Source organism: Pantherophis guttatus, chromosome 12, assembly GCF_059756535.1.
Source record: "Pantherophis guttatus breed Tessera chromosome 12, ASM5975653v1, whole genome shotgun sequence".
Lineage (NCBI taxonomy): Eukaryota > Metazoa > Chordata > Lepidosauria > Squamata > Colubridae > Pantherophis > Pantherophis guttatus.
Genome location: NC_142074.1, coordinates 1,780,069 through 1,851,824, shown reverse-complemented (window position 1 = coordinate 1,851,824; position 71,756 = coordinate 1,780,069). Strand labels below are relative to the sequence as shown.

At 43.0% G+C, this 71,756-nt stretch overlaps 1 protein-coding gene and 3 long non-coding RNA genes across 4 annotated transcripts; 2 read left to right on the top strand and 2 right to left on the bottom strand.

Annotated features, from left to right (window-relative positions):
* Window positions 1-18,126: 18,126 nt before the first annotated feature.
* On the bottom strand, window positions 18,127-40,706 carry LOC117675917 (vomeronasal type-2 receptor 26-like). Its single transcript, XM_087877531.1, has 6 exons — window positions 36,700-40,706; window positions 36,020-36,311; window positions 33,887-34,678; window positions 31,506-31,718; window positions 20,543-20,669; window positions 18,127-19,232 (listed from the first exon to the last, which is right to left on the bottom strand). The coding sequence occupies exons 1-6, from the start codon at window positions 36,915-36,917 to the stop codon at window positions 18,322-18,324; spliced, it is 2,553 nt and encodes an 850-aa protein (XP_087733657.1). The 5' UTR covers window positions 36,918-40,706; the 3' UTR covers window positions 18,127-18,321.
* A 65-nt stretch (window positions 40,707-40,771) lies between these two features.
* Window positions 40,772-43,229, top strand: LOC117676018 (uncharacterized). Its single transcript, XR_004594328.3, has 3 exons — window positions 40,772-40,982; window positions 41,817-41,874; window positions 42,566-43,229. It is a non-coding gene; the product is annotated as an uncharacterized LOC117676018 (long non-coding RNA).
* Window positions 43,230-44,554: 1,325 nt separating this feature from the next.
* On the bottom strand, window positions 44,555-51,032 carry LOC117676020 (uncharacterized). The gene is made up of 2 exons (XR_015729681.1): window positions 45,477-51,032; window positions 44,555-45,183 (listed from the first exon to the last, which is right to left on the bottom strand). It is a non-coding gene; the product is annotated as an uncharacterized LOC117676020 (long non-coding RNA).
* Window positions 51,033-57,598: 6,566 nt separating this feature from the next.
* On the top strand, window positions 57,599-61,958 carry LOC117676021 (uncharacterized). The gene is made up of 3 exons (XR_004594333.3): window positions 57,599-57,989; window positions 59,687-59,806; window positions 60,787-61,958. It is a non-coding gene; the product is annotated as an uncharacterized LOC117676021 (long non-coding RNA).
* The last annotated feature ends 9,798 nt before the right edge of the window (window positions 61,959-71,756 follow it).

Genomic DNA, 71,756 nt, shown 5'->3' with positions numbered 1-71,756 from the left:
CATTGTTATTATATCCCCCCTATACTATACATTTCAAAGCAACCTTCAGCTATAAAACTATATGATAAATCCTAATTTGACATTTATTCAGCTCATAATCTACCCATTTCTTCCCCCATGAATATATCTCCTAATTCAAATCTTTTACGTATATTTATATCTAAATATAACATCCCTTTTCCTAAACTAAACAATCAATAACCTAACCCATCTCCACCCGTTTTCCTACAGGTCTACCATACATAATATTTTTAATATCTTTGTTCTTCTGCCCACACCACACCACTAAAAGATATATTTCCATATATGAATAAAATCCTCAAATGACTTTAAATTTATAATCCATATAGTGTCTTCTGTAACGTCTTTCAACTAGATTATTAATTCCATCGCCCATGTTAGGGCAACATCAGGTTCAGCTTCCAACAGTATATTCAGTATCTTCCATTACCATCTGCCCTCATCAATAATAAATATTTTCATATATAGAAAACCACCCGAGTGACTTTATATTTATATTCCATATGGTATCTTCTGTAGTGTCTTTTATCTAGATTGTTAATTCCAACGACCACATTGGGGTAACAACCAGATCTTCTGCATGCCCCAATCCCATAGTTCTCTTGCCTTATAACTCAGCATATACGTAATCCATTTTTCAGAAGAGTCCAAAATAGAAAGTTCCAGTCCACTTATCAGAGGCCATCTTCCACATCCCAAAAGCACCAGCACTGCAGAGATCTGTTATTCTTCTCAAAATAGTCTAAGTCAATAATTTGCCTCAGCTATATTTTCGTGTATCAGCCATCTATAAATCCCGCTTATTATATTTAATCGTCTCTTAAGTAACTGGCATTAGTTGTTTAGTTTAAATTTTTTTAATTTTGTAGGACCTGCTTCTTCTTTTCTTAACTTTTTGTGGTTTAGATCTCCATCCTAGTTGCCTTTCTAGGACTTGTATATCAGCTGTTTGAGTTCCATGCTGGTCTGTAACTTGATAAGACATCACATTAAAATCCAAAGCCGCCTCTCTTATATTTATAGGTAATCCAGCTATAACCTCTGAAGGAGAATCCAAAAGCGGCTCGTCCAAAAGGGCCTCTGTAACTTGTTGTTTTTCCATTACCTCCATCTCCATCTGCTTAGCCTGAGTTTTAATCTCTTGTTCATTTTGCTTTTCTTTATTCCCCTCCTGTGTTCCTAACACTGAAAGCATACGTGAAGATGTTGGATCCATTTTAAGAACCTTGTAGTAAAATTCTTCCGCTTTTTCAACAGTATTTAGTTGATATCTTTCTCCTTGGTATCTCAATATTATACCAACTGGAACATCCCACCTAAATGGGATGTTTTGTTTCTTTAGTTCAGTCACCAAAAATCCAAATTCCTTTCTATCTTTTAACATCTTAGGCGGCAGCTCTTTATATATCCAAATCTTCCTTCCATTCATTTCTAGAGTGGAGTTAAAAGACTTTTGTACAATATCATTTCTTATTCCTTTATCAGTAAAGTAAATCACCACATCTCTAGGCAACTGTTTTTGCTTTGCCACCCAGGAATTTACTCTGTAGGCCTTATCAATCTTACAGGATACCTCTTCAGGACTAACCTTTAAAATCACAGCCAGAACTTCAGCAGACATCTTTCTCAAGTCATTTCTGTTATTTTCCTGTAGTCCCCTCATTCTGACTGCAAATTCCATGGACCTGTATTGCATCATTGTAACTTCTTTTTCAATCCTTTGTTTTATATTATCTGCATTGTCAGCTTCCTTTATTTTAGACTTTACTTCTGAGCTATTGTCTTGAATATTTATCAAATCATTTTCAATTCTTTGTATTTTATTGTCCAAATTATAAATCTTATCATCATCTTCCTTCATTTTAGACTCTAATAAATTGGTATCTTTATCCATCTTTAGAACTATTTCTGAAAAAAATTTGAAAGCTGTTACAATCTGTTGTTTCAGATTATCATACTTTCGTTGTATCAACTCTTTAATTTCCTGCCTGAATTTTTCAAGATTCTCGTTCACAATCTCATCATGTCTTGCCATCTCCTCCAAAACAAATTGCTGTAGGTCTGAGCCATTCTTCTGAATCTGCAAGCTCAAAACTTGCTCATATGATTTGTAAATGGGGGAAACCCCCCCCCCCACAGCTTGGTTGTCTGGCTTTGTCTTTTTTAACGCCATCCTGCCCCACAAACAAACTTTTTTTTTTAAGGACTTTTCTCCAAACAATATCAATATCAAGTCTCCAGGAAGAAAGAAACTTAAAATAGAAATTTTTCTCTTCAATTCTAGCCAGCGCTATTGTTTCAGATACTTTGTAGCGTATTAAGCTATTCAAACGGAAGGACTTTCGATTTCAGCTTTCTTCTTCTCAAGCCTCAGCCAGTCGCCATTTTAAAAACTTTCTTTCTTCACTTTTAAAATCACTCATAGGATTTGTTAGAAATACTTGCGATTTAGGGTCCCAAGTCCAGATTTCATCCTATTTATTCAGACAATCTGTTAGATTTTGTTGATTGGATTGGTCCCATCGCCTGGCTCTGCATGAAGCAGAGTTCCCCTGACGCCCGGAGCAGCGGCGAGCTGTATAGGGAGCCACATTCTGCTTCCTCCCCAAGAGTAAAAAAAAAACTCTGGGGAGTTCACAGAGGGCTCTACCTGTCCTCGCCGGCTCTATCTCACGTCTCCTTAAGGAGACGGAGTTTTTCGAGCCGTCTCTCAGCTGTAGAGACGGCTCTTTACAGGCGGCGAGGCTGGCGGTCCCGAAAGACCGTCCGGTGGCGGCGGAAACCAAACCGGAAGCCAAAGCACTATTTCTTTAATAGGCTGTCCTTTTACCTTTCAAGCAGGAGTGAAATCTAGCAGGTTCTGACAGGTTCCGGAGAACCGGTAGCAGAAATTTTGAGTAATTCAGAGAACTGGCAAATACCACCTCTGGCTGGCCCCAGAGTGGGGTGGGAGTGGAGATTTTGCAGTATCCTTCCCCTGCCATTCCCACCAAGCCACGCCCACCAAGCCACGCCCACCAAGCCACGCCCACAGAACTGGTAGTAAAAAAAATTGGATTTCACCACTGCTTTCAAGAAATACTTTTTTGGAGAACAGCTGATAACAGGATCATTTTCCAGGATATATTTCTTAACATCTCCACAAAAAGAAAGTAAGAAGAAAATCACTATCTAAGCCAGAGATCAGCAACCCACAGCTCTGGAGCCGCATGTGGCTCTTTCATCCCTCTGCTGTGGCTCCCTGTTCCTGGTTGGCTCCGCAATTGATAGGGCTTTTGGTTAGGACAGGTAGGGGGGAAAGGATGCCGTGCTAGGAGGAGACTGTGGTGGGGGAACTGGATTTCCAGTCAGCAGAGGAAAAAGCACACAGTGCTAGGAGGAGACTCTGTGGTGGGGAAACTGGACTTCCAGTCAGCAGAGGAAAAAGGACACCATGCTAGGAGGAGACTCTATGGTGGGGGAACCGGACTTCCAGTCAGCAGAGGAAAAAGGACACTGTGCTAGGAGGAGACTCTATGGTGGGGGAACCGGACTTCCAGTCAGCAGAGGAAAAAGGATGCCACACTAGGAGGAGACTATGATGGGGAACCAGACTTCCGGTCGGCTCCAGAATTGAATGAGGGCTTCCGGTTAGGACCTTTGTGGCTCTTTGAGTGTTTAAGGTTGCTGACCCCTGATCTAAGCAATGTAAAGCTAAGTTCTATGAAATTGTGAGAAGTTCTGAATGATTTCATATGAGACTTCGTATTATCCTAATTATTAGAGATAAATAATGAGTCAATTATTCTTTCTAGGCACATTTCCTAGGTCCTTCCAAATAGCTCTTCTTAATATATTGACTGCAGAAGATGCCTATCTCGAGAAATCTAGTTGGCTGGAAGTAGCAAACAATCTGGACTCCCTATTGGGACTAGTGGTCATACTTGGGCACCCATAACTGTCCCCACCACATCATTATGGACCAGCTACTTTTTCCAGTGATCCACAATGGGACGCCCATGTAGAGTACATTGCAATAATCCTTCCAGGAGCTGGACCTGGTGGAAGAGTAGTTAAGAGCAGTATTGCAGGCTAACTCTGCTCACAGTCTGGAGTTTGATCCTGACCAATTCAAGCCTTCCATCCTTTTGAGGTCAGTAAAATGAGGATTCAAATTGTTGGGGCAATATGCAAATAATGCTGACTTTGTAAACTGGCCAGAGAGTACTGTAAAACACTATAGGGCTGTATATAAGTCTAAAATGCTATTGCTATTCTATTGCTATTGCTAATTTCTCAAGTTGCAAAGACTTCAGATGTTCCTAGAAAGGCTAATGTGGAAGGACAGAGATATTTTCTCTGGCAGTAATAAAGCTTATCCATTTTCCATCCTCCTATTACTTCTCAGCCCCCCCTCCCATTTTTTTTTCCATTTCTTCCCTTTAGATAAGAAATTGTGTAGGTTGAAAATAAACAAGAAAACAAGTAAGCTTCAAAGTGTCTTTTAACATGTGCTTTCATGAAAATGCTCTGGATGGTTCAACTTCCACAAGGCCTTCCATGTGACCCACCTTCCTGAGTGGAGAAGGTCCCCTCCGGACAAGGAACACAGTCATAGCAGCAAACTGGCTCTCCTTCTCGAGCCCTCTTGACAAATCCAGGATGACAACTTTCCACACATTTGGACTGAGGCAGGGACTGAGCAGAAAAACAAGAAATGGCAAAGGAAATGTGTTAGGACTCTCCATCCATGGAAAATGGAGATAGACATGGACATCTATGGGATTCACTGAAACAAATATGAAATCTCTGACTCATTTCAATTAGATGTAAGAGTTATAATTACTGTGTCAAGCTTGAAGCATGCTTCTCTGTTGTAATTATTATCACTTTTCAACTTGCCAAAGAACTAGGGGGGAGGGAAGGATGAGACGGAATGCAGGTTGCAGACTTCAAGCCAAGGAACTGTGACAACCAAGGACACATTGGCAAATGTCATTGGACGACAAAATTTCACCCACCTTGTTGAGCAATTTCATCCTGGAAAGAGCATCCTGTTTGACAGTAAGTCTCTGTCTTACAAAAATCCCCAGAATCTCTTCCTTGAGGTCCTCCTGGGGGAGAACCAACAAGCTGACAATGCCCAGATCTGCTGCTATCTCTCCATTTTGGTCCAAGTACAGTTTCTTCTCAGAAATATTCCAAAACTCGTTCTTCTCTAGGAAGGGATGAAACTAGAATGGAAACATCCTGGGATTTTAAATGCAGAAATCTTTGTTTCTTATGCCACATGATTTTTCAGTTTTGAATATTTCTTCTACAGTTGTATAACTTGCAAATATGCTTAATTAAGAGAATAAGTGTTATGATTATCTTCAAAAGTGAATGAAAAGGTTACAGTAAAATTTGTCAATCATATATGGATAAAATGTACACTTTGAAAATATAAGTGACACAACTAGTCAATTATAAGTAACATTTTAGAGCAAGCCATAAATAAATTGAATAACAGAAAAAAGAGATTATTTATAAACTCCTTGGAAACACCAGGTTGATTCCTAAAAATCATGGATTTCACAAGCAGAAAGTTGTCAGGCTTGGAAACATGATCACATGAGCTAATTCAAATTTACTGTAATGCTACATTAAGAGAATTTTGCAAATCTGGAAGTGCAAATCTCCCACCAACTTTTTTTTTCAACCAGAAAAGTTAACGCGGATCTTTTCTGAGTTTCTTTCTCTCACATTATGCAGCTTCAGGATTCTCCCCTCTTATCTGATCTTTCCCTAGGCAGCCTCTCTTCTCCTCATCCCAAAAGTCATTCTCACACATCATTACACTTCCTAAATGGACTGTGGCAATGCTTGTGACATAATTTGATTTCAGTAAAGTGCTAACAAAAAAAGAATAGTTAAGTGAGGGGTTAATGATATGATAATTAATTAATCTTAAAATGTTATTTAGATAAGTTTTCATCTTTTTAATTTTTCTCAAAAAACGGTGGTTATGAATAACAATTTCTCTTTAGTCATCATTTTTTTAATGTTGTCATTAATACATAGAGTCGATAAATCTCTGTCATGCAAGATTTGATGATTTCTAACAATTCTCAGGAAAAGCTAATTTGGTCTAATTTAAACAATACCAAGTTTCCAGAGAAATATTTATGTTCTCAACAGTGGAACAAAATGATTACACTGGGATTAACAGTGGAAGCATAAAAGAAAAGAATTAAATTAGAAAATTGACAGCTATAATAATTGGGATATTGCTTAAATATGTATAACAATTGTAATAATTTGAATATTCTTTACTTAAGTAAAAAAGAAAATTGAAACAATATATGATTATGATTTTTAAACAAAAATTATTTAATTGGTGTTATATAAATGGTATGATTTAACAGATAGAATTTGGGATAATTGGGAAATTGCATTAAATAGCATTATTTGAATTAAGAACTATGTTTAAATGTTAAATTGCTATATTTTTAAGATTAAAGATAAGATTTAAATTTGATAAAGTAATTATAGAATAAAGATTTGATGTGCATTATGAAATATAAATATGTTTGAACTGTATTGAAATGTATTATGAGTTATTAATTGAATTAAGATTTAAAGTGGGTTAATAGAAGGGTAACTGTTTTGATTAAGTAAATGTGTGTTAGGTTTTTTTTAAAGATGATATTAGTTGAATATGTGATTTAAGATTAAGAAACAAGTGTTATGGCAAAATAGAATAGATCAAATGTTGTTAAAGATGACAAAAAATTGAACAAATTGATGACCGGATCAAAGCTCTGTTTCGAAAAGATGTAATTTGTATGTTTGGGGAAAAAAATAAAAACTTTTTGCCAAAAAAAAGAAAAGAAATATTTATAATTTCCTTGTCAGGGTTCCGACGGATGCCCTAATTAAATCATGAGCCTCGAGCCAAGCTTCAAAAGAAACCCAGTTATTTATTAGGAGCTTCATGCCAGCACGTTCCAACTCTGACCCCTCTGATGTAATTTATGCCCCAATCATGACCCTGTTTCCCCCCTCTCCCAGGATTTGTCATCAATCACATTAGCCAACAGAGCAATTTTCTGGGTTGTAGAGATCATTTCCCTCCAGCCGCTGTGGGTAACCCTGGGAGACAGCCTTGAGAGAGATATGTCTGGAATGTGCTCCTGTATTTGGCTGCTGTGCTGCTTCATTAGTTTCCCATCCTGCTTGCCTATGGCAACCTGAGAGCAGGCCAGGGATGCTTTGCGAGTTGACATTCCTCAGAGAAAGGGGTGCATGAGTAAAAGCAATACAAAAATATCTGATATTTAGAACCTAGGACTTGACATACTATAGCATCTCATATAAGAGCATTAATGATGCACTGGAAGAAGGATGAGGGATACTAAACTTGATAAGTATATTTGTGAAGATAATCTCAAAATACTAGCTGATTGCATACAGAATATGAGCCAGCAACATGATGCTCATGGAAAGAAGGCAAATGAATCCATAAGAATTTTAGGAAGTCAGCATCCTGGTTTGTGGAGATCCCAACTCAAGGACCAGGTCTCTGTGGAGGAACCATGCTAGGAGGAAACATTGCACAAAACCTGGATCAAGGTTTAGGGAAGGGAAAAGAAGCCAAGGAAGAAACCAAAGGAGCTGCTCTTAGCCTTGGGGAAAGACAAGAAGGAGAAGACTCATCATATTGGAGTGAAAAATAACATGCCTGGGAGCAGCTTCTCCAACGTACATAATCTCTCAGGTGGAGAAGAGAGGACACAGCATTTTCCAATAACTGGAAGAAGCTACAGTGAGATCTTCTCACTGTTATTTCAAAGTGTCAGACTTGATATCATGAATTCAGTGTCAAGAGAGAAGATTCTGGCTGAAGGAGAGGAAAAACATCCTAAAAGGAGGAGACCTTTTAGAGCTGAGCCCTTAAAGCAGAGAAGTTCAGTCTCCCCTTCACTGAGGATGCAAAGATTGAGCAGCCATCAGTCAGAGAAGCTTCAACTGGGATTCCTGCAGATAGGAGGATTGGACTGGATGGTCTCAGATTCTCTTACAAACTCATAATGGTAAAATTCTATGATCCCACTCACAAACCATACATGCAGGAATTTATTTATGTACACAGCCTTTTAGCAGTAGCCACGTTTAATATCAAAAATTGTCTGTCCTGCTATCTATTCTTTGGAACATTACCCCCTGAACAATTAGATTGGCCAAATCTGCTGATCTTTTGTAGCAAAAGTAGGGTAGGAGATGACCAGACTGAGCCTGAGTGAGGGCGTCAAATGCATCATTGGTCTTCAGTCCCGCCCACAGGAGATCTGGGTCCAGGCCCCCCTTGAATTCTGTTGACCCTTTTCTACCGCCTGTTTTCCTTGACCGTTGGTGGTTCAGAGTCTTGTGGACAGCATGAGCTTGGGGTGAACTTTATGTTCATTTGAACTGCCTGGGCTTCATAATTTTCCTGTGTTTGACAAGTAGATTGAGATGATACCCCTCCTTCTACTTTGAATTTCTTCTCCAAAGGAACCAAGATTAATGGACCCCATACCTGCCATGGTTGCAGCCTTGGAGTCCCCAATGTCTTTTCACCCTCCTTTTTTCCCCTCCTCGATCTGGAGGAATAGGCAGCATTCAAGGCCTGGGCCAGAGTCTTCATGATATTATATGGATGGGAGTCATTTGGGATCTGGATCTTGTTCCTTTTCTCCTGGGTCTCCAGTGGGGATTTCTGGGTGCATCTTCTGCGGCCTTTGACAGAAAAGAAAGGCTTTGAAGGAGAACAGTGAAAATAATGATTTACAAATTGAGGTTCCACAAATAAATGGGGTTCAAAGGCATCATCCATTGGCCTTTCTTTTATCAGATAACCAAAGTTCCAAATGCTATGGACGTAGCTGAAAAAACTGTGCTTTTTTGTTGTGTACATTACAAAATTTGTGAGGACCCAGACTTTCCCTTTAATGGGTCCTGGCAAATCTTCAAATGTTAAATGGAAAGGAAGAATTATTTCTGAAAGGGAATCAAATTCATGAAGTGAACAAAAACATTGACTTGTCTCCACTTAGAGAGGGCCTCCCTGAGGGATGCCACATGTCCACTTTTTGAAAATCGTTGTGATATAACCACACAAATTCCATTCCTGACAAGCGTGGGAGAGAAAGTCCTCATGAAATTCTCTCCGTTTTCTGTGTCTGAAGCAAAGAGACCAATCAAGGTCCATCTGAAATGGAGCAGCAGTTGGACAATTGCTGGGTACTGGAATCCTTCTTTGGGGAACATCTGGTGGAAAAAAGGGAAATGACTTTTATCACTCAGAGCCTCTGAAGAAGTTTCATAACTGATCTGAAAAAGCAATGAAGAATGCTGTGTTATACTTAGGATCAAATCAAGTCCAAAATATTAGCTTTTAATAAATCCAACATTGTTTTCATGCACAAATTAAAGAGATCATTGTTGATTAGCCGTTAGGCAATATCAAGAAACAGAATTTTAAACACAGAACGTTAACAACGTAGTATATAAAAATGAAATATAAGAAATATTTTTTTAAAAAAAGAAAAAGAATAAAAATGCAATTTCTGTATCACTCCTATAATTTACTGCAATCAGACTCATAGATGGAGATTTCAACTGATTCTATATAAGTATTTGAATTCTGACAGAAAATATGTTGCTTTAACATAAGTATCCCAATAGGTTGTTTGTCTAACATGCAGCCAAAGATCCTAATCTCTCTCTTTCTTCTGCAATTGACATTCAATTTATAGATGTATTACATTTTCTATCTTTGGAACCTCACAAATAAAAGTCTGTTAATTATAAGGGACTTGGTTAAATCTTTGATATTTAACCATACTGTTTAGGTATTAGAAATCTTGCTCAAGTAAACACCGCCCTAAGATATTTAAGCATTTCTGATTTCTTTTTTCTCTCTCGTTAAACATTTGTATAGAGTTATAAAATATTGTAAAATACAGAATACAAAAGTAAATAGGAAAACAGTGGGGAGGAAAAGGAGGAAGAGAAGTGAGGGAGGATAAGAAAAGAAAAAGAAAAAGAAACATTGACTTCTAAGTCTCCCCGTTGCAGTAAAATAAGGCATCAACATCAAATCACAACTTTTTGCTTTTTCATAATAATACGAACAAGCCATTTCTGTAAAGATCTATCAATCTACTTGGTAAAACTCAAAATCAAAGTTTCATTCTTTTCCACTTCAAGCACGAAGTTCAGAAGCCGTCTCCATGTGGAAACAAAAGTACTTATATTCTTTTCTTTAATCAAAGTAGTCAATTTTGGCCTTTCATCCAACTCCATCAACTTCTGCAACTGTTCGTCCATTTGTCCATAGTAGGAATCAAAGTGTCCTTCCATTTTTGTGCATACAATAGTCTTGCTGCTGTCAACAAATGTAGTAACAAAGTTCTGAATTGTTCTTTTCTATTAGACCCAAAGGAAAAGTTTTGGTTTCATTTCTATTTCCATTTTCAGGATTTTTTGTATTAGAGCGTGAATCATACTCCAAAAATTTCTTTGCTTTATCACATGTCCACCATAGATGATAAAAAGTCCCTACTTTGCTTTTACACTTCCAACATTCATTTGACATCCCTTTATACATCTTAGAGAACTTATCTGGTGTTAAATACCAACAATACATCATCTTATAGAAATTTTCTTTTAGATTATAATTTAGTGTAAATTTTAAACCCTTTGTCCACAAATTTTCCCATTGTTCAAGCATCACATTATATCCAAAATTCCTTGCCCATTGAATCATACAATGTTTTACATGTTCATTTTCTAAGTTCACTTTCAATAACATTTTATAAATCTTAGCAGTAATGTAGTCATCATTGCCATATAATGAGATTTCCAATTCATTTTTAACAAAGTCAAATCCCTAGCACTTTTTCTCCAGTTTAAATCTTTCTTTTAGTTGTTAATAAGTAAACCAATGGCAAACGTAACCTTCTGATTCAAGTTCTTCCCTCGGTTTTAGTATTAGGTCATCAGAGTTGAAAGATAAAATTTTACCACACATCAACCAGTTTGGCTTTGCCACCATTTCTTTTCTAAAAAAAACTTCCTACCCAAAGGGGGCAGCTTCGTAGAGAGCCTCGTTTTATATTTATTTGAAACTCTTAGTGTGGCACCTCTAACAAAATGATGATTAAAATCAACATTAACTTTATTTTTATCATACTATAAGTAGCCGTGCCATCCAAACCTTAATTTATGGCCCCCTAATTCAAGTAACCTCTCATTCTGGAGACTCACCCTGTAGGCATTTCTGGTTTCAATACTTGGCAATTTGGAAGGTATGTTGGTAGCAGCTCATCCATTCCAACCTTACTGAGGATGGTTACACATTTCTCTCTTTCAATATCCTGGATTCTTTGTGAAACATTTTTTTTAGCTTGTTCTCCAGTTGTACAACAGACAGAGAGACCACAGCTCCTAATATAATTTGTCAGTTGTACAATCCAGGATATACTTGACTGAAATTTTGTCAATTATAACACATAGAATTTTGAGAGTCTGTAAGGTTCCGTACTTTTAATTGTACACTAATAATTATATACCTTGATCTAAAACAAAGAACATATTGTACACATTCCCAAATCAGCTCTGAGGGCAGCAGCTGAAGTCCATTTATCCACCCCCAAAATATTCCTCAGAAGCTGTTATTGGGGTTATTCTTCCCATTTATTAAAGGAGTGATATATATTAAGCCCCAAACTTCAGTTTGATATAAGGGCTTGAGGGTACCTTTGGCATTATGTACTTTAATAAATGGGAAGAAAGCTGGATAGGTTTTTTTTTTTTTAATTTAAGCAGTAAATTCACTTGATGGGAAGCAATATCCAGCCTCTGAGAAACTACCCATATTAAGAAAAGGTGTTACTTGTTCTATTGGTCACCATCAAATGAGCACCTATGGCTAGGATATTGTTTTTAAATATTATAACTTTGACTTTGGTATATCAAAAATCATAGAATTCTTACGGCAGTAGAAGTCAGGTTTTCTTAGCAACCTGCACAACCCAGTTTATGATTATGACTAATAAAAATCTATTATCAGCATAAACCATGGTGTTCTAATATGCGTTTAGCATGTTAGATGTATGCATTTCAGGATCCTTCATTAGTGCAGGAAAGTAATTAATATTGAGAGAGAATAACAAGGATTCAAATATGCACCTTTCCCTTCCCTCTTAGTTAAGTATTGATCCTTCTTTTCAGGGCTCTTTCTTCTTTGAGCCCAAACCTCGCTCTCAAACAAGGGCTTGTAGAAGGGGCTTGGATCAGGGCCAACAGTCTGAGCTCCATTTTGAGGGCAATCAATTTCTTCTATAATATTTCTCTCTCTACTGTGTCAAATGCTGCACTAATATCTGTAAAGCCAGCAAACTGTGGTTTTCCCAACAGACATATTTTGTGATTAGATATTTCAAGACAAATCTGTCTTGAAAATATTACATTATTAATTGATTTCTTACTTATTATACAAATTTATACAGCTTTTAACTCTTCCTAAAAACTTTTTGTTCTTCTGCAAAGAATGCACTTTTGTTCTACCCAACCTCAAGTTTACTTAAGAGGAACATGGCAAATATTTTAGCTACAATACCTACTAGCCTAACTAGCCTGTAATTGTTTATACATATAACTTTATTGTTTTATCAATGTATAAAATACAAAGACAAATAAAAATAGGAAATTAAGGAAAGAAAAAAGAAAGGCGGAAAGAAAATATGAGTTACAAGGGAGGAAAGAAAAAGTCATTGACTTCTGACTCTTTTTAGCACAATAGAAGATAACATTACAACTTTTTACTTTTACACATTAGTATATAACTCACCATTTCTATAACAACAAATCTATCTAATCAGCAAAACCAATGTCCAAGTTTAATTTTTTTCATCACAAGCACAAAATCCAGAAGTGATATCTAAATAAAAAAATAATTATATATTCTGCTCTTTGAATAGATCAACTGTTACTGCTTTATCTTCCTTGCTGTTGAAACACCCTGTATCTCTATTTGCACTTGATAATCTTTATAAACTATCACCATTTATATTAACAAAGTTCACGGTATTCTTTCAGATTCTTTAACCTTAAAGGGAATTTTTTTTCATCCATTTTAAATCACTAAGCTTTTCTTTTAAAACATTTCTAAAATTAAAACATTCTAATACATCTTTTTTTAAACTTCCCCTTAGCATACCTAAACTTCACTTTCAGACCAATAAAATTCCAATTAACTCATTAAATTTAGATCACTCCCTTCAAGTTACCTTCATAGAATATTTTTTTCCTTCTTGTACACATCCTTTTTAAAGCTCTAGATTTTTTCTTTAACTAATGCACCTTTTTCTTTAAACTTTTTCTTAACATATTTTCAAATACACTTACAATAATATTTTACAAATTTTAGGAATTACTTATTATATATAAAAGAAAATACATGTTCAAGCTTTTGATATCTTTCAATTACAAATGTCAAACCAATGAAAATCCATCCTACGTTTAAATCCCTCCTTCCAGCTTGTCTTCATGGAATAAAATCTTTTTCTTCTCTGGAATGTTTGTCAAGTAATTATAAACTTCTCTTTTGCTCAAGGATTTCTCAATATATATGAAAAGTCCCAAACGTGTCCTTTTAAAAGTTGCAAATTTTCTTGGAGCTCTTCTTTCAATTGTGTTGGGAGGCTTTTATTTCAACCATCATAATAAAAATTGGTGTCAGATTTATATTCCGAAATTACAGTTGACTCCTCTGCTTTGGCAGCTACTTGTGAAATTGCCTCCGTGGTTTGGTAACTTTGCACACATATTTGCATCTCTGAAGTAGTTTGAACATCCTTTGAGCACATCTGTTCTATAAACTGATGGATTTTATTTAAAGATTTTTCAAATACATCTCTAATAATTTGCTCCTCCATCTTCTTGAATTGCTGACCAATCAGGAATCATAAAAGTCAGAAAGTTTTAGTTTTAGTCATCCACAGCAATGCAGACCAAGCTACAAATTACTAAAAATAATAATCTAGAACTACACCTTTCTGCCCTTATATTTCTCCATCAATTTTTTTCAAAAGGTAGTCCACATTTCCTTATTTTAGCTTGCGTTAGCAGCCTTCTTTCTTGTCATTTAACAAGAAGAAATCCCCAAAATGGCACAGATCTTCAAAAGGGAATAGCAGGCTGTAGCTAATGAGAGCCTCTTTTAGCTTAATAAAGATTAATAATCCTTAAAAATGATTAAGAAATGAAAGGCACAATTTACTGTTCATTGGAAAAATAAATTGTGAAATGGCTGCATTCTTCAACCCCCACCCCACCCCCACCCCTCCACACAAGCTCCTTGCAGACCTGTAGCTGTGTCGGAGGACATTATCCCTTGAGGGATAATTCTGGGATGTTCCCTAACTCAGGAGAGTAAGTTGAAGAAGCTGAATTCCAGAGAAAAACCCCTCAGGGATCCTTCCCTGTAGTCAGTTAGCCGTCTTTTCACTGGAAGTGTGGCCTGTAATTGATAAAATCTTTCTTATTCCTTTTTTCATAAAACATGTAGACACTACTATTGCCAATTGAGTACGGCAGGTATCATTTATATGTGAAAATGAAATACCAATAGAGGCCTCCACAACTAGATATATTTTTTGAATAGATGAATAACTGGTAGAAAGTTATCTCCAAAGATTTTATTGCTCTTCAGGCCTTTTAGGATGAATATGAACATAGCTGATAAGTTGTACAAACAGCTTTTGAATTCCATGGAAAAGATATGGTTGCATCAAAACACCAAAATAGAGAAACACAAACAAACCTGTGGGACTTTGTAGGTGCCTGCTAATGTTGATATCTAGATGGAGATGTCCCTTCTAGCTCCATCAAGAAGAGCCAGGAGGTTGTCCTTCCTTCCACAGCCATAGTTGGGAACATTGGCTTCTCCAGTGGAGAGCATGTCCAGCAAGGCATCTGAAGTGCGGAAAGTGCTCAAATAGTTGTCATGGAGGTTGTAGCCAAGTGTGAGATTGTGCAGGAGTTGAGAATTTTTGTTGACCAATTGAATAGCTAAAATTAATCGTAGGACATTTGAAAAACCATAAGAATCCCTATTGTAAAAAAAGGTTTGTTATTATAATCAAAAACAACAATGAATACTTAAAAAAAATAATCTCCAGAAGTCTACTGAACCTTAAGTAGACTCTATTGATTCAAAACCAAGGATCAGTACTTTAAATATAACCCAGTATTTAAGGGATGAATTAAAGGAATGAACTGGGAGAAGAAGAAAATCTGGAATTCTTTCAAGATTTTTTTTCAGTGCCATCTTTGGATCTGGGTCTCTTCCACAAAATAAGACAAAAGAGAGAAGCCATGGAAATCAAAATTATTCAAGAAATCAGACAAGTACTGCAATATAGGAATGAATGAAATAAGACGAAAAGGAGTGTGCTAAAAATGCAAATGGAAGGAATGCAGCTCCATTACCCTGAATGACTTACGAATCAGACTGAATAGAAGGAGCCATGTTGAAAGGCCAAAATGTTCGCAACATTGTTTTGACAGTTGTGAATATACCAATGAGATGGTCTCCTGGCCTGTAAAAGCTCCATGGATTGTTTCCATCCTGGTGCTCCAAACTCAGCAGGCATTTCATTCTCAGCTTCCCAGAGACTGGCATGGACATCAACAGCATCAGAAGCAGAAGTAGGAGGTCCATAATTCATTGGGCTTCAGTCTGCTTTCTACATGGAAGGCAGCCACTGGAGAAGTCACATAAGATCTCAAAGGTCTGGATGGTCATAATTACAGTGATAATTTCCCCTCTTGGGATCCTAAATGTCTTCTGGGCTCCATGTGCAGAGGAGAGACTAGAAAAAAGTACGTTAGTGAAAAATCACAGATATACCTCTGAGGACACTTTGGTTGTGGTTGTGTGTCTTTCCTGTCAGAACATGTCCAGAAAGTGATGCTGGATGAAGGCAGTTCAAAAACAAGAGAATTGACTTCTGCTGTCCTTCAGCATGGCCTCTTGTCTCCAGATACAGCTGGAGAAGGTCACCCAGAAGTATAATGTTTGGTGCACTCTAGGTTGATGTTCCTTAACTGTAGGGCTGCCTGTCTTTGAATGTCAAGGACGCCAACAGCACCCTTGAACCAGTGGTGGGTTTCAAAAATTTTTTACTACCAGTTCTGTAGGCATGGCTTGGTGGGCGTGGCAAGGGAAGGATACTGCAAAATCCCCATTTCCTCCCAATCAGCTGGGACTCGGGAAGCAGAGAATAAATGGGTGTGGGGCCAGTCAGAGGTGATATTTACCGGTTCTCCGAACTACTCAAAATTTCTGCTGCTGGTTCTCCAGAACTGGTCAGAACCTGCTGAAACCCACCTCTGCCTTGAACCCTGCCTAATGTTAAGTGCAGGGCTTTCCTTTTATACCAGAACTCCATATATGAATCTTACGTTGGAGCCGATTTTAAAATTCCTTGTGAGTGAAGTAAAATTTCATTATGAATGAAGGCCTTCATTTCCCATCTTTTCTAACAATATCAATTTTTGGATGAGAGGCAGGAAAGTGACAGCCTGTGGACTATATCATTAGGTAAATAGCAGGGGTGAAATCTAAAAAAAATTGCTACCAGTTCTGTGGGCGGGGCTTAATTAGTGGGCAGGGCTTGGTGGTAAGGTGACTGGGAGAGCATGGCTTGTTGGTCAGGTGGGCGTGGCCAAGTCAATGTCACTTCTTTGCCCTTTTTTAATCTACAAAACATAACACAACACAACTGGCTCACCCACAATATAAAAGCAGCTGCGCTAGACCCAAAATGGCCCCTGCAACAAGCAGCCACAAAAAGCCCAAAAAAACAACTTTCACACATACAGCTTTCTGAGATTTTGTGTGATTGTGTAGTTAGAGTGAAACACTACAGAAACACACTAAATCTCAGAAAGCTGCACAAATATTATTTATTTTTATTTTTATATAAAAGCAGCTAAATTTAAAACTTCCTAAACTTTAAATGGCTAGGTCTAAAAAAAGAACTAAAAAAAACCCCAATTAACTATTTTTTTAAAGCTCCCAAAGGGGAAAAAAACTTACCCAATTGAACAGGGGTCTCCAACCTTGGCAACTTTAAGACTTGTAGACTTCAACTCCCAGAATTCCTCAGCCACCTTTGCTTTGCTGGCTGAGGAATTCTGGGAGTTGAAGTCCACAACTCCCTGCCTGCTTGATTGCAGGCAGGGAGATTCAGTTGCTTGCTGATGCAATCGATTACAGTGATTACAGCAAGGTGTTGCCACCAGCAGCTAAAGTAAGCAAACTGAGGGGGGGAGGGGGAGGGATTTTTGCTACCAATTAGCAGGCAGAGCCATTTATAAGGAAAACATTTTTTTCTTTTACATCCCTCTGGCGATCCAAGCTAAGTAGCCTGATTAGCAGGCAACTCAGCTGGGATCGTGAGAGCTTGGCTGGTCAGAGCCATTTAAAAGGAAAAAAAAGGCTCTAATGATCGCGTGGCTCAGCTGGGCATGGGGGGCGGGGGCAGGGATTTTTGCTACCAGTTCTCCGAACTGCCCGCCACCATCGCTACTTACTCGCCCGAGCTGGTCCGAACCGGGAGCATATCACCACTGGTAAATAGGGACAAAATTATAGAATTGGTACATTTTTTTCCTTTTCATTTACTCTTTTTGTGTAGTTTTTCAGTGGCTATGTAAGATTTTTGAATAAAGTGTGGGCTGTGAAGCCTGTAGCTGAGATGGTGAAACTGCCCACAACGTGGTGGATGGTGTGATCTTGCCACCCTGACCCTAACCCAGAAAATGGTTTCGGGGTATCTGGGGGTTGTGAGGATGCACATGGTAGGGTGGGACCAGCTGTGGGAGGGGGAGGACTGGGAGGCACCAACCCTATCTGGCTTTATGGGTCAGGCAATGGTTCTGATGGAGTTTATCAAACAACATTTTCCTATTCACTCTCTCAGACACATACAATTTAGCTACTGATAATAGGATAGAATAATAGGATAAGATGATTTCTTAAAATGTGTTGTGTTCATTGGCTATTGCAGAAAAGTAAATTGCTCTGCATGATTTTCACAATTTATTGAGTTTATTATTTTCACAAGATTTATTGAGATGAAACAGAAGGGAACAGTCGTTGAACTATTTACCATTTCAAACACAGACATATGATATTCTTCTGCATGCTATCTGAATGGAAATAATATTTTATTTCAAATAAAACAAACATTAACAATTCTTCCAATATCATAATGGTCTCATGTCTCATGTTTTTACATTGATTCTGGCTGTAAGACATTCCTTTGTGTTCAGGTCTGGTCTCAGAAAGATAATGTAGCACTTGGGGATGAAGATGCAGACCAGCAGACCAGCACTGGAGGCCAGGATGGAGAAGACCTGCACAGCCACCATGTATTTCCCTTTGGTGCTCAGGTAGGTGGGCACAAAAGTCACCCAGACACTGCAGAAGACCAGCATGCTGAAGGTGATCAGCTTGGCTTCGTTGAAGGCCCCAGGCAGATTCCTGGCCAGGAAAGCCACCGTGAAGCAGATGGCAGCCAGGAAGCCCATGTAGCTGAGGGTGATGTAGAATATGACAATGGCCCCTTCGTTGCACTGCAGGATGATCTCTCCAGGCTGGGAGTGGAGGTCAGAGTCAGGGAAGGGGGGAGAAACTCCCAGCCAGATGGAGCAGATGACAATTTGAACAGCAGCAGAAGAAAGGATGATGGTGTTGGCCAAGCTCTTCCCCAACCATCTCTTCACTCTGTTTCCTGGTTTTGTGGCCAGGAAGGCCAGCACCACCATGATAGTTTTGGCCAAGAGAGAAGAAATGGCAACTGAGAAGATGATGCTGAAGACCGTTTGTCGGAGAAGGCAGGTGGCTTTCCTTGGTTGACCAATAAAGAGAAAAGGAGACAAGAAGCAAAGCTGGAGGGAGACCAGGAGGATGTAAGAGAGGTCCCGGTTGTTGGCTTTGACAAGGGGAGTTTCTCTGTATTGAATGAAGATGATTAAAACAAGTCCTGTGGTTAGGGACAAGAGTAGGGCAAAAGAGTCCAGGACGATTCCCAGATGTTCTTCAAAAGACAGGAAGGTTATAACTTTGGGGATACAGTGGATTCTGTTCTCATTTGGATATTTATCATCCGGACACTTGGTGCATTTTTCCGTATCTGAGAAAACAAAACAAAAAAATCCTTTATTATCTTATACTTTTATTTTTCAAGTTATACCTTCTTCAGACAATAAGTGATACCAGGAACATACCAGGAACACCACGAACTGTATCTGAGAAAGCCAAAAACCAGTATTTCTTTAACATTCTATTCTTTTAACTTTCAAGAAATATCTTTTTGGGACAAAAGCTAATAAGAGGGACATTTTCCATGATGCATTGCTTAACAAGTCCAAGAAACTTTTTTGGAAATACTATTTTCTAAAAATATTATAGCTCAGGTGTATGAAATTGGGGAAAGTCCAAGGACCTAAAGCATTTCCTGGTTAATAAGAAGAACTCTCCTAGAAACCTACTTTATTAAAGGTAAATAATGAATCTGATAATCTTTCTAGGAATACTTCCTGGGTCCTGCCAGATGGCATTTCCCAATACACTGAACCAGTGGATGTCTTTCCTCTGAAATCTAGTTTGGTGGTAGAAAAAGATCATTTCAGTCCATAATGTAAACATTACACAGAGTCTCTGAAGTAAGATTAATGAAGGTAACATGAGAGTGGTTTTTTAAACACCCACCCACAGTATTTACAAAGAGAAAGAAATTTAGGTCTGTATTTGTTCATGAGAGAGGGGGGAAGGAAAGAGAGAGAGAGAGAGAGAGAGAGAAGAAGGAAAGAAGGGAGGGAGGGAGGAGAGAGAGGGGGGAGGGAGGGAGGAGAGAGAGGGGGGAGGGAGGGAGGGAGGGAGGGAGGGAGGGAGGGAGGGAGGGAGAGAGAGAGAGAGAGAGAGAGAGAGAGAGAGAGAGAGAGAGAGAGAGAGAGAGAGAGAGAGAGGACAAGCTGAAAATATCCAAAAGGATCTTATCTCTGATCCTTCAAGATCTTTCTGCTTATAGTGGTTGATGACCTTAATAGAATTGATTGCTTGATATAACTTTTAATGCATCAATTTAGGGGGATGACATAATGTCAATATGCCTCAGATGAAGAAAAGCAATGGACATAAGACAAATTTCAAACAATTCAGATGTTCCTAGAAAGGTTAAGATGGAAGGACACATCCAAACTAACAGGCAGAGGAATTATTTTCCCTGACAATGATAAAGTTTGCCCAATCTGCTTTACCTTCCTATCTCTTCTTAATCTCTCAATCTTTCAGTTATTCTTCCCATTAAATATGAAATTGTGCATTTTGAAAATAAACAAGAAAACAGTTAAGCTTAGAAGTGTTTTTTCACAGTACATTCACAAAAATGCTCTGGATGGATCCAGTTCCACAAGGCCTCCCATTTTCCTCAGTGTGACCCACCTTCCTGAGTGGAGAAGGTCCCCTCCGAACAAGGAACGCAGTCATAGCAGCAAACTGGCTCTCCTTCTCGAGCCCCCTTGACAAATCCAGGTTGACAACTTTCCACACATTTGGACTGAGGCAGGGACTAAGCAGAAAAACAAGGAATGCCAAAGAAAATGTGTTAGGACTCACCACCCATGGAAAAGGGAGGTAGACATGGACATTAGCCAAGAAGCTTCTGATCTTCACTGAGGTAAATATGAAATCTCTGACTCATTCCAAACAGATGTAGGAGATTTTATTTGTATCCATCTCATATATTCATAATTATGTCTATATGTTAGATCAGCGCAGGAATGGAAGACGCGACCAGCTCGTTACATTTGTAACTTTATTTAGAACAAGAAACAGTAGCAAGACTGGCTGCGCGCTGCCGGAGCTCTCCTTATATTCGCTCCGGCAGTCGCACCGCCCCTGATAGTTATTTAAACTTTCCCGCCCGATGGCTGGCAGCCAATCCGGGCGGATGTCCTTATAAGGACATAACACTCCTCCCCCCTTAGTCCGCAAAAAACATTCAAAGTTCATTTATAAACATTACGTAGTCCCGCAGGTACGTAGGATGCCTCAGCACCCTAGTTGACCTGCGCAGTCTCACTTCTTCCTCGTCCCCGACCTGGACGGACGGGGCTCCTGTGTCTCCTGGTTCCCTCCCCGGAACCGGGTTCGGTTCGGCTGGTGAGTGTGCGGGGTCACCCTCAGCGCCTCTGGCCGGACCGCAGACCGTGGATGGCTGGTTCTGGTGGTCTTCCTCCTGGCCTGTGGATCTATCGTTTCGTCGAGGCTGCTCGGTTCCGACCCGGGAAGAGTGTGTGAGTCTCGGTAAGTCCCAGGCTGTCACTTGCTCCTCCCCGGTCTCCCGGGCGCTGCGGTTCGGCTCGTTGTCGTCTGGTGGGTGGTTCAGATCGGTGCCCTCGGGTCCGGTCTGCCAGCGGTGGGTGGTGTTGACTCGGGTTGTGATGTCCGACCTCGCAGGGGTGGCGCAGGTCTCCTTGGCCGGGCTGGCGTTGGCCTACCCCGTCGGGTCGGCGGTGGTCGACCTGGTCGGGCTGGCGTTGCGGTGCTGCCTCCATGGGTTGGTGGAGGTCTCCCGTGCCGGGGTGTCGCAGGCCTCCCTGGCCGGGTTGTTGTCGGCTTTCCCTTCGCCCTAGTCCCTGGTCTACCGTTGGTTGGTGGTTGGGGTCATCTGGGCTGGGTTGTTGTTGCCGGGTTGTCTTCTGTGCTGGGCGGGGGTCCCCCTCGCTGGGGAGTTGTGTGCCACCCTCACCCCCGTGCTGCGGTGTGCCCATCTCGGATGGTCCCCGCTCTACTCGCCCGGAGTGGAGGTCTCCTTGGCAGGGCTGTCGTGGGTCGCCTTTGCTGGGGGGGTGTGATGCTTCCCCCTTGGGCAGGTCCCTGTCTACTTGTGGGATGGGCTGGTAGTCTCTTGCCCTGCCGTGCCGGGTGCCCACCTCACCGGGTTGGTTTGGCCATCCCCCATGCGGCTGGCCCCGGTCTACCGCTCTGGACTGTCGGTGTGTCAGTGCCTGGTAGTGGGCTCAGCCGGCCTCGTCGGGGTGGCGGTGGCCTGCCTCGCTGGGGTGTGGTAGGCCTACCTCGTCGGGGTGTCGCAGGCCTACCTCGTCGGGGTGTTGTAGGCCTGCCTCGCAGGGGTGTTGCAGGTCTACCTCGCCGGGGTGTTGCAGGCCTACCTCGTCGGGGTGTTGCAGGCCTACCTCTTCAGGCTGGTTTTCTTGCGCTCCCCCCACCTTTTCCGGAGCTGGTCGATGTGACGTCTACAGACCTGTCCATCTTCCAGCTCCACGGTGTAGGACCTCGGGCCGGTTGTGCTGTCTATCTTCCCCTTCAGCCACTTAGGAGAGCCATGGAAATTCAGCGTGAAAATCAAATCTCCTTTGCTGAAGGCGCGAAGCGGGCGGCTGGCCGTCGCGGTCACTTCTGGGCTGTATTGGGGGTGTAGCCGGTCCAATGGTGACCTCAACCTTCTGCCCATCAACAGCTCGGCCGGGCTCTTGTGGGTGGTGGCATGCGGCGTGATGTGCTGGGTGAGGAGGAAGTTGTCTATCCTTTCCTGCCAGTCGCCCGTGCCCATCTTGGTGAATGCCTCCTTGGTGAGTCTCACCATTCGTTTCGCTTGCCCGTTCCCAGCCGGCCGGGGCAGACAGGGCATGGCGGATGCCCAGTCCTGCCAGGAACGCCTCCATGGCCAGCACATCCGGTAGTCCATGGGTGGCGAACAGGCGACGCAGGGCCCGGATCGTCGCTTCCGTTGTGGTAGATGCCATGGGTACCACCTCGAGCCACTTGGAGAAGGCATCTACCACAATGAGGAGGTGGCGCCCTTGCATCGGACCCACGAAGTTGATGTGGATCCTCGACCAGGGGTTGCTGGGGGTCTCCCACTTAGCTGTTTCGGCTTGTGGCGGCGCTGGGCGAACTTCTTGGCACGGGTCACATCTGGAGACCCACTCTTCGATGTCTCTGTCCAGTGAGGGCCACCAGACGTAACTCCGTGCCAGGGCCTTCATGCGGACGATGCCTGGGTGCCCTTTATGTAAAGTCTCTAGTGTCCGCCGTTGCAGAGTGCTAGGGATCAGCACCCTGTCTCCCCATAGCAAACAGCCCTTCATGGTAGACAGCTCCTTCTGCTTCCTGGTGAACGGGCTGAACTTCTCCTCCGTCTTCTCCGATGGCCACTCTCTGAGGATCCAGGACTTCACTTGGCGGAGTGTGGGGTCCTTCTGGGTGTGGACGGCCACATCTGCGGACGAGACTGGACAGCTGGCGTCGTCGTCTATGTGGAAGAGGTGGAGCGTGGGGGCTGGGTCTTCTACTGGATCCTTCAATGGGCATCTGCTCAGCGCGTCGGTGTTTCCTATGGCTGTGCCTGGCTGGTGCACGAGCCTGTAGGAGTAGCCGGCTAAGAAGATGGCCCATCTCGTCATCCGCGGGGACATGAAGGTCGGGGTGGGTTGGTCACCTGCGAGGAGCCCCAGGAGAGGCTTGTGGTCGGTTACTATGGTGAAACGTCTCCCATAGAGGTATTCGTGGAAACGTTTCACTCCTGCCACGATGGCCAGAGCTTCTTTGTCCAGCTGGCTGTAGTTGCGTTCTGCGCTGGACATGGTCTTCGAGAAGTATGCTATGGGGGCTTCTGAGCCGTTGGGCAGTTCATGGCTGAGGACTGCCCCCACCCCGTAGGGCGACGCATCGCAGGTTAGCTTGATGGGGAGCGTCTCATTGTACTGGATGAGGACGCTTTTTGAAGTTAGCAGTCCTTTTACGGCTCGGAATGCTGCTTCCTCTTCTTGGCCCCACTTCCAGGAAGCCGCTTTCCCCAGCAGGCGGTGGAGTGGCTCAGCAACTATGGCTTTCTGTTTAAGAAACATTGCATAGAAGTTGAGCAACCCAAGGAATGCCTGAAGTTCCGTTTTGTTTTTGGGGCTCGGAGCTTCATGGATTGCCTTCACTTTAGATTTGGTGGGGTGGATGCCAGTGCTATCAATGAGGTAGCCCAGGAACTCGACTTCCTGTACTCCTAGGATGCACTTATCTCTCCTGACTCTCAAGCCCTTGGCCTTGAAGCGCTGCAGGACAAGCCTGAGCCTTTCAAGGAGTTGTGCCTGTGAATCTCCGGAGATCAGCACATCGTCAAAGTATGGCACCACCCCTGGAACGCCTTGGAGGAGGCGTTCCATCATTGATTGGAAGATGCCAGGGGCAGCGCTGACTCCAAACTGGAGATGGTTGCATTTGAATGCCCCCCTGTGTGTGACTATGGTTTGGGCCTCCGCCGTTTTTTCGTCCACTGGCAGTTGCTGGTAAGCCTGGGCCAGGTCCAGTTTTGCAAAAATTGTGCCAGTTCCCAGGGAATGCAACAGGTGCTGCACTACAGGGACTGGGTATGCGCTCTGTGCCAACGCCTTGTTGATGGTACAACGATAGTCGGCGCAGATGCGCACAGACCCATCATGCTTCAGTGGGGTCACAATGGGTGTCTTCCATGAGGCATGATCGATCGGTTCCAGGATGCCCTGGGCGATCAGCTTATCCAGCTGCTCGTCTACTTTAGGCCGCAGGGCAAATGGAACCCGGCGGGGCTTCAGCCTAATTGGGGTGATTCCCTTGTCCAGATTAAAAGAGATTGGCCTCCCCACAAATTTCCCCAGCTTACCATCGAAGCCTTCCTTGAACTCTTCGATGAGGTTGTCGAGTTCGTCCCTGCGAATTTGGTTGATGCCTTCGATTGAAAGCCCTAGCGGCTTAAACCACTCCACTCCTAGCAGGTTTGGTCGGCTGTCCTTCACGACGGTGATGGGAAGCTTGCCTTTGAACTCGTTGTAGGCGACTCGGATGTTGGCTCTTCCTAACACTCCGATGGGGTTCCCCCCAAAGTCGACGAGCTTGGAGTGTAATGGCTTCAGGTCTCGCTTGGTGATGCTGGGTTGCAGGCGCTTCAATTGTTGCCAGTCCATGATGGAGTAGACCGAGCCCAAGTCTACCTCCATTTCGCAGGGTGCTCCCTCCACGTGGATGGTCACGTGGAACTTGGTGGCATTGTGTGAGTTCGTGTGTGCGATGGTCGTCTGGTGGACCACTCCGCTCCAGGGAAAATCATCGTCTCTGCATCTAGATGGGCCAGAGGACCGTTTGGATGATCTCTGGTAATCCTTCCGATTCTCGCGGGGACGGTGGCTGGATGGCTCTGGGGCTGGTTCCTCGGCTCTGCAAGCTTCGGCGATGTGACCCCTTCTGTTGCAGCGTCGGCAGGTCGCATCTCTCCACTTGCAGGTCGCCCTGGCATGGTCCCCTCTGCAGCTGGCACAGCGCTCCCCCTTGTAGCTTCGTTGGGCGGTTTCCCGCCTTGGGGGTCTGGATACCTTGTGTACGGTGGACTCCTCCTCCGACTCGGATCCAGCTGTGGAATCCTCGGTTGATGATTGCGCTGATGAGTGAATCTTGTGGATTCCCTTAGCTCTGCTTACTGCGGCAGCCGCTTTCTCCGAGATTTCGGATGCGGTGGCTTCCTCCACCACATCCTTGAGCACGAGTTTCTTCCTGCTCAGGAATTTCTTTTGCAGGCCTCTGTCCCTCATGCCGAAAACCACACGGTCAGCGATGGCGTTGTCCACGTGGTCGAACTCACAGCTGGCTGCAATCTGGCGCAGGGCGGCCACGAATTCTTTAATGGTCTCACCTTCCTTTTGGTCCCTCTGATGGAAGGTGAAACGGTTCGCCACTGGTGTTCCAGTTGGGGCATAGTATTCTTCCAGGATCTGCAGAAGGTCCGTCCATGGCACTTCTTCGATGTCTCGTGGTGCTACGAGATTGATTGCCATATCAAGGACTTCGGAGCCGCAGTTGGCCAAGAAGATGCCCTTTTTTCGGTCATCATCGGCATCCCTGATGTTGTTGCCTCTCAGGTATTGCCGGAATTTGACCACGTAGGATTTCCACTTGTCCTTCCCTGGGCGGAATGGAGCAAGGGCTGGCAAAGTGACTTCAGCGGATGCCATGCCTTCGGAAATGGCTACTGTGGTTTCAGGTGCCGGAGTCTTGGTCTTGTTGGCTTGGCGCCACGAGGTTCGTCTCTTTCTCTAGTCCTTCGTCGCCAGTGTTAGATCAGCGCAAGAATGGAAGACGCGACCAGCTCGTTACATTTGTAACTTTATTTAGAACAAGAAACAGTAGCAAGACTGGCTGCGCGCTGCTGGAGCTCTCCTTATATTCACTCCGGCAGTCGCACCGCCCCTGACAGTTATTTAAACTTTCCCACCCGATGGCTGGCAGCCAATCCGGGCGGATGTCCTTATAAGGACATAAAACTATACTTATTGTATATCTGTTATTTAATACATATATACATACATACATACATACATACATACATACATACATACATTTTGTATATGTGTGTTTTAGTGTTGGCTGTGCACCGCCCTGAGTCCTTCGGGAGAAGGGTGGTATAAAAATTTAAATAATAATAAATAAATAAATAAATACACCAAATATATATTTTGCTGATAAAGAAATAAAGGGAGACTAGTATTTCAAGCTTTTTAGCTCTCATCAGCCAGCCATACCCTTATGGCTGGCCGATGAGAGCTAAAAAGCTTGAAATAGATCTATACTAGTCTCCCTTTATTTCTTTATCAGCAAAATATATATTTGTTATAAAATGGTTTGTCGTGAATGCGACTGCTTGAGGGCTCCTGGATTGGAGCTGAAAGGCAAAAGGGAGCAGAATGCCCCCTCCCACATGTTGGGGTAGACCAGGTGTCTCAGTAAACATATATATACATATATATGCTCTCATAAATAGACGAATCTTAACACCAAATATAAAACATAGATCAAGTATTAATCAAAAGGCATGTACAAGTCCCAACCCAATCATATTCAAACCAGCCACAAAGATGAAGCCCTGCCACCTAGTGGAGAAAAACCGACCATACACCCGAAGCCAAGCCAATAAACACATTCTGGGACTCCCAACCAATCAGAATGAAAAGGTGGAGCCATCCCAGACTACCAGCACCAGATTTGAAATAGTAACGGCAGTTACTGCAAAAGACTCCTCACATAAGCCTGATGATGGCAGATGAGATTCTGTCGAAACGTCGCTTCTACCCTTTTAGGGATATATCCACAATTACACGGGAAGAAACCCGAAATATTAACTATACACACATATATATATATACATATATATATATGTAGGTCTTTGGTTATTCCAAAGACTTTGGTCTTTGGTTAGTCTTTGGGTTTTGTCCCGCATAAAATTAGAAGTACCTTGGCGACATTTCGATGAAGTCTCATTCATCATTTTCAGGTTGGTGTCTTCAGCCTTGTGCTTCTAGGAGCAATGTGTGATCATGGTTGTTTCTTCTTTTCAACTGCCAGTGGGGGTATGAACTGATTAGGTGGGAACATGGCTGTGTTCTGATTGGGTGGAGGTGTGTTTTGAATGGGAGGGGGCTTGGCTATGCTCTGATTGGGTGAGGGCTTGGCTGTGCACACAAAGAAGAACAAAAAGCACTCACCAACTTGAGGAAAGACAATAACATAATCATTCTCCCAGCAGACAAAGGTAATGCCACAGTGGTGTTAAACACATCTGACTACCAAGCTAAACTATCCAACCTATTCCAAGACCCCGCTTACAAACCTCTAAACACAGACCCCACCACCTACCTGGAAAAACCCACCAAATCCAAAATAAAAGCCTCTCCCATCAGTGAAGAGATCCAGCAAAGAATCATCCCCAGAGAGAAATCATCCAGATGCCCCAAGCTCTATGGCCTCCCCAAGATACACAAAGAAGGAACACCACTCAGACCCATAGTCAGCTCCATAGACTCACCTCTACAGAATCTTGCCAAATTTTTTGCCAAACAACTTCAGCCCTACACAGAATCCATCACCTCACACGTACAAAACTCATTCCACTTCATAGAAACAATAAAGAAACAAAACCTACAACCCAGCGACCTACTCGTGAGCTTCGATGTCATATCCCTCTTCACCCAAATACCTATTAAAGAAGGCTTGACAGCTATCCAAAACAAATACAACCCTCCAAGCACATCCTAGATCTGACCAACTACTGCCTAACCAACGCACACTTCATCCACAATGGACAAAGATACAAACAGATAGAAGGAGCACCTATTGGATCACCCCTCTCACCCGTCATCGCAAACTTATACATGGAACACTTTGAAACCAATGCTTTAGATAAATCTGAACACAAACCCAAACTCTGGCTTAGATATGTAGATGACGCTTTCATAATTTGGCTACACGGAAAAGAAAAACTGGACAACTTTCTCACACACCTCAACAGCCTACATCCCAAAATACAATTTACTATGGAAATAGACGCTAACAACCAACTCCCCTTTCTGGACGTCCTAATCTACAAAAAACCCAACGGCTCCCTAGGACACACCATCTACCAGAAAAAAACACAGACTAATCGCTACTTAAACACACCATCACATCACCACCCTGCACAGATCAACTCCATAGCCAAGACTCTCATCTCCAGAACCAAACGCCTAGCCAGCTAAGACCACCTGAAAACTGAATTACACACTCTCACAAATGTATTAATCTCTAAAGGATTCCAAAGAAACACAATTACCAACCTAATCCAAAGGGAGACACCCCCCAAGAACCGAGACACAAAACAGGACAACGGCATCGCCCTCCTCCCTTACATCAAAGGCACCACAGATAAAATCAGCAAAATTCTCCACAAACACAATATCAAGACAGCCTTCTGCACTGACCAAAAAATAGCCAACATCTTAAGAAACCCCAAAGACAAGATCCAGCTAGAAAACCAAGGAGTCTATGAAATACCATGCAAAATCTGTCCAGCCACATACATTGGACAAACTAATAGGAGAATAAATGCAAGCATTGCAGAACACAAGAATGCAATCAGAAAAGAAGAAAAAACTTCCTCCCTTTTCCAGCACCTTAAAACAACAGGACATGAAATTAACTTTGAAGGAACCAAATTAATCTCCAAAACTGAACACTTCAACAAGAGAATAATCATGGAAGCCATTGAAATAGAGAAACACCCCCATAACATGAATAAACACGACGATTCCTCCCACCTACCGGACATCTGGAAACTAGCCCTAGTCAACAGAAGAGTCCCAGCCACGAAGATTAACACCGGACCCGATTAACACATGACACCACCACCAATCTTCTTCACCAGATTCAAACCCAAACCCATCCCATAGACGAAATACAACCACCACCATACCAAGGCAACTGACCACCAAGAAAAAGAATGGCATTCAAGGCAGTGGTGAAATCTAAAATTTGTTACTACCGGTTCTGTGGGCGTGGCTTGGGGGGGAGTAATGTGACTGGGTGGGCGTGGCCATTTTTTTTTTTTTACTTTTAAAACCATTTTTTCTACAACCTCTTCAGCAAAGAGGTTGTAAAAAAATGCTTTCAAAAGGCTCTGACGATCCTAACTGAGTTGCCTGATCGGCAGAAAAGCCTCTGCCGATCAGGCCACTCAGCTGGGATCGTCAGAGGCATTTAGAAGAAAAAAAGGGTTTTTTTTCTTTTAAAAGCCTTTGATGATCCCAGCTGAGCCGCACAATCATCAGAGGCTTTTTTTTTTACTTTTAAAAGCATTTTTTCGGCCGAAGAGGTTGTAGAAAAAATGCTTTTAAAAGAAAAAAAAAGCCTCTGGTGATTGTGCGGCTCAGCTGGGCATGGGGGGAGGGGAGCAGGGATTTTTGCTACCGGTTCTCTGAACCACCCACCTCCATGGCTACTGGATCAGGTGATCCGGTCCGAACCAGGAGCATTTCACCCCTGATTCAAGGGGTTTTCAGATGAAGAGCTATCTTCCAAGCCAAAGTCCCAAGGTAAATCTTTCAAATTTTCCCTCGTTATATTTGATATCAGGAAAGGCTTTTCTTTGGATCACGTTTTCTCAATCATGGAATTATACAATATGAGACATTATACAAACAATACACTATTGTAAACCATCCAGAGTCACTCTGGACAGGGAGACAGGCAGCATATAAATGTGGAGAAGCTGAATTCTAATTGCAAAGCTTCTTTTCCACTAGGATCCACAACATCTCTTTACTTAGAGTTGGAAGGGATCTTGTAAGTCATCTAGTCCAACCCCTCACCCAAGCTGGAGACTCAACACCATTTCTGACAAATGGCAGTCCAGTCTCTTCTTGAAAGCTTCCAGTGATGAAGCTCCCACAACTTCCGAAGGCAACTTCTGTTCCATGGGTTGATGGTTCTCACTCTCAGAAAATTCCTCCTTATTTCCAGGTTGAATCTCTCCTTGATTAGTTTCCATCCATTATTCCTTGTCTGGCCTTCAGGTGCCTTGGAAAATAGCTTGACCCCCTCCTCTCTGTGACAGCCCCTCAAATATTGGAAGACTGCTATCATATCTCCCCTGGTCCTTCTCTTCACTAGGCCAGCCATGCCCACTTCCTGCAACTGTTCTTTGTATGTTTTAACCTCCAGTCCCCTAATCATCTTGATTGCTCTTCTCTGCACTTTTTCTAGAGTCTCAACATCTTTTTTATAGTGTGGTGACCAAAACTGGATGCAGTATTCTAGTTGTGGTCTTACTAGGGCTTTATAGAGTGATATTAGTACCTCACTTGATCTTGATGGTATCCCTCTGTTAATGCAATTTAGGATTGCATTGGCTTTTTTGGGTGCCGTTGCACACTCTTGACTCATATTTAATTGGTTGTCTACTAAGACTCCAGGATCCCTCTCAGTTATTGCTATTAAGCTTGGTTTCACCCAGTCTATATGTGTGCTTTTGATTTTTCTTGCCTTACATTTCTCTACATTGAATTTCATTTTGTTAGATAGGGCCCAGTGTTCAAGTCTGTCAAGATCCATCTGGCTCTTGAGCCTATCGTCTAGAGTGTTGGCTATTCCTGCCAGCTTAGTATCATCCACAAATTTGGTAAACTTCATTGGATTCAGTCCAAACCTGAACTCATTCTCTAGTAAACAGAATTGCCTTCTTCTTTGATATTTGATGACAAGGAATAAGCAAAATTGAGGCTATCAACACTACAATCCCCAGAACTCAATGGATCTATCCCCAGGTTTATGGAGATAATAAGTATAGACAAAAGGACCATCATCTATGTCCTAAAGAATCATCACCCTGGATCCCAGGTTCTCTGAATTAGCTTAGAACATTGTTCCATATCATAGCATTTGAAGGACACTTTCTTCATTACTAGTGAAGCCTCCCAAGCAGTCTAAGAAAATTATGATTCCTCACATTCAATTCTCAGTGAAGGTCATCCACCATGGTGATTAGGCTTAGCCCAAAGAAAATGGTTCCTAAAGTTTGGAAAACAGAGAAAAACACCAATATTTCACTCACCTTGTTGTGCAACTTTAGCCTTGAAAGAACATCTTGGTTGATAAGAAGTCTCCCTCTTTTAAACGTCCCTGGGTGCTGATAAATGTGATCCATCTTGGGGAGAACCACCCAGCTCCTGATGACCAGATCTGCTGCTATATCTCCATTTTGGTCCAAGTACAGTTTTCTCGCAGAAAGGTTGCAAAACTCATTCTTCGCCAGAAAGGGATGAAACTAAAATGGAAACTCCAGGAATGTTAAAAGCCTAAATTTTGATTTCTTCTCTCATGTTGTTTTTTCATGTTTGAATTTTTTACAGTTAACTGACCTGCAAGTATTCTTAGTTGGGAGAATAAGAGTCACCATTATCTTCAAAAGTAAAAGCAAAAACAAAAAACAAAAAACAAAACAAAGATTTAACAAAATATGTTAATCAAACTTCATATAACCCCCCCCACACACACACACACACTATTTCTACAGCCTGAAAAGTTAGACAGGATCCTTTCTGAATTTCTTTCTCTACCTGTTATGCAGCTGAAGGCTCTCCTGCCTCCTATCTACAGAATACAAAATAATAGATTTGGAAGGGACTCAGGAGGTCTTCTAGTCCAACCCCTCGCTCAAGCAGGAGACCCTATAGGGCCTATACCCATGATGGTGAACCTACGGCATGTGTACCAGAGGTGCCACGCTGAGCCCTCTCTGTGGGCACGCCCGCCATCGCCCCAGCTCATCCAGCTGGTTGTAGGGTTTTCGAGGCACGCATGAGCGCCGGCCAGCTGGTCATCAGGTTTGGGCACTCTGTGCCTAAAAGGTTCGCCATCACTGGCCTATGCTATTTCAGACAAATGGCTGTCCAGTCTCTTCTTAAAAATCTGATCATTTCTTGTCAGCATATTTTCCTCCATCCCCAAGCTCATTTCCACATATCATTAGACTTGTTAATGGATTGTGGGAATGCTTTGGTTATAACCTGATTTCATCAAAGTATTAACAAACATCTTCATGTGATCATGATTAGAAAACAAGTTAAGTGAGTGTCAGTTCATGTGATAATTAAGTGGAAAAAGACTAGGTTAAAAATTGTACTCAAATAATTTTCACTATTCCTCATATAATTGGGGAGATATGAATAAAAATTAATCCTTGCTCATCTATTCCTCAATATATTCATTATAACAGGCAGATTGAATTGATAATTCATGATAATTTGACGCATGATTGATTCCAATTCTTAGATAAAGCTACTTAGCTCACTTTTTAAAATCCTACTTTCAACAAGACATTAAAAAGAAAAATGTGTATTTAAAAAGGACTTTTTAATGCACTCTTTTTTAATATCTTGTTTTTAATATCTTGCTTCTTGTGCTTTGTTTTTTTAATGTTTTCGTGGTTTGTTTTTGAACTTTTTTAGAAATAAATTAAAGTGAAAACTAAAACATTCCCAGCTTCCAAAAATATATATATATAATTTCTCAACGGTGAAAGGTGCATAAATTAAATCCAATAGAAAAATATCTGAAAAATATATCTAGCAATTTGGACTTGACAAAGTAAGGTATATCATATAAGAATAGATGGATGAGAGCTCTGTCATGTAGATCTATCCTTAAGGCTTCATTTGTACTTTTTGATATTATTAAAAATGTATACTGGTCACTGATTATAATAAAATTGGTGGTAGCAACTAATTTATTAGAGGAATAATCATATAATTAACTTGATAATTACAAGGAGAAAAGCTAAAAATCAGGAGGGGTCTGGAGCCTCTTTTCCAACTGACACAATCTCTTGGTTGGAGAAGGGGGGATTCAGCCCTCTTCCAATCACTGCAAGATTGCAGACAGAAGCATAAGATTGGCTCACTGTTATTCCAGAGTGTCAGACGTGGAAACATGACTTCAGTCACAAGAGGGGACATTCTGGCTGAATGGGAGGAAAAACATCCTAAAAAGAGGAGCTGTTTTAGAGCTGAGCCAGTGAATGAGAGTTCAGTTTCCCCTTCTCTGATTGGTTGGGGTTTCTGCAGAGAGGAGGGGTTGGGTTAGATAGCCTCAGGGGCTCCCTCAGATTTACGAAGGAAAGAAATCTATACAATCTAATCATAAACCCATAAAGATGGGAATCAATTTAAAATGCACCCATCTTTTTCTTAATTAGAAGTTTTTAATATCAAAATACAGATATATCTGTATATTTGTAATATATCTGTCATGATGGACAGATCTTTGGAACACTATCCTTCGAGTGATCTTTGGAATATTAGGCCATGAATGATTAAATTGGCCAAACTCCTTTCCTTTTGTGGTACAAAGAGACTCAGATGGTTCTCCCGCATCTCCTTTGGGTACTTTCTCAAAAGTAACTAAGGTGGATGGATCCTTGTCAGGACCTCTTACCTGCCATGGCTGCAGCCTCAGAGCCCCCAACCTCTCTTCCCCCTCCTTCCTTCTCCTCCTCCTGGAGGAATAGGCAGCATTCAAGGCCTGGGCCAGAGTCCGAATGATACTGTAGAGATGGGGGTAATTAATGATCTGCATCCTGTCCCTTTTCTCCTGGGTCTCCAGTGGGGCTTTCTGGGTGCATCTTCTCCGGCCTTTGACAGAAAAGACGGGTTTTGAAAGAGAACAGTGAAAATAATGATCTTCAACCTGGGGTTCCAAAAATAGATGGGGTTCAAATGAATTATATATTTGCTCAGACTTCTTCTGCAAACCAAAGGCCCAAATACTATGGACAAATTTGAGAAGTTTGTGCCTTCTAATTGTGAAATGGCCCAAGACTGTCAAGATCCAGACTTTCCCTTCAATGGGTCCTGGCAAATGCCTGAGTGCTAAATGGAAAGGAAGAATTGTGGCCCAAAGGGAATCGTATTCTACAAAGTGAACAAAGACGTTGACTTGTCTCCAGTTAGAGAGGGCCTCCCTGAGGGCTGCTGTATGACCAGTTGTTGAGAATTGTTGTGATATAACAGCACAAATTCCATTCTGGAGAAGCATAGGAGTAAAAGTCCTCATGAAATTCACTCCCTCCTCTGTGCCTGAAGCAAAGAGACCAATCAAGGTCCATTTGAAATGGAGGAGCAGTGGGACAATGGCTGGGTACTGGAATCCTTGTTTGGGGAGCATCAGGTAGAAAAAGGGGAATTTACTTTTATCACTCAGAGCCTCTGAAACAGGTTCAGCACTGATCTGAAAAAGCAATGAAAAATGTTGTGTTATATTTGGGGTCAGATCAAATCCAAATATTAGTTCATATCCAAATATTAGTTCTCATGAACATATTAGAATAATTCATTGTTGACTAGCCATTAAATCATATCAAAATGCATAATGTAGAACACAGGCCATTAATAAATCTGTTTATAAAAACAGAATGTGAGAATAAACTAAGAACAAAAAAGAATGTAAATTATTTCTGTATCATCCTTACAATTAACCACAATCAGACCCACATATCCAGATCTCAATGGACCTGCTTTGCTGATACAAAGGGCTGTATTATATGCATTTTTAAAAATTCTGATGAATTTTTAATATATATATTATATATTGTATATATATTGTTTTAATATGTGGATCCCAATAGATTTGTTTATGTGATGTTCAGTCCAAAATACTCATCTCTCTCTTTCTTAGACAATTGACATTCCAATAATAGAAGTTGTACAAGACAAAGGGAGAACACACCTCCCAATATAATTTGTCAGTTGTACAATCTGAGATGCCTTTAATTGAAATTTTACAGTTCTAGCACAGAGAATATTGGGAGTCTGTCAGATTCCACAGTTTTAATTGTAACTATATACACTGATTTTAGGCAAAGGATAAATTGCATAAATTCCCAATTCAGTTCTTAGGACAGCAGCTGAAGTCCTTTTATTCGTCCTTAAGATACTTCTCAGATGCTGTCATTGGGTTTGTTCCAGTAGTGTTATATATTAAGCCCTAAACTTCAATTTGATATAAGGGCTTAGGGTAAGTTTGACATTATATACTTTAATAAATGGAAAGAAAGCTGGATAGCTATGTGTTTTTTTAAAACACTAAATTCACTTGTGCCTTTTCTCTATCATCTTTGGATGATATGGGAAGCAATATCCAGTCTCAGTGAAAATTACCCCGGGTAAGGAAAGGTGTTACTGGCACTGTTGGCTCACAATCAAATAGGCATCTATGGCTATGATGTTGCTTTTGAAAAACCATAACTTTGATTCATCAATTATCATTGAATGATTATATCAGTGGGAGCAAAGTTTCTTTAATAGCCTAGCAATCCAATTTATGAATATAAATAAAAAAATAAATTATCCATCTAGGCTCGAGAAAAGCCTCCGGAGCCTAGGGAGGGCAAAAACACCCCCCCCCCAATGCTGCAGAAGGCAGACTAGGCCACGCCCACCATGGCCACACCCACCCAGCAACCGGGCAGGGAACCCCTTGCTAAAATTTTTGAAGCCCATCCTTGGTTGGATCTATTGCTCTCCAAACACCATCCCACTCAGATAAAGGAGCACACACACACACACAAACCTGTGGGACTTTGTAGATGCCTACTAAGGTTGACATCTGGATGGAGATGTCCCTGCTAGCTCCATCAAGAAGAGCCAGAAGGTTGTCCTTCCTTCCACAGAGGTAATTGGGAACATTGGCTTCTCCAGTGGAGAGTGTGTCCAGCAAGACATCTGAAGTGCGTAAAGTGCTAAAATAATTGTCATGGATGTTGTAGCCAAGCGTGAGATTATGCAGGAGCTGGGAATTCTTATTCATCACTTGAATGGCAAAAATGAAGCGTAGGGTTTCTGAATAACCAAAAGAAAGTCTACTATAAAAAAAAAAAAACGTTCATGTTATTACCAACGAAAGGAACATCATATTCTCTTTTTTTTTTTAAATCAACCCTCTTTGTCTCCACAGGTCTACAGAGCCTTAAGCCAACATTGATCTAAAACCAAAGACCAGTTAAGTGATGAACGCAGGATTCTACAAAGAGAGGAAAATAACGTCAACTTCCTTCAGGTTTTTTTTTTTTGCCCCATTTTTTGGGTGTGTGTCTTCCACAAAATAAGACAAAAGAGGAAAACCATGGTAATCAAAATCATTCAGGAAATTAAACATATCCTGTAATATAGAATTAAGTGAAATAAGAAGAAAAAGAGAGTGTTAGAACTGCAAATGAAGGGAATGCATCTCTATCACTCTAAACGACTTACGAATGAGACGGATTAGAAGGAGGACTATTGAAAGGAAACGTTGAATGCAATATTTCTGTTGCAGTGTTGATCATAGTAATGAGATGGTCTCCTGGCCTGTAGTAGCTCCATGGTTGTTTTTCATCCTGGTGCTCCAAACTCAGCAGGCATTTCATTCTCAGCTTCCCAGAGACTGGCTGGGGCACCAGCAGCATCAGAAGCAGAAGCAGGAGGTCCATAATTCTTGGGGCTGAATCAGTTCTTAACAAAAAGAACTAGATGAGATGAACAAGAATTCCAAGCACTCTCACAAGATGGAAATGCTGGTGGCTTTCCTGATCCAGACAGAGACAATCCAAGCTTCAGCTGGAAAAGAAATCTCTTGCCTGCCTGAAAACTTGTGCCACACAAATGCAACCTAAGACATTTATCCTTTTCTGATGAAGGATCTTTTCCACATTGCTTCAGTCTGATGCTTACAGTTATTGGAGAAGTAGCAGAAAACTGGGGTGGTGATTATTACAGGGAGTTGCAACTTTTCCACTGGGGACCGTAAAGTTCTTTAATGCAAGGAGGGTTAGCTGGAGAAAAACATGTTAGTGAAAAACCACGGAAACATCCCTGGGGGCTCTGCTGTGTAGTGGCTGGGATTCCTCCTGTTGGGACATGTCCAGAAAGTGATGCGGGGGGGGGGGGGTATCTGAACCTCAAGGGAACTGACTTCTCCTGTCCTTCAACATGGTTTTTTGTTTCCAGAGTGCGCTGGGGAAGGTCAGCCAGAGCTATGGAGTTTGGTGACACGCAATCGGCACCCTTGAACCCTGCCTAATGTTAAATGTTGGCCCTGTTGGGGATTTTCCCTTATATTAGATTTCCCTTATATTATATTTCCATTATATTAGATTTATGAATCCTAAATTGGAGCTGGTTTTAAAATTGCTTCTGCCTGAAGCGAAATTACGCTTCCCATCATTTCTAGCAATATAAATTTTTGGATGAGAGCTGACTAAGGCAAGAAAGTGACAGCCTGTGGACTATCTCATTGGGTAAATAGTGAGAGTTACAGAGTGGATAGAAATCTTTTTCATTGCCACTGTCTCTCTTGTCCTTCATAGTTCATTTAAGATACTCAGATCCTTTCCATTTTGAAATTTATTAGTTTACTAAATAAACTGCATGCTTTGAGGTCTGTGGGTGAGATCGTGGAGGTGCCCACTGTGTAGTGGATGGTGCAGTGTTTTTTTGCCACACCCACCCAGCAAATTGTTTGGGGGACTGGTGACCCTCCCTCTGGTTCAGTGGTGGGCTTCAAAAATTTTTACTACCAGTTCTATGGGTGTGGCATGGTGGGCGTGGCTTGGTGGGTGTGGCAGGGAAAGAATACTGTAAAATTTCCATTCCCACCCCACTCCAGGGGAAGATTACTGCAAAATCCCCATTTCCTCCCGATCAGCTGGGACCTGGGAGGCAGAGAATAGATGGGGGTGGGGCTAGTCAGAATTTTTACTACCGGTTCTCCTGAACTGATCAGAACCTGCTGAAACCCACCTCTGCTCTGGTTGTGTGGATGTTCTTGATGGGGTGGGACCCCTGTGACATTCCTATCCCTAAGGCTGTGTAAGAACCCACACAAAGACCTCCAAGGGCTTTGAAGGAGCTGTTGAGAGTCCCCGTGTTCCTGGCTCATCTGGGTTGGTTGTTCAGAGATTATATTTCTTGTCTGGAGGCGGACATTAATAAGTGCAACTTGGCCTAGAGGGGAGAACTGGGTGGGCTAAGTGAGAAGGAACAGGCAGGTCCATCCTTACAGTGAAGAACAGACAATGGCCTGTAGCCCAGGTCCATTACTTGAAAGTTGCCCCACTGAATGTCCCTCAGATTGTCCTCTCAGTGCCTTGATAGCAGATCCTGGGTGGCTCTGGGTTCAGGCTGTTCCTCTTGAATGCCAAGTTGATACATAACAAGGCTGCTCTCCTCCATGATGTTCTCTGCCATGTCTGACTGAAGCTAGTTTGTGCCCAGAGGGGAGGAAGCCCCTTCTCTTTCAGAAATGTGCTCCCCACTCCAGTCCTGTGGAGATCCCAGAGGAGAGAAGAGGTGGCCGTTGTCATCCGTGGTTTGTTACAGGCTCTCAGGAGGCTGCACCTAGGCCTGTGTTTTGTCTCAAGGTGGCTGTGAGAATATTTCCCTGGCCTGGTGAAGAGTGTTGTGTGAATATGGTCCTTGCAGATAGAAAATTGTCCCCAGCTTATTTCAGTTATGAATTATTATTCAGCTGGTCTCCACTGAATTAATGTACCTCACTTTGGGACTCTGAGAATTCATCCGCCCATCAGCCAAAGGGTTCTGCCTCAGAAAACAAACCATGGTTATGGAGGAAGTTAGCACCTACCCCTCTCCTAGAAAAATGAACTATTCCAGGAAACATTAAAAAGGCAGAATATTATATTTCCCTGGATGAGAAAAGGAGAAACATGTTTCCCAACACCTTTGTCGCTGGGCCATTAAGGCCTGAGCCAGTCTAGTCTACATGAGAAAGATCTACCTCCTCAAAGAGTCAGCCAAGGCTGGGACTCAAAAACACAGCCGAACGTTGCCCCTGCATGGCCCCATGGGTGTCTGACCACCATTCAGGACACAAGCTCACGTTCAGAGCCCAACAGAGGGCATAAAACCCAGGCACTCTCCGCATCTCTGCCCCCTTTCTTCACCCAAGATCTCCAAGGATCCTGTTCATCCATAAACCTTCTTTCCGAGCAACTTCCATGAATCCCGTGTCTTTTTCCCCACTTGGAACTGAACCCAGAAGGATTTTTCTCCCAACAGTTAAAAGCTGCAAGAGGGAATGCGGCCCTTAGCGAAAGGATCGGGTTAAGTGGCTTGAGTGGATATCAGGAGAGCTAATTTGTGACTTTCTCAGCTGACTGACTGGCCTAGCACTAAAAAAAAACCCTTTTTTTCTTTCTAAACAAGGAAATCTTCATTCCCCAGGACCCTCCAGTCTTCACTGCCCCCCTCCTGCCCCCATTCACTTAGGGAAAAAATGACTTTGGGTTTCACCCTCCCCCTCCTCAGAGCCCCTTCACTTCTGAGACCCCCGTCTGTGGGGGGGAGGGGGAAGAGCCACTGGCCCATTTTTCTCCTTCAGCCGCCCCCTCCCTTCCTGACCCTGCCCCCCATTTTCTCCCATCCCCACCCCCCCGCCCCAAAACCAGCCCTGTGGGGACCCAGGAGAGGATCTGAGGGGAGACCTTCCTCCATCCAGGCCTGGCTTTGGCAGTCAGGGGCTCAGCCGGGCCTGAGGAGGGGCAGGAAGGCCCTGAGGAAACTCCGGGGCTTAAACCAAGATGGACTTTATTAGAAGTGCCAAAAGAAGAGATCAGCTTCCACACACAGAACAAAGTTAAAAAAGGATGGAAAAAAAAACTACATCCAGTTTCCTCCTTTGCCAGCTTTCCCTCTTTCTACTAGAGACTCCCGCCACAAAATGGAGGCTGCTGCGGGGCCTGTGCCAGCTTTAGCTGTCCCCCTCACTGCCTGTAGGGGGCAGTCTATGGTCTGGCCTTTAAGTCATACCTGGCCTTCGCAGGCAGTGAGAAGGACAGCTAAAACTGGCAAAGACCTATCTGTTTCTTAGGCGCATTTCACAAGGCCTTTTGAATATGAACCATATCTGATCTTTTATGCCTGTTTCCCTTTCATCTCCCCTGGAGAGGGAAACCTGGACTCTCTGGATCCCTAATACCAGATTCCAGATCCAAGGGACAAAATTCTAATTTCACCCGCAAAGAAGGGACAGAATCTGGGGCTCCCCGACCTCTCCAGTTCCCCCTTCAGAGGGAGCCGCTCTGGCTGAAGCGAATCCGGGCTCGAAGCCCCTTCAGAGGCGGTTCATCCATGGACAAGCCCCGCCCCCAAGTGAAGGCAGCCGTTGGTGGTTATTTTTCAAATCTCAGGTCCAGGCCAATCAGAGCCTTCGCTTGTGACATCAGAGGCTCCTCCTGAGCTCATTGGCTGGAGCTCTCCATGGCAACCTCCAGCATCCTTGGGGAGTCTGGACCACGTAATGGAGGCTCTGCTCAAAATCCCTGGAAAGTGGCTGGATTGGATGGCAGCACTGGGGGCATCGCAGGGTCTCCCTCGCCTGGGCTCCTCGGAAGAAATAGACCCTTCCCTTTAAGGCAGAATTAAGGGGGGGGGAGATTAGAAAAATGGGGTTCAACCAAACACGACAGACATGCTGATACCTGCCGTGTCCGCAGCCTCCTTACCTGTCACCAAACTCCTCATCCACCATGTCAAAGGTTCTTGTCTTCGGAAAGGGGCTGGGGCTGGCTGGCTGGCTGGTAAAATGCACTAGAAAAAGATGCAAGGTTTAGGGGCCCAAAAATTGGCTACAGGATGTCCCAGTTGCATGGGCACTGCGACCACAAAGCTAGAGATTGACCTGCTTAATGATTTGGGGAAATTAACCTAAACTCTGATTCCGTTGGCCAGATATAATTATTTCCCAATAACACACTTGGCCTGGTGACTGGAGTATTCATTTATTTTCATTTTTTATTTCTCTAAATAGCTCAAGGCAGTGAACATATCTAAGATTCCTTCTTCCCCCCCAAGAACAACCTTGTGAAGGCTGAGAGAGGGAGGGGCTCGAGGTCACCCACCTGACTTTCGTGGCTGAGATGGGACTCGGGGGTACTTGGGGGTGGGGGTGGTGTAGTCTCTCTTAATTCAAATCGGTTACCACCTTTTCCTATTATCAGAAGCACCAAAGCAGTGCAAAGATGGCCAAATAGATGGAGAGACAATACTGACTCCTTTGGAGGGTTCTGAGCGATGATCTGCCTTGAATTGGACTCAGAATTAAATGGGAAGTCAGGATAGTTTGAAGAGAGATCAGTATTAAGGGATCATGTTGGTGTTTATCAAACTAGGCCCCTTTAAGTATGGGGGGACTTCAACTCCCAGAATTCTCCAGCCAGCCAGCATGCAGAATTCTGGGAGTTGAAGACTATCCATGCCTTAAAGGGGCCAGGTTTGTGGTTTTTACACAAAGTTGTTAAATTGTAATTTAATCAATGCTTTAGGCTATTGTCATTTGATTGTATTAACCCTCATCTGTTCCCTATTTGTAGGTTAAGGTGACAATGAAAAGGAAGTGGACAATAGAAGCCTGCAATTGAAAGGGGCCTTGTAAGTCAACTGCCTGTCTGCCTGCCTGCCTGATTGATGGATTGATTCTATGTCATCAAGTTGATTTTGACACCAAGCAGCCCATAGATCAATCTTCTCCATGGAGATCTGTCCCCAACCTGGTACTTTGGGTCTCCCAATCTGCCCCCATCTTCACTATAGCTGCTTATGGTGCTTGTTCTCTTGTTCTCTTTCCTTCACCCACGTCAGCATTACCGACTTCTCCAGGGAGTTTGGCCTCATTGATTGACAGCATTGAAATTGTGTATCCTCTGAGTGGCCACAGGATGATCTGTCCCCTGTCTTTCAGATCTTCCAAAAGTTGACCCATCCACACTGTAATCAAATCCACTAACCTTACTCCAAATTGTCCTCTCCTTCTCTTCCCTTCCACCTTTCCCAACATTAGGAACATCTCCAGAGAGCTGGTTTTCACTTGATGTGCCCTCAAATGTGATTTTTTGAACCTGGTGGTTTGTACTTGAGAACAGATCTGGGTGGATTATATCTAAAGGATCCTTTGGCAGGAGGCCCCTCTGCAGATTGTTGGTTCTTCATTCCTGCTGCATCTCATGTTAGAGAAAACGATGGGCTCCAAAACTGTAGGAAAAAGCCAGAGTGGAGAAGGCAGATTAGCAAAATTGGCACTGAACTGAGAGGATGTGACTGTGTCTCTCCATTTTTCAAACAGGTCAGCAACAAGAAATAAATGGTCACACAGTCAATATCCTTGGGCGATCTTTCAGCAACCACTGATGGTCCCAACCTCCAGGTTGATGAACTGAGAAATTCCTTTGACTTTCAGACCCAGAAATTCCAGAAAGACAATCAATGGATGAAAGATCAGCGCGTGGATCAATTTAAGACCACAGCAGAAGACCTGCAGAAAACCTGCAGAAGATCATGCCACCAGTTGGAGCTAAAGAACACATCTTTGGTGAAATGCAGTGAAGAACTCCATAAATAACTATCTGAGCCAAGTGTCCATCTTAAACAAGAGAAGGCTGACTTTGAGAAAGACCTCAAAGAGGTGAGGAACCTTCTGCCAGAACTTAAAAAGCACCTCCAGAGTCTGCAGCATGAACTGGCTGAGATGGACTACAGTGTAGTGGAGAAAAGCCATTCCAGCCAACTGAGAAAGTCACCCTCTTCAGACTATGAGGGGAAACAAGAAGAAGTACCTCAAAAGTCTGCAGCAGCCACTTCCGATCTCTCAGATCTGGTTCTGGCCAGACTCACCTGGCACAGAAGGTAGCAAACCCCCCCCCCATCTTCTCCCAGGTACACCAGATTGGAAACATGATGTAACTCTAGTTTATTGGAAGGGTACATAAGAGAATCTTGCATGTCTGAAAGTACAAATCTCCCGCCAATGCTTTTGAAAGCCTGAAAAGTGAGGGAGGGTCCTTTCTGAGGTTCTTCCTCTGCCAATTATGCACCTGGGGGCTCCCACACCTTATCTCACTATTCCCTATTCAGCATCTTCTCCTTCTCTCCCCCAAGGTCATTTAGTGATTTTTATTTATTTGTTTCTATCCTGCCTTAATTATTTTTACAAATAACTCAAGGCAGTGAGCATATCAAACACACCTTCCTTCTATTTCCCCTCACAACAAGAACCCTGTGAGGTAATAGGTATAGTGACTGAACTTGAACTCAGGATCTCCCTCTTTCTAGCCTGGTGCCATACTTTATTTGCACATATCATTACACTTCCTTAATAATTTGTGGGAATGCTGGTGATAAACCTTGATTCTGCAAAGTAAACTACTTCCTGATAATTAAGTTAATTAATTAAGATAATGCCTCATAAAACTGAGGAGGTATGAATAGCAATTGGTCCTTGCTCATCTATTCGTCTATATTGTCATTAATACAGGCAGGATAGTTGAAGAAATTTACTTATTTATTTATTTATTTATTTATTTATTTATTTATTTATTTATTTATTTATTTATTATATTTCTATACCGCCTTTCTCCCATAGGACTCAAGGTGGTGTACAGTCAAGAAAAAATATAGATACACAAACATCATAAAATTGCTAATTAGAATTATTATTATAACATAGTTTGGCCCAATTAAATAGAACCCAAAATTAGATAACATTTTAAAATCATTCACATGTTCATATGTTTAGCCCCGTCTGTTGGAACATCAGGGTCTTGAGGGCACGGCGGAAAGCACGGAGATCAGGGATATTTCGTATCTCAGGGGGCAGTTCATTCCAAAGGGTTGGAGCCCTCACAGAGAAGGCCCTCCCCCTGGGAGTCGCCAGTCGGCATAATTTGACTGACGGTACCCTGAGTAGTCCCTCCCTGTGAGAACGAACTGGTCGGTGGGAGGCTATTGGTGGCAAAAGACGGTCTCGTAGGTACCCAGGTCCTAAGCCATGGAGCGCTTTAAAGGTGATGACTAACACCTTTGAAATAGGATTTTGTGATGCAACATTATATCAACTCTTAGACAAAGGTACTTTGATGTTGTTTTAGAAATACCACCCAGCTTTTAGAACAATATCTATGATTTCCCAATAGAGTGCATAAGTAAAATCCAGTAGAAAAATATATAATTTTTCAATAGGACTTAACAAGCTATTCTATCTGATATAAGAACAAATGGATGGTAGCTACAATGTGAATCTTTCATTAAGATTTCATTTGTACTTTTTCTCATATCATTTCTTTTTTTTTTAAATCAATTTTTTATTTTATTTTATTTTCAAAACCTCCAAAAAAATGAAAAAAAAATTACAAACAAGCCCCCAAAGCTAAATAAAACTACATTAAAAAGTACATAAAAAGGAAAAAGAAAAGAAAAGAACCAGTTCTGGTGAGGAAACCAGGAGCAGGGAATAAAACCCCTGCTGAGTCTGGCTGCCATCTTGGGGAGAGTCGGAAAAACACTTTCCTTCCAGCTCAGCCAGCAGTCCTGAGTCCTGCAGGTCATTTTCCACCAGATGTCCAGGAATTTGAACCCTTAGCATGATCCTTTCTGACCTGGGCAACTAGAGAGCCAATCTGGGTTTCTGTAATGTATGTTACCCAATTCCTCTCATGAGTCCTGTCCAGTATGCTTGAACCTCAGGTGTAGCCCTCATCTTCCTCAGAGCACACAAGCCTATAACCACGTCAAGGTTCACAGGGGGATTGTGGTTCTTCACACAGTCAGCCAGATGTTCAGACTGGATGTCAGCTGTTCGAAAGGAAAGCTGTCTTTGGCAATTGATCGATGGTGGGGTTGTCAATGCCGATGGGTCCAAATGGGGCTCCAGTTGTTTTCAGCTTTCACCCATGTCAGCTATTCATCCTGGGGCACAAAAAGCACCAATTTAATATTTGAATAATAAAATATTATTTAATATTTTAATAATAAAATAAGCAAGGAACAATAAATAAATAAAACTTAGCAACCAAATTAATATTTAAAATTGCCAGGCTCCCACTCTTCTTTCTTGTTAGCGTCTAAGGTCAGCCATCCCCACCCAAAATCCCCAAGCAGGAAATACAAAGCAACCAAGGACACCAGGTGACCTCAAGAGAACCCAAATCCTCTCCCTTCAGCTAGGACTCTTCTTTTAGACAAATCCTTGGTCCACTCACTTCTTCCAGCCTCCAAGGTGTCCACTGACAGCAGTCACCTGGGTTTTCCTGCCTCTTGAATGGAATCCATCTAAGAATTAAAGAACAATAATTATCATAATGGGAAAAAACTGACACCCAAATTAATTCAAACACTTATCAACCTCATATTGTTGTGCAAGGTAGAACGTCCAACATCCTTCTTCTCTCATCAATGATGGTGATGTTGGGGTTAATGGATTTGGGTATGTAGGGTTCCATGGTGATGATGGCAGCCTCAACATTTTTGCTTGGTTGCTCTGGTGACACTTGCAGACACCCTTTTCTGGGGATTGAAGAAGAAAAAAAGAATAAAATATAGCTTGACTAGTACTTATTCTTAATGGGGGCTCCATTACTGGAGCTTTTCAAGAAAAGTTTGGAAACAGGCACTTTTAAACCCACCTACCCACCCCCAAATTCCCTCTTTTTATTCCACATACTTTCATTTTTACAGCAATAGCTTTATCTGGGTTCTTTAGTCTCAAATATTTGGTGCCAGCTGATATTTCTGCCATCTAAACTCTTCACACTTGCTGCTAAAGTTAAGTAGATAATAAGTCTCTTATTTTTAATTGTCTCCTACCTCTATTTTTACGCTTTACCTTCCATTTCATTCCTTGCAGGAAATTGCCTGCCATGGCTGTTATGATAGCCCTGTTAAATGACCCAGGACAGCCCAGTCAAGATTTTATGACATGTGCTGTGATGTCATAATCTTTGATCCAGCTATGGGGAGATGCCAGGGGTGTCTCCTCCAGCAACTGTGGACCTTTCAGTATGGAGGGTTACACGCTAAAAGAGAGATCCTGAGAGGTCTCAGGCAACCCCAGCTAGGCAGGGGGTTGGATTGGAAGACCTCCAAGGTCCCTTCCAGCCCTGAGGGATTCTATCCTTCTGTTAGTTCCACCAACATTTTGGGAGCCTTTCAGTGCCTTAGGGCTCCCCAGGTTGTGGTGATGCCAGTCCCCTGATCAGGAGCAACTTATCTGCACTGGTGGGAAAAAAATGCAGAGGCCAACGAATACATAGAAGACAAACAAGGTCACTTTCCAAGGGTCTCCAAGGACGTTCTGGGATCTGTCAATGGATGGCCGCAGCAGTTCATTAGGGTCCATTTCTGAAAGAGAAAAGGGATGGAGGAAGAAGAATAGATGCAAAAAATAAAAATAAAAAATCAGACCAAGATAAATAACTTCAGAATTTTTTCCACTATTAATATAACATCTAAGCTATTCAATTCAACTGAAAATCTATTTGAGATCTTTTAAGAGGAAAAATAACAATAAAAACCTAGAATAATGCGGCCATGTAAAAATTCAGCTGTAACTCAAGTCCATGAAAATGTCCTGATCTGTCAGTTTCCCTGAGAGTAAATCCGTTCTGTAGGTGAGCAAGACTTGATTTCTTGTCTTGGGTATTTTTTTTCCTTGTTTGGGGGTTTGATTTTGGGATGGAAAATGACTTTGGTCATCTTTGGGGTCTACGTATTGTTTGGCCTCTGTGTTCCCACATCACCATCATTGATGAAAGACGATGTCAGATCTTCAGCCCTGGTCAACAATGCGATGGTTGGCAGTTCACCCATGGCCGGTGTTTGTCCTGGGGCAAAAGAAGCACAGATTGAATATTTTAATAATAATGAAATAGTAAGCAAGAAACAAAACAAAGAATAAAACTGAGCAACCAAATTAAGATTAAAGGCTCCTAGTTTTCTTTCCTGTTGGCTTCCATAGTCCAACCACCCCCACCCAAAACCCCAAAGCAAGAAATGCAAAACAACAAAAGGCACCAGGTAACTCGAGAGAACCCAAATTCTCTCCCTTCAGCTAGGACCTCTCATCTTTGGGACAAGTCCTATGTCCACTCACTTTTTGCAGCCTCCAGGATGTCCACTGACTGCGGCCACCCGTGGATTTCTGTCCCGTCCCTGGAATCCATCTTAGAATTAAATTACAACAACAATAATAACATAATATGTTTAAAATAGAAAAATAAAGAACCAAATTAGTTCAAACACTTACCAACCATCACAATGTCGTACAAGGTAGAACATTTGACATCCTTCTTCATTCATCAATGACGGTGATGTTGGGGTTGATGGATTCATATATATGTGTATATTTAATATTTCGGGTTTCTTCCCGTGTAATTGTGGATATATCCCTAAAAGGGTAGAAGCGACGTTTTGACAGAATCCCATCTGCCATCATCAGGCTTATGTCAGCAGTCTTTTGCAGTAACTGCCGTTGCTATTTCAAATCTGGTGCTGGTATTCTGGGATGGCTCCACCTTTTCATTCTGATTGGTTGGGAGTCCCAGTATGTGTTTATTGGCTTGGCTTCGGGTGTATGGTCGGTTTTTCTCCACTAGGTGGCAGGGCTTCATCTTTGTGGCTGGTTTGAATATGATTTGGTTGGGATTTGTTTTTTGATTAATGTTTGGTCTATGTTTTATATTTGGTGTTAAGATTCGTCTATCTATGAGAGCAGGTTTCCAAATAGTAGGCAGACGTGAAGTGTCATCCCATTTATTCATGCAATATGGTCTTTTTTCTATTTCAATTGCTTCTCTGATTATTCTGCCATTGAGATGTTATATTGATATATATAGGTCTTTGGTTATTTGGGTTTTGTCCCACGTAAAATTGGAAGTACCTTGGCGACTTTTCGACGAAGTCTTATTCGTCATCTTCAGGCTGGTGTCTTCGGCCTTGTGCTTCTAGGAGCAATTTGTGATTGTGGTTGTTTCTTCTTTTCAACTGCCAGTGGGGGTAATACATAGATACATAGATAGATACATAGATACGACGATGCACAGAGCGAACATCCATTCTATAAGAGCAGGACTTGGTTTCTTGTCTTGGGTATTTTTTTTCTTGCTTGGGGGTTTGATCTTGGGATGGAAAATGACTTTGGTCATCTTTGGGAACTTATGTATTGTTTGGCCTCTGTATTCAAGGGGTTGCAAACATCACCAGAACCACCAGCTGAAGATGAGGTGGCGGCCTCCATCACTGAGGAACCTCTGTACCAGAATCCATCAATTCCCACATCACCATAATTGATGAAATATAATGTCAGACATTCAGCCCTGGTCAACAATGTGATGGTTGGCATCTCAGCCATGACCACTATTTGCCCTGGGGCAAAAGAAGCACAGATTGAATATTTTAATAATAATGAAATAGTAAGCAAGAAACAAAACAATTAATAATACTGAGCAACCAAATTAAGATTAAAGGCTCCTAGTTTTCTTTCTTGTTGGCTTCCATAGTCCAACCACCCCCACCCAAAACCCCAAAGCAAGAAATGCAAAACAACAAAAGGAATTAAGAATTAAATAACAACATAATAACAGAATATCTTTAAAATAGAAAAATAAAGAAAAACTGACAACCAAATTAATTCAAAAACTTACCAACCATCACATTGTCGTGCAAGGTAGAACATCTGACATCCTTCGTTCATCAATTATGGTGATGTTGGGATTGATCAATCCGGGTATGTAGGATTCCACAGTGATTATGGCAGCCTGAACATCATCGTTTTGTTGCTCTGGTGACACTTGCAGATACCTTTTTCTGGGGATTGAAGAAGAAAAAGAGAATAAAATATAACTGACTGGTACATTGTTTTCTTAACAACAATAATAAAGCTTAATGGGGGCTCCATTACTGGAGAGTTTCAAGAAAAGGTTGGAGGTTGGACTAGAAGACCTCCAAGGTCCCTTCCAGCCCTGAGGGATTTTATCCTTTCTACTGTTAGTCCGACCAACATTTTGAGGGCTTTCAGTGCCCCAGAGCTCCCAAGGTTGTGGTGACACCACTCTCTTTAATAGGAGCAACTTACCTGCACTGGTGGAAAAAAACGCAGAGGCCAACGAATACATAGACCCCAAGGACAAACAAGGTCACTTTCCAGGAGTCCCCAAGGACATTCTGGGGTCTGTCAAGGGATGGCCTCAGCATCTCATTTGGGTCCATTTCTGGAAGAGAAAAGGGATGGCGGAAGAAGAGTCAATTTCTGGTTTTAATGGTTGGTGGTTCCCCTCCAAGACTAACCCTCCCAAGGTCAAACTCCCAAGCAAGAAAAAAAATACCCGAGACCAAAAACCAAGTCCTGCTCACCTCTTGGTCTCCTTCATTCTGTGACACTATCTGTCTCTGTCTCAACTCTGTGTCTGTCTCCTCTCTCTGTGTGTCTTTGATTCACTCAACCTTCTTTAGCCTGCATGGTCTCACCCATCAACGGAAAAGAGTTCAACAAAATTCAGCAGTGGAGGGATTCAAATAATTTAACAACTGGTTCTGTGCCCTAATGACCATTTTAAGTATTTAAAAAACCTATATTCTTATTTTGGGGGAATGTCTTACTTTACAGCAGGTGGGAGGCTGCACATCATTCAGCGCCTGGTGCCCAGATTGTTTCTGTTTCTGTATATTTGACTGATATGATGGACAGTACAAATCTTATGATATGTGTTAAGCTTATAAAGAATAGCAAGCTTAACAGTATCAGCATGAGGATGGTATATATTTTATATACCGTATATACTCAAGTATAAGCCGTTTTTCAGCACATTTTTAATGTTGAAAAAAGCCCCCCTTGGCTTATACTCGAGTGAAGAAAAAATGCTTTTTTTCCTGCAACTCGTCTTGGCTTCCGGGGCTGCAGGGAGGCTTGCTAAGGCCAAAATGGAGCATGAGGGGGGTGCCTAGCAAGACTCCCTGGAGCCCCCTGGAAGCAAAAACAGGCTGTGAGGGAGGGGGCTTCAAGGGAGAAAGAAACAAAGAAATCCTCACTGTTTAGGGAGATCCCCAGGTGCACTGAGCTTGAGTTGAGAGCTTATTGCAAGTGCCTGCATTAGCTATCCTTGCTCAGGCTAAGCTAATCAATAGTGGAGCTCTAAGAATTAAGTTAATTAGCAATTTTATGATGTTTGTGTGTCTATATTTTTCTTGACTGTACACTGCCTTGAGTCCTATGGGAGAAAGGCGGTATAGAAATATAATAATTAATAAATAAATAAATAAATAAATAAATAAATAAATAAATAAGCCAGATGAGAAGGAGAAAAGGAGGGAGAAAGAAAGAAAGAAAGAGAGGGGGGGTGGGGAGGGAGGGAAGGGTAAACCCTTTTACTCACACTTCAGCCTCACTGTTTGGGAATCCCTATGTGCACTGAGCTTGAGTTGAGAGCTTATTGTAAGTGCCTGCACTAGCTATCCTTGCTCAGGGTAAGCTACAAAACGTTTCAAAAGGTCTGGCTTTTCTTCCTCCTACCAAAAACCTTCTGGGGTTCTTCACAGAAAGGGAGAAAGGAGAAAGGGAGGGAGAAAGAAAGTGAGAGAGAGAAGAAAGAAAGAGACAAGAAAGAAAGAAAGAAAGAAAGAAAGAAAGAAAGAAAGAAAGAAAGAAAGAGAAAAAGGAAGGAGGAGAGAGAAAGAGAGAATGCAGGTATCTCTTAACAGAGGCTTGAACTTGCCTGAAATTAGATCAAGCCCTACATCACTTAACCCAATGTATCAGATTAAATTGTTACTGAATTATTTTTGGTATATATACTACATTCTCTTGTGTAATTTAGTTATAGTGTAGTTTACACTATGCACTTATAGAGCTAGTTTACTGTTTTTTTTTGAAATAAATATTCAAAAATATTTAATCTACTGATGCCTCAATTAATGTAATTTTATTGGTATCTATTTTTATTTTGAAATTTACCATTAGCTGCTGCATTTCCCACCCTAGGCTTATACTCGAGTCAATAAGTTTTCCCAGTTTTTTGTGGTAAAATTAGGTGCCTCGGCTTATATTCGGGTCGGCTTATACTCGAGTATATACGGTAGTTTGTCCTGAGAGCCTCAACCAGGCAGGGCAACAGTGTAGTGTTGAAAAACGAATAAAAGTAGTAAAAACAGTAAAAGTCTGGCTCTAAGAGACTTATTCTCATCTGAAGTATAACACACACCCTCCGTAATTCACTTAGTAGTGGCCGAATCAGAAACCTCTAGCTGGCAGAACCCAACTTTCCTTCCCGATATAAACTGACCTTTTGTGCAGCACAAGATTCAAAGAGTCTTTCAAAGGAAGGTCAAATGCTCTTTTTCATAACCAGAAAACCTTCATTTAAAAGGAGCTTGTCAAGGGGTTTAGGAATCACCAGGGAGGCTTCCATCCACAGACACCTCTGGAGAAGCCAGGTGTTGGCTCCTGTCTGCCCCTCCAGCCAAAAGGACCTTGGAAGGAATGCATCGGGGGGGGGGGGAGAGAAATCAGTTTGAGAAACTAACGGGCTGCCAGATTCCCCTCCCCCCCCCAATTGACTATGTCAACCACAACTGAGAATGAAGGAAGGAATGGGGCTTATCAGGAGAAGTGGGAAATCATGGATATCAGAGGATACTTTAGGCTGAGTTAATAGCTGGGATGAGACAAAGATCAGACACCAGGACATTGCATAAAAAAACAGATAGTTTTTTAGATAGTTACAGATAGTCTTTGACTTACAAGCACAATTGAACTCAAAATTTCTGTTGTTAGAGGGGAGATATTTGTTAAGTGAATTTTGCCTCATTTTATGACCTTTCTCACCACAGTTGTTAAGTTTGTGACATGGTTGTTAAGTGAATCTGGCTTCCCGATTGACTTTGCTTGTGGAAAGGTTGCAAAAGGGGATCCCATGACCTTGGGACACAGCAGCGGTCATAAGTCCAAACAATTTGGACTTATTGTCCAAGTGTCTGAATTTTGATCAAAGGATCATGGGATGCTACAAAGGTCATAAGTGTGAAAAATGGTCATAAGTCACCTTTTTTCAGTGACACCGTTGTAACTTTGAATGGTCACTAAATGAATTCCTGTAAGTTGAGGACTTGCCTGTATTATATTCATTAAGGGAAACTAAGGAAGACCCCTGTATGAACCTGTACCTGCCTGGTATTTAACTCTGAAGGATTTCTAATTTCTAGATCAAAGGAGTGGGAATCCTTAGAATTCTGCTCAAGATCAGTAGGATCTTGCCAATCTCAGGGAAGAGATCCACTCAGTCCTCATCTGGGAGAAACTGAAGAAGAAAGAAGAGTGAAGCCAGCAGCCCAAAAAGAAGCTTGAATGGAGGCAGAAGCCACAACAGCCTTCGATTCTGGGACAGTTGACCAATCGGTTCGGTCAGGACGTGGATTTGGATGCAGTTTCTTCTGCAGCATTTTGGAATTTAGAGGCTTGTTTTGTGTATTTTCTTATTTGATTTTAATTAATTTGTCTTGCGAAGGCCGGCAAGGAGTCTGAAGAGTGCTGGCTTCCTTGGATTTTTCATCTTGTTTAACAAACGTAATTCACCCTACATGCTGGCTTCCTTGGGATTTTCATCCTGTCTTACAAATGAAATGAATCTGATGATTCCCCCCCCCCCCCATCTTTAGTGAAGCTGATGTGGCTGGCGAGCTTTCTTTGGGAATTGACAGGCTGGATTCAAAGTTTCCGCTTTCCACAACAGCCGAAGTTCTTCAGCCTTCCGATTGCCACATTGGGTCCTTGAGGCTGAGACGGGCGTCTCTGGCTGTAGTTGGAGAGTTTAGAGAGAGAAAAATAATGACCCTACAGACCCCCCAAATCTCTCCTGCTTTGCAGAGACCCCGATTCAGAGCTATGGCTGCAACCATCCACCTGACAGCCACTTCCCTCCAAATCCACCTGGAACTAAGACTGGAGGCCACCAGGTCCAGAAAGATCCCAGATGCTCTACATGCTGAGATCCCCCATTCCTGAGAGGGGATCTTAGGGATCAACTGCTCTCTGTCTGGCAGAACTGTTTTCCCCTTCCATGGATGTCCCTGGATTCCCCATCTCTTCTCCCTCCTTTATTATATACCCTATATAGTTCTTTCTTGATTTACTGATAAAACTTCCTTTGCAGAAAGTGTTCGGGATTTCTGACTGGGAATCTTTTTATTTTGGTGTGTACTTCACACCTAAATAAATAAAGTAAATTAAAAAAAGCTGTAAAGGAATTCCACTGTAATTTTTTTCTTTCCTCAACCAGAGAAATAAAATAACAATTTTCAGGCCTTTAATTTTCCACTCTACAATTTCTACCTGAAGCATTTTCTCTGCTCTTCTTCCAAGCCTTTAAATTTTAAATTTGGTTTTAAATTATTGGGGTTTTAAATTTGTTCAGCCAAATTATTTAATTCGTTTTAGTTTATTTTAAATTTTCTATCTATATGTTTTATTTTATGGCTGTTCACCGCCCTGAGTCCTTTGGGAGTAGGGCGGTATACGAATTCAATAAATAAAATAAATAAATAATAAATAAGCCTGTCATGTCTGTGAAGGGCTGGACCAGATGCCCAGAGAAAGGGGACCTTGAAACTCTCCCCAGGAGGTTGTTGAAGGGATCCTGTCTAAAGGCAGCTACATCACTGACTATGTCACCAACCTTCAATGCTGCATAATATTCATCCAGGTCCCAGAAGGGGGTGAATGGGGGGGGGGGGCTTCCAGTTTTCTAGGAAGAGGCAGCCATGGAAGCTGTTCTGCTTTCCAAGCACAGAGAATGCTGATCAATTGGGAATCAATGTTTATGTTTCAGAATGGCTCCTAATTCTTAATAGGATCCCTTTGCAAATTCTATTTTAAAGAGATAAGAAAAGCTCTGATGGATCAGACCTACTATTGCCAACTTGAGTACAACTGGATATGGCAGGTATTATTTCTATGTCAAAATGCCAATATTTCGCTCACAACTAGGGATATTTTTTTAATAGCTGAATAGCCAGGAGAAAGTTCTCTGCGGGGGCCTTATTGCTTTTCTGGCCTTTTATGCGGAATTTGAACAAGAACATAAGAGAAAAAACATGATTGACATGTTCGCTAACATGGAGAAAAGCAACGAATTCCATGGAGAAGAGAAGATTGCTCTGTTGCTCACCCACCACCACTCACTTTTCCAGAGAAAGACACACACACAAACCTGTGAGACTTTGTAGGTGTCTGCTAATGTTGATATCTGGATGGAGATGTCCCTTCTAGCTACGTCAAGGAGAACCAGAAGGTTGCCCTGCCTTCCACAGCCATAATTGGGGACATTGGCTTCTCCAATGGAGACAATGTCCAGCACGGCATCTGAAGTGCGTAAAGGGCTCCAATAGTTGTCATGGATGTTGTAGCCAAGTGTGAGATTGTGCAGGAGCTGGGGATTCTTGTTGAACAATTGAATGGTGAAAATTACTTGTAGGGTGTATAAAAATTCATCAGAAGCCTCGCTGTAAACAAATGTTCATGTTATTGTCATTAACAGTAACAAAAACTTAAAAAAGAATTTATTCCTGTCTCGACAAGCCTACTGAGTCTTAAGCCAATATTGATCCAAAACCAATCATCAGTTATTAATATGGGAATGGGCTGGGCAACTACGACTGTTACAATCACTCCTTTAAACACAGTGAATTCAACGATGAATTCAGGAGTGAATGGGGAGAGGAAAATAATCTGGATTGCCTTCAGGTTTTTTTAACCCCATCTTTCAATTTGAGTCTGTTCTACAAAATAAGAAAAAAGAGGCAAGTTATGGAAATCAAAATCATTCAGAAAATTAGACAAGTCCTATAATATAGAAATACGTGACTTATGGATGAGAAGATATAGAAGGATCCTTGTCGAAAGACAACATTATAGGTGATATTTGTGTTTCAGTTGTGAATATACCAATGAGATGGTCTCCTGGCCTGAAGTAGCTCCATGGACTGTTTCCGTCCTGGTGCTCCAAAGTCAACAGGCATTTCATTCTAAGCTTCCCAGAGACAGGATGAAACAAAAGCAGCATCAGAAGCAGAAGCAGGAGGTCCATAATTCATAGGGTTTTATTAATCCTCTCCCCCTTTCTAACACAAACAACAGGAACAGTTAGAAGAATTCAAAGCACCCACACAGGATAGAAATGCCAGGGACTTTCCTGATATAAACAGAGAAACACTCAGCTTCACCTGGAAAGGAGAGAGAGGTACAATCAAGAACACAGATCCTGCCTGTCTCAAAACTTTTTCCCACAGAGCTTGATCTCAAGAATTTATCCTTTTCTGATACAAGATCCTTTGCATATGGCTTCAATCTGCTCTCTCTATCACAGGCATGGAGATCTCCAAGGCCCAGATGGTCATAATTACAGTGATAAGCAACTTCTCCTCTTGAGCTTCTTCTGGGCTCCATGTGCAGAGGAGAGGCTGGAGAAAAGCTTGTTTGTGAAAAGCCATAACTACACTCCTGGGGTCAATTTCTGTAGTGGTTGTGGTCTTTCTTTCTTGTGGTCTCAGCTGAAGTAGAGAGTGGGTAACCCTAAACAAGGCGGCTGGGCGATTATCTGCCAATGCAATAAGAGCGGAAAAATAGTTACATTTTGCCGCTTTTATCGCCACTAAGTGGGTCTTAATATAAGATCTCACTAGTGTTTGGTCGGATTCGGAACAGCTGGTCCTCTAACTGCTCTCTAGGCATCTTTTCCAGCGTTTCATCCCCCTCAGCTCATCAGAAAACCAAGGAGCTGGGTAGGTTCGACGCTGGGTCAGAGGCCGCAAAGGCACGACCCGGTCTAAAGCACCAGCGGCCATCCTATCCCAGGACGCCACTAGGTCTTCAGCCGAGTCATGAGCCAAGGTCTCAGGAAACGGCCCAAGCTCCATCCGGAACCTATCAGGATCCATCAGGTGCCTTAGATTTTAGATTCCCTCTGATGACGTTGCAAGCTGTCACTGGCCTTAGCTCAGGCCTCTTAAAGAGGTAGTCATTACCGCCCCAGCAGCTCTCATCGGTGAGGGCAGCTTCAGATTTCCTGCAAGTCCCCAAACCAATTTGGAGCCCCTAGGATGTCTAGGGCTCAACAGGGACTGCCATGGCGCCGTTCGTCGCTGCTGCCTGCCACCATTGTCATTCCAACCGCCGTTGCTTTAAGAATGGAGGAACTGATGTAACTGCCATTAACGGAACTGCTAGAGTTAGCCTCCCATGGTGCCTTCACGTGCCAATATCTGCCCAGCTCCGATGATCCAGAGGGTGAGAGAAACCTCGTTGAGCTGGGAAAAGGCTCCCCTAGTTGGTGCTGGGGCTGAAGGGAGTTAAATCAGCCCCGGTGGACCTCCAAACGACCCAAAGCCGCCCCATCATCAGACGGAGATTAGGCGAGAGCTGCCATCTTGGCACATGCGCAGAATGAGATTATAATTATAATTATAATCAGTTCTAATCGATGGTCCAACCTTTTCCTCCCAGAATTAAGAGACTTTGGGGTCCCCAGAGTGTTTCATGGGCTGATCAGCCATCAGGTCCCCCCTGAGGAGAGAAGCCAGGATGGAGGGTCTGAGGGGGGAATGGAGGCCCGGCTGGAGCCTCTGGGCAAAGCAGGCAGTTTGTCCCTCCTCAGCTGACTCTCTGCCCCAGAGAGCTCCCCTTGCTCTGCCTCTGGTCTCCAGGAATGGAATTAAAAGAATGTGGTGGATTTATATCCTCTTCTGATGGATAAGAAAAAGAAATAATTTTATACATGTTAAAAAAGAGGGGAAAATCCTGGATTCCCTGGTTACCCTCCAGTGTTCCATATCCCACTCCTGCCCCCGTGAAATCAGGGAAAAGGGGACGGGGGGGTTGGACCTCCCCCTCCCTTGGTGGCCCTTCAGTAAAGGTCATCTGTCCGAGTGTCCAGTGCAGGGCCTCCCAGGGCAGGTGGCTGAACCTCAGCAAATATGTCTGGACTTCAACTCCCAGAAACCCCTGTCCAGCACTAAGGTCCTCCATCCTCTTTCCATGCTTTAGCTGTCCCTCACACTGCCTGTAGGGGGCAGTCTACAGTCTGGCCTTTCAGTCCCAGTTGTTCCCCACAGGCAGCGAGAAGGACAGCTAAAGAGGGCAAAGCCCCCCCCCCCAGCGTCCTCCATTTTGTGGCCTCCTTTTTCTGAGGTGATTCTTCCTCCCTCCATTTTGAGGGGAGAAAAAAGCTGAAGGGAATATTTTCTCTGCTCTCCAGCCGGGACTCAGGGAGGGATCCCCAAAGGGGGGGAGGGAGGTTGGGGGGCAGAGGAGGGGAGGAAGACCAGGGCACACCCCAAATATACACGTAGGAGGTGAATATAGTCAGGATAGTTAAAGGCCTCAGTCCAACCTGCTGCCCAAGGAGTCTGTTTTATCATCCTGGATTAATGGTTGCCCAATTTTTCCTTGAAAACCTCCAATTAATGGAGCCCCCAGTAAGAATAAGCCTTATTATGACTGTTAAGAGAATAATGCACCAGTCAAATTTAATCCTCTTTTCCTTTTTCAATCCCCAGAGAAAGGGCCTTGAGGATGTCACTGGAGCAGCCGTCTCTCTCTGGCTACAACAGCCGGTCAGATGCTGTCGAGGTGGCCCCCATCCCTGCGGCAACCTCTCAATCCCAACATCACCATCACGGATGACAGAAGAAGGATGTCAGATGTTCTTCCTTGATCTATAATGTGAGGGTTGGTAAGTGTTTGGACTAATGTGGTTCTCAGTTTTTCTTTATTTTCCATTTTAAAGATATTATATTATTATATACTTTATTCATTAAACATGAAACTCAGTCAACTGAACATTCAAAAATGCATCACAATTACCATGGACTGGTGCTAATGGTTGATACGGGTTGCTGCCAGCGTGCTAGGTATCAACCAAATACCTTCTTAAGATGGTACGATGTTCTGAGTAGTGCAGTTTTTTGCAGTTCCGCTGGTGTTATTGCAGGAAGCTGCAATTTGTTGATGTAGCTTATAAAATTCTTGGACATGGTACCAAGTGCCCCGATGACAATGGGTATCACTGTTACATGTTTCATCCATAAATGCCTAGTTTCAATGGCCAGTCCATCTCACTGCCTGCGGAGGCCAGGTGTGACTTAAAGGCCAGACCACAGACTGCCCCCTACAGGCAGTAAGAGGGACAGCTAAAGCTGGCACAGGCCCCGCAGTGGCCTCCATTTCTTAGAACTTGGGGTTCCTCAGGGAAGCCTTTTGGCTGCCTAGTGAAGCCTTTTCCGGAGTCCGACTGGCTTCGGCTGAGCCCGAGCAGGACAGAGGGGTGGGATGTGTGTGTGGAGGCTTCTCTGGGCCCAGGTGTTTCTCTCCTTTGCTCCTAGATGGGGTCGCTGCCTCAGAGCTCCATGCCTTCCCGTGTGTGCTCATGTGGAGAACCCTTTGCTGCCTTTGGGGAGAGAGAGAGGAGAGACTGTTTCCTCTGCTGTGGAACCTCTTCGCCTCCCGAAAATAGGAGCCCTCAGGGGATTTAGGCCAGGCACAAAGGGGGTCATCGGGAGGGGGGGGTTCAGGCCCTTTTCTTGGGGTACATAAAAAGACTTATTATCCACCAAGATGCTCTTTCACAGCTCAAGCTGCTCAACAAGGTGGGGGAAATATTGGTTTCTTTTTTCTACTTTGGAAAGCTGTAGAAGAACAACAAAGAAGATAATGGATCTGGAGGCTAAATCATGTCATGAGCCACTAACTGGGTCTGGGTATGTTTAGCCTAATGGAGAGAAAGCTCAGGGGGGGACACGATAGTATCTTGCAATATTGGAAAGGCTGTCAAGGGAAAGAGGGTGTTGACTTATCCTCCATAGCATCTGAGGGCAGGACAAGAAGCAATGGGTGGAAGCTCCTCAGAGGGAGATCTAACCTGGATAGAAGGAGGAGTTTCCTGGCAGGGAGAACAATTAACTAATGGAGTAGCTGGCTGAGTTGTGAGTGCTCCCGTTACTTGCCTCAGCTCCTCTGCCCACCTGGCAGTTCGGAGGCATGCAAATGTGAGTAGATGAATAAGCACCACTTTGGTGGGAAGGTAACAACATTCCATGGGCCCTGGGGGTATAGCCATGCTGGCCACTTGACCACGGAAATTGTTTTCGGACAATGCTGGCTCCCTCAGCCAAAAAGGGGGATGGGCACCATCCTCTAGAGTCAGCCATGACTGGACAGAGTAAATCTTTACTTTTACTTTATTATCCTAAACATGGAGAGCCCTGTTTGAAGGGGCAAAGAAATCAGCTGGAAATTCCGGGCAGCAGAATGCAAGTTTCTCACCATCCTTGGTTTTGTTTTGTTTTTCTCGCATTTCCTTATTGGCACAGCTGTGACTTTCCATCCTGTGCTGTTTCATGAGGGATGCTATCTCCTCTTGTCTTTTCATAGTCCAACAGCACCGAAGCCAAATCCGGAAAAAAGGGAAGAAACTGCTGGGTCAGGTCCTGTCCACATTACGGCATTGAAGAAGAGAAAGAGGATGACTTAGACCAGGCAACATTCACCATTGTGAGTCTTCTCTAGGAACAGAATGGGGAAAAGTCAAAGAGGGCTGGTCGTTGACTCTAGAAAATTTCCCTTTGACTCAGGAGGGCAGCGGCTATTTAGTTACAAAATCAACTTACCTCTTCTTTATTAAGTTTCAATGAAAGATAAAATACAAATGTAACCAACCCCAAAAGATTTAAATATTGGGAATGGGGGCATCAAAGGGGGGAAAGTTGAAAAAGGACAAGAAGATGGGGGGAGGAAGGATACAAAAACGGACTTCAGATTTTCTTCAGGCCAGAAACAAATATACAGGTAGACCATAATTGAGCCCAGAATTTATGTTTGTTAAGTGGAAAATTAGCTCTGTGAGTTTTGCCCCCATTTTATGACCTTTCTTGCTACAGTTGTTAAGTGAATCACTGCAGTTGTTAAATTAGTAACACAGTTGTTAAGTGAATCTGACTTCTCCTTTGACAGAAGGTTGCAAAAGGGGATCACATGACCACAGGACACTGCCACCGTCATAAATAGGAATCGGTTGCCAAGCATCCGAATGTAAATCACGTGACCATAGGGACACTGCAAAGGTCATAAGGGGGAAAAAAAGATCATAAGTCACTTTGTTCAGTGCTGTTGTAGCTTCGAACGGTTGCTAAATGAACTGTTGTAAGTCAAGGGCTACCTATATAATAAAATAATCGGTTACTTTGGATCGAAACAAAAACATCATTCCTCCACCTTAATGAATTCACCTAAAGAAAGATGGGGAATCTCTTGCAGGGTTTTCAAGATTTTAGAGCTTCCCCATGGTGACTTGTCTTGAGAACAGGAAAGACTCCCGTGGCTGCCATTTTGAGAGGGTGCCCACAGCAGATCCCCTCCCCCAAATTCAAATGGGCCCCTAGCCTCAAAAGGTTGCCTCAGTCGGGGTCTCCCTTTCCTCCGCCTTCCTTCTGATGTGCGACTAATGCGGAGCTTTGCTTTCTCTGTCTCCCAAGTGCAAAGAGCAAAGAGCTGATGAAGCCAGTTAAGAACCCTGAAGCATCTGGATAAGCCAGAAGAAGCCATTACAGAGGAAGAGCAGCTGGAGGAAACCCGGAGTTGCCTGCTCAAGATAGGAGACCACATTGCTGGATGTATGAAAACCCACACTGAACAGGAAGTTCTTGAAGTACGGAGAAGCTGATTTGCCTGCCCACCAGTTCTTCAATCTTTCTCGCTCTCTGACTGGGTCATGCCATGCTTAGATCAAAATCTGCAGACTTTATCTTGCGAGTCTTCATGACTCAAGTTTGAATCAAGACAGAATATGGTCTTCTCCAGAATATGATGAGGATCCAGAGAAGAGAAGAAAGGGGGATTCGAATACTTCTCTTACTCATCCCCATGCCCCTTATTTGTAGATTTGTGCCCTGTTTACTGAGGTGTTCCTTGTTTAATCATATGAAAAGAAAGCTTGCTCTTTTTAACAAGCGGGAATTGTTGGAAGGTGAGAAAATGGGGGGAGGAGGGAGCAACTGATTGGAGGCGGAGCGGAGCATGGCATGTCCTCTGTGGGTGAGAGGTTGAAGGGGCGACTGCAGGGGAGGGCTGCGTGCTCTGGCTCCACTCCAAAGAGGGGCAAGGGTTTGGGGCAGTGTGGGACAATGGCTTCAATGTTGGGGGAAGGGGGGTGTTGTTGGGGGGTGCCTTGTTCCGGCTACCCCTGGGTGTAGGGGAGTGGGACAGGCAAGGGGAGTGTACGTTTGGGTAAGGCGAAGGGGGTGGGGAGAGCAGAGAGGCGGAGCTGCTGACGGAACATTTTGTGTCCGGGGAAAGGAAGGCTGTGCATGGGGAGGGGGTGCAGCAAGAGGAAGCGATTGCAGAGTTTAAGAGGCCAAAGATCTGTGATTCTCCAGGAGCGGCTTCCATGGCTCGGCTGGCAGCACGCCTGGAATGTCTCCGGTGCTAAGCAGGGATGCTCAGGGTCCTACCCATTTTTTAAATATGTAAATTTTAATCTGTTTTTAAATTATTGGGGTGTTTTAATCTGTCTGGGCCAAAATGATTTAATTTGATTTTATCTGGTTTTTAAATTTTTTGTATCTATGTATTTTATTGTTTGGCTGTTCACCACCCTGAGTCCTTCGGGAGTAGGGCGGTATACAAATCAAATAAACTAAACTAAACTAAACTACCTGGATGGGCGACCTGGGCTGGGGAAAAGCCCGCCAGCAGGGGAGTCTTTTCCTCCCTGTTTCCCCCAGAGAAAAGTGGGGCTCTCTGCTTACTGACTAACCCATTTCAAAATCCCAGCTCCTCCTTTCCCTTCGCTCTGCCCAACAGTCCCAAGACTCTTGCAAGGAATTACTTTCCCCAGCAGTTCTAATAACTACAGGTACGTTACTGCTTTCGACCTGTGTTTCAATTTCTCCCTCGGGGTTTGTATTATCCAAAGTAATCTGCCGGCTCAGAATCTGCTGCTCAGTGTCTGGTAGCTTCTCAGCTTCTGGTATGCCCCTTAACCCCTGGCTGAAACTTTCTCCTGCCTGGTTCTCTCTTTCTGTTATATCGTGTTCAGTACCCCATCTGACCCGTAGCTGGTCTTGGTGACATCTCCAAACCTTGCCTTGTCCCATATCAACCTTATATGAGCATGGATCTGTAATATCCACCACCTTACCTGGTAACCATAACGGCTGACCCCCATAATTCCTGGCATACACTTTATCACCCACACCAAAAGGTTTAGATGTCCTACTTGAATCCAAAGGCTTGGCAGGGGCGTAACGGGGGTGTAATCTATCCAAAATTGTACGCAGCTGGCGACCCATCAGTAATTCTGCTGGACTCCGATTGGTAACCTGACAAGGGGTGGTGTGTTGCACTAACATATACTCCGCTATACGGTCATGCTATTTCCCTTGTCCCATGCGGCCTAATGCCTCCTTTGCGGATCTCACAGCCCTTTCTACAAGGCCATTACTGGCCGGGTGGTAAGGAGAGATAAGGGCATGCCTGATACCTAATTGGGCAAGGAAAAAAATCAAATGTGGTAGAAGTTAATTGGGGCCCATTATCTGACACCAATAGGTCGGGCAACCCGTGGGTTGAGAATAGTGTATGAAGGGCCTTTATGACAGCCTCTGAGGATGTTGAGTGCATAAGTATCAGTTCAATCCATTTAGAGTATGTGTCAACCACCACTAACAAAATTTGACCATGAAATGGCCCCGCAAAGTCTATATGAAGGTGGGACCACGGGCCAGCGGGGCCTTCCCATTTCCTGGGTTTACCCTTAGGGGGCATTGGCCGAGACTCTTGATAAGGGCGGCAAGTGGCCACCCAGTCCGTGATACATTTATCAAGAGTAGGCCACTAGAGATAGGTTCTAGCTAGAGCCTTCATTCGGACTATTCCTGGATGTCTGGAATGCAATGATTTTAACACAGAATCCCGTAAAGATTTTGGAATCACCACCCTGTGTCCCCACAGTAAACAACCCCCCATCACAATCGGAATGTTGGCTCCTTGGCAATCTTTTAGCAGGAGATGGCAGGGGTCTAGTTGTCATTTAGCCAGTTTCAGAACTAGTCATTTAATTGTACTCCATGACACCAAGGATGTAGCAGAGCCGGAATCAACTTCCATGGTGCACGGTTTCCATTCGATGAATACTGTAAGGCGAATCTTCTGCTGGCTCAACATATTTGGTGGTGTTACTAAATTCACATCAGAAGAAGATCGTTGGTTACTATTACGAACTTCAGACGGATTAGGACGATATTGTTGGCCCCCATCCTGCGGCACACGTGATTTGAACTGTGGCTGAGGGGCTCTGCATACTCTGGCGAGATGACCTTTGCAGCCACAGCAGCGGCACTCTGCGTTTTTAAAACGGCAATTAGCGCGCAGGTGATTTCCTCCACAGCTGAAACATGTGTTCGGCCCCCTTGACATGCTAGTTGGGCCAGAGTTTTGTTTTCTAAACTCTTGAAGACGGCACACTTCAAAATCACCATCAGAATCTGACAGATTCTCATTTGTCTCATTTACAGACGATGAGTCTTTTTCCATCTTAGGTGGAGTATATCCACGGGGTAACTCGGCTAGTGACAATGCTGCCAGTTCTGCAGCACACGCCTCATCCAATGCCATTTGAAATGTGAGGTTGTGATTCGCAATCAGTCGCCTTTTAAGACTTTGGTCCCTGACCCCACTGACAAGTCTATCGAGGAGATAATCTTCTAAATCAAAGAATTCACAATGCCTGGTTGCCCACCTCAGAGCCGCAACATATTGATTAATAGTCTCTCCAGGGGCCTGATCACGATGGTAAAAGTGTTGGCGACGGGCTATTCTTGAGGGGGCTGGTGCGTAATGTTTTTTTAATTTTTTAATAGTCTTCCCATGTTCCCGAATGTACAGATTGTGGGGCCATTAATGTCATTGCAGTATCAAACATTTTAGTACCGCAGAAACTTAGGAAATAAGCACGTTTGCACTCAGGCGTCAGCTTTGTATAATCATTTGCAATTAAGAAACATTCAAAATGTGAAAGGAGGAAAGGTCTGTGCGGACACCATTTCTTCTTCTTCTTCTTCTTCTTCTTCTTCTTCTTCTTCTTCTTCTTCTTCTTCTTCTTCTTCTTCTTCTTCTTCTTTTTTCCTAACTGACTCACGTTTTGCTTCTTCAGTTTAAATCTCTCTTCTTTCCTTATTACTATGACCGATAGATCGACCAGTTGATCCTCATCGCCAGTTGAAATGTATTGGCTGGATCAAGGACGATGGACAATGCGAAGATCATGTAATTAACTGTTTATTAACAATAGCTGGGCTAACTGCCACAGCTATAACAAACTGCTTGGAACTCTGCCTGACAGCTCTTATATAGCCAGCTGTCAGGCGCCTTAACCAATCAACGAACAGAACGTTACTTTAACCAATCAACGAACAGAATGTTACTTCCTACTTCAGCAGACTTAATACATTGCAGTTGGTGGGTAAGCGAAGGAGGGGACCGGCTTTTCTTTGGGGGAAACAGACTTCCCTGCTGGCTGGATTTTCTGCAGCGCTCGCCCTGCAGAGGAGACCCTCAGCGTTCCTGCGTTAAAAGCACTGCGTATGCAGGCAAAAAAAGGGGGGAGTTTGAAACCTGCCCCCCCAAAGAAGATTGATTTCCCTCCCCCCCACTTCCAAAAGATGCAAGTTGGCGCAGCCGCTGCTCCTCTCCTCCCTGAAATGCTGGCAGCCGAGCGTGTAGCCGGCGCTGTTTCTCCCCCGCCCGACGCGTTGCAACCTGGAAGGGAGAGAAATCCGCCAGGCTCCCCGGAGCCCTGAGCTGGAGCACTGCTTCTCTCCTCGGGGTCACCCGCAACTTTTGGGAAATGGAGCCCTGATTCGACCTGGGAGGGAAGCAGCGCAGAGCCGGTGGTGGCCTCAATCCGTGCAACCCGGATGAGAGGAAGCCCATCCAGGCACTCCTGGCTCCTCTCTCGCCCGCTGCGCTCTGAGGAGGGCATCCGCAGGGCAAGGCAGTGGGACGGGAGGCGACTTGGGTAGCTCGCCTGCCGGGATTGCCCAACCTGGGTGTGGCGCGAGGGAGCGGGACAGGACAGGGGCTTGAGTGACAGCTGTCTGTTTGGGCGAGGTGAGGGGGGAGCCGGGAGGCGTAGCTGCAGAAGGAACCTTTTGTGTGAAGGAGGGGGGGGCAGGAGTGCCTGGTGAGAGTGCGGGAATCAAAGCCAGCCGAGTGACTTTGCGCCAATCACTACTAGAGTTTTAATCTCACCTTCAAAATAAAAGCCAAATGGGTATCCTGGGGCCAATCATCAGGGGACTGGGAGTTCCAGTCCTAGCTTAGTCAGGAAAGCCAGCTTGGTGAGTTTGGGGCCACTGCCCAGGATGCTCTGAGTTCTAGTTCTGCGGTAGACATGATTGCAAGTCAGGTGACTTTATCACCGGGATTGGTGAGTTCTAGTTCCATTTTAAGCAAGAAAGCTGGCTGGGTTTCCAGTCCTTCCTCAGTACTTATTGATTGGGGGTATGAACATTGAAAAGAATATTTTCTCAGATTAATGTGGGATACCAGAATTGGGGAATTCCCAGAATGTGGGAGGGCTGAATGTCTAATATTGTGTGATGCAATGGAGGGAAGTGAAATTGTGGGAAAACACCAGTTCCATGTTGGGCAAAGCCATAAGTCTCTGCCGCTTGTGGGAGAACCAGAGATATTTGTTGGTCACTGTGACTAATCTTGGTCTGATCCATCAGAGCTTTTCTTATCTCCTTAAAATGGAATTCACAAAGGGATTCATTTGCAATCGGAAGCCATTCCAAAACCTCAAATTCATTGCTAATTGATCAGCAATCTCTGTGTTTGGAAAGCATAATACCTTCCGTGGATTCAAATTCCTGGTAACTTAGATGCTCCCACCCTTATTTGCCCCATTCTTGGACCTGGATGAATATGCAGTATTGAACCCGTTTGCCAAAGTCCAGAACATTCGGTTAAATGATGGGGCTGCCTTTAGACAAGATCCCTTCAGCCTCTTCCTGGGGAGGTTCCCTTTCTCTGGACATCTTCTCCAGCCCTTCATAGACAAGACAAGCTTGGAAGAGGAGCAGAGAAAATGCTTCAGGTAGAAATTGTAGAGTGGGAAATAAAAGGGCCTGAATATCATTGGATATTGTTAATTCTCTGGGTGAAGAAAGAAATAAAAAATAGAGTGGGAAGTTCTTAAGAGGTAGACAACTAAGTAAAAACAACTCCAAAGTGAAATCCCAGAAGACATTTGTGGTCAACACTTTCTGCAAAGAGGGCTTTATCAGGAAATCAGCAAATGAAGATTTGCTTCCTGGCTGAGAGAAAGTCAAACGTGGCATTCCAGCTCATTCTGGCATTCCAGTAGTTCTTGTGGAGGTTAACATGCAGCATGTTTGAAGTTGGTTCCCACAGCTTCCCTCTTATCTCTTTTCCTACTCTCTTTCTCTCCCACATATAGACACTTTTAGCCCTCTGTCAGTAAGAACAATGGCTCAAATGATTTTTCTATACAGTGTCAGGTTCATTGACCTCAGAGTTCTCTTCAGCAAGATTTATTGAGATGAAAGGGAAGGGAGTTGCAAGGAACATATAAGTATATTTTTCCTTAATTCCTGCATACTGCCTAGGTGGAAATAAAATCTTTTTTAAAATAAAAGAAACTTTAACAATACTTGCAATATCATAAGGGTCTTATATATCATGTTTTTACATTTCTTCTGGCTGCTGTGAGCTGCTCCTTTGTGTTGAGGTCTGGCCTCAGAATTATAATGTAGCACTTGGGGATGAAGATGCAGACCAGCAGACCAGCACTGGAGGCCAGGATGGAGAAGACCTGCACAGTCACCATGTATTTCCCTTTGCTGCTCAGGTAGGTGGGCACAAAAGTCACCCAGACACTGCAGAAGACCAGCATGCTGAAGGTGATCAGCTTGGCTTCGTTGAAGGCCCCAGGCAGATTCCTGGCCAGGAAAGCCACCATGAAGCAGATGGTAGCCAGGAAGCCCATGTAGCTGAGGGTGATGTAGAACATGACAATAGCCCCTTCATTGCATTGCAGGATGATCTCTCCAGGCTGGGAGTGGAGGTCAGAGTCAGGGAAGGGGGGAGAAATTCCCAGCCAGATGGAGCAGACGATAATTTGCACAGCAGAAGAAGAAAGGATGATGGAGTTGGCCAAGCTCTTCCCCAACCATCTCTTCATTCAGTTTCCTGGTTTTGTGGCCAGGAAAGCCAGCACCACCATGGTGGTTTTGGCTAAGAGAGAAGAAACGGCAACTGAGAAGATGATGCTGAAGACTGTTTGTTGGAGAAGGCAGGTGGCTTTCCTTGGTTGACCAATGAAGAGAAAAGGAGACAAGAAGCAAAGCAGGAGGGAGACCAGGAGGATGTAGGAGAGGTCCCGGTTGTTGGCTTTGACAAGAGGAGTTTCTCGGTATTTAATGAAGATGATTAAAACAAGGTCTGTGATTAAGAACAACAGTAGAGCAAAAGAGACCAGGATGATGCCCAGATGTTCTCCATAAGACAGGAAGGTTATAACTTTGGGGATACATTGGACTCTGGCCTCATTTGGATATTTATCATCTGGACACTTGTTGCATTTTTCTGTATCTGAGAAAATCAAAAGTCAGCATTCCTTTAATATTCTATCCTGTTATCTTTAAAGAAATACCTTCTTTGGATATCAGCTGATACCATGGGCATTTATATATATATATAACAAACTACTCTAAAAATACGAATTAAAAGCTTCTGCTTCGTTATTCAATTATTTCTTCAAAGTGCTGATCATTGCACCCTGGCTGGAAGAACGCCAACAGGGGAGTATTTCCTCCCAACAGCTGTGTAAAAAGCTTAAAACAACCCTTCCCCTTTAAGAAAGTCAAGGGGAAAAAAAAACTTCGAGAAGCTCCGGAACAGGAAGTGACAGTAAGAAGAATGTAATAAGGGTTAACGGAGAGACAGTTTCTGTAAGCAGGGCAATAAAGATTAGGCTAGGAAACAACACCAGAAAGTTTTAATTTCTTACAGGATTAACCCTGTAAAGTGGAAAAAAACAAAAGGAGATTTCTTCTAACATCCGGTTTTCCGAACTGCTTAACTATTTAACAACCAGTTCTATCAAACCGGTGCGAACCAGTAGAATCCCACCACTGGGCAAGGGGTTGGACTAGAGGACCTCCAAGTCCACTCCAGCCCTGAGGGATTCTGTCCTTTTTCTTGTTACTTCTACCAACATTTGGGGGGGGGACTTTGAGTGTCTTAGGGCTCCCCAGGTTGTGGTGACACCAATCTCCTGATCAGGAGGAACTTACCTGCACTGGTGGAGAAAAACTCAGAGGCCAATGAATAAATAGATCCCAAAGACCAACAAGGTAGCTTGCCAGGGGTCTCCAAGGACGTTTTTTGGGTTCTCATCACTGAATGGCCACAGCAGCTCATTTGGATCCATCTCTGAAATGGAAAATATTTCAAAAAAATACTTAATGGGAACATCTAAGGCCTGATTGATTTTCAGTCTGGTAATCAGGCCTTATTTTTTTCTTTAAATATTGGAAGTCCCTGAAATAAAGAATGGATTAAAGAGGGTTCAGTCTGGGAGAAGAAGGAATGGGATGGATAGAAAGTCCTTCTATTATCAGCGGGAACTGAGAAGTAGCTTCAGGGAGAGGTTCACCAGAGGGAGGCTAGAAAGAGCTTCAGAGATGGGAATTTATTACCATATAAAGATCACAGAGGCAAAAAATCAAATCAATGCAATTTAGAATTAATATATGGAGTTATGATATAAAAGAAAATCCAAAACAGGCCCTACTCTTCATGTTAGGCAGAATTCAAGGATACTGATTACCTCCTTGGTGGTTAGAAGACAGGCAGCACCAGAGTTGTGACATCAACCTAGAGTGGCACCAAACTCCATAGCTCTGGGTGACCTTCCCCAGCAATCCCTGGAGACAAGAGACCTTGTTGAAGGATAGCAGAAGTCAATTACCTTGTTACTGAATTCTCTTCCTGCAGCATCACTTTCTGGACATGTCTGGGCAGGAAGGACCACAACCACAACAGAACTGAGCCCCTAGGGGTGTCTCTGTAACTTTTCACTAACATGCTTTTCTCCATCCTCTCCTCTGCACATGGAGCCCAGAAGAAGCTCAAGAGAAGTTTCTTATCACTGTAATTATGACCACCTGAGCCTTGGAGATCTCCATGCCTTTGATAGAGACAGCAGATTGAAGCCATAAGCAAAGGATCTTGTATCAGAAAAGGATACAGAAAAGAGCTTGTTCCTAAGCTCTGTGGGAACAAGTTTTGGGACAGGCAGGATCTGTGCTCTTGATTGTACCTTTCTCTCCTTTCCAGGTGAAGCTGAGTGTTTCTCTGTTTATGTCAGGAAAGTGACTGGCATTTTCATCTTGTGAGAGTGAATTCTTCCAACTGTTCCTGCTGTTTGTGTTAGAAACAGGAAGAAGATTAATAAAGCTCCATGAATTATGGACCTCCTGCTTCTGTTTTTGATGCTGCTGATGTCCATGCCAGTCTCTGGGAAGCTTGGAATGAAATGCCCTCTCAGTTTGGAGCACCAGGATGGAAAACAACCATGGAGCTTTTACAAGCCAGGAGACCATCTCATTGGTATAGTCAAAACTGAAACAATAATATCGCCTATAATGTTGCCTTTCAACAGTGCTCCTTCTATACCTTTTCATCCGTAAGTCATTCAGGGTGATGGAGTTGCATTCCTTCCATTTGCAGTTCTAGCATTCTCCTTCTTTTCTTCTTATTTCACTTACTTCTATATTACATAACCTCTCTAATTTCCTGAATGACTGATTTCCATAACTTCCCTCTTTTTTTCCTTATTTTGTAGAAGAGACTCAAATCCAAAGATGGGGTTAAAAAACTGAAGGCATTCCAGATTATTTTCCTCTCCCTGTTCACTCATTAATTCTTCAATTGAATTCATTTTGTTTAAAGGAATTTTTGAAACAGTTGTAGTTGCCTCTGCTCAGCCCATTCCCATATTAATAACTGATTATTGGTTTTGGATCAATGATGGCTTAAGACTCAGTAAGCTTGTGGAGAGAAAAAGGAATAAGTTCTTTTTAAAAAGTTACTTGTTACTATTGATGATAATAACATGAACATTTTTTTACAGCAAGACTTCTTTTGATTTCTCATATACCCTACAATTAATTTTCACCATTCAATTGTTCAACAAGAATCCCCACTTCCTGCACAATCTCACACTGGGCTATAACTTCCATGACAACCATTTGAGCCCTTTCCGCACTTCAGATGCCTTGCTGGACATTCTCTCTACTGGAGAAGCCAATGTCCCCAACTATGGCTGTGGAAGGAAGGAGAACCTTCTGGCTCTTCTTGAGGCAGCTAACAGGTGCATCTCCATCCAGATGTCAACCTTAGCAAACACCTATAAAGTCCCACAGGTTTGTGTGTATTTTTCTCTATCTGGAAAAGTGAATGGTGGGTGGTGGTGGGTGAGCAATAGATGCAATCATGTCTTCTCCATGGAATTCAAGAGTTGCTTTTCTCCATATTAATGAACATATGAATTATGCTTTTTTTCTATTATGTTCATGTTCAAATTCCTCAGAAAAGGCCTGAAGAGTAATAAGTCCCTTGGAGGGGACATTTTCCTGCTATTCAGCTATTCAAAAAATATCCCTAGTTGTGGGTGAACTATTGGCATGTTCATTTTGACATAGAAATAATACCTGCCTTATCCAATTGTATTCAAGTTGACAATAGTAGTGTCTCTATATATTTTTAAAAATAGAATAAAAAGGACTCTAGCAATTACAGGCCAGTTAGTCTACTAGGTATTGTGGCTAAAATATATGCAATGTTCCTCTTAAGTAAACTTGATATTGAGTAGAACAAAAGTGCAATCCTTGTAGAAGGTATTAAGTAGAGGGAAAGGTTTTATATAATTTTATAATATTTAATCAATAAATTAATAATCTAATATTCACATATTCAAAAATACTTAATATTTTTTAGGAAATATCTAATTAAATAATATGTTAGCCAGATAAACCAGGGTTTGCTGGCTAAATAGATGTTAGTGCACCATTTGACCCAGAAAGCAGAGCAATATTATGGAAGAAATTGATTGCCCTGAAAATGGAGCTCAGCCTGTTGGCCCTTTCTTCAAATCCTTGTTTGAGAGGGACGTTTGGGCTCAATGGAGCTATGAGAAGAAGGATCGATACTTACCAAGGGGTAACACAGAAGGGTGCGCATTTGAATTCTTGTTATTCAGTCTAGATATTAATGACTTACCAGGACTAAGGAAGGATTTTCATTACATGGCTAAAGTGCTACATTATTTATTTAATTAGTATGTGGCAAAGGTATAATTCCCCTTCATGGATTACTGCCTTGGCGAAGGGGTTTGCGTAGCTCAGTGAAGCTATGA

What these genes read in the sequence shown, in the direction of transcription:
- LOC117675917 (XM_087877531.1), bottom strand. Translation starts at nt 36,917, where the DNA reads ATGGACCTCCTGCTTCTGCTTCTGATGCTGCTGGTGCCCCAGCCAGTC. An exon ending in CCTTCTAATCCGTCTCATTC is followed by an intron (nt 36,312 to 36,699) that starts GTAAGTCGTTTA and finishes TTTTTTTTATAG; the next exon opens with TAGACTTTCTTTTGGTTATT. An exon ending in GGCTAAAGTTGCACAACAAG is followed by an intron (nt 20,670 to 31,505) that starts GTGAGTGAAATA and finishes TTTTCTGCTTAG; the next exon opens with TCCCTGCCTCAGTCCAAATG.